This window comes from Heloderma suspectum, chromosome 5 (assembly GCF_057233095.1).
Source record: "Heloderma suspectum isolate Gila_16-S chromosome 5, 16-S_ref, whole genome shotgun sequence".
NCBI lineage: Eukaryota > Metazoa > Chordata > Lepidosauria > Squamata > Helodermatidae > Heloderma > Heloderma suspectum.
In genome coordinates this window covers 234,349,149-234,410,434 of record NC_139462.1, presented here as the reverse complement: position 1 = coordinate 234,410,434, position 61,286 = coordinate 234,349,149, and the positions used below count along the sequence as shown (strand labels likewise).

General features: G+C 47.7%; 2 protein-coding genes across 4 annotated transcripts in view; both read right to left on the bottom strand.

Annotated features, from left to right (window-relative positions):
• Positions 1-3,883: 3,883 nt before the first annotated feature.
• On the bottom strand, positions 3,884-27,548 carry LOC146345391 (enkurin-like). 3 transcript variants are annotated; one of them, XM_084855121.1, is made up of 6 exons: positions 27,466-27,548; positions 20,028-20,133; positions 14,060-14,208; positions 12,492-12,718; positions 10,220-10,366; positions 3,886-4,502 (listed from the first exon to the last, which is right to left on the bottom strand). In XM_084855121.1, exons 1-6 carry the CDS (start codon positions 27,506-27,508, stop codon positions 4,329-4,331), a joined length of 846 nt encoding a protein of 281 aa, XP_084711247.1. In that variant the 5' UTR covers positions 27,509-27,548; the 3' UTR covers positions 3,886-4,328. The 3 variants fall into 3 exon arrangements, with proteins under 3 accessions (XP_084711249.1, XP_084711247.1, XP_084711248.1); XM_084855122.1 differs by lacking the exon at positions 27,466-27,548 and adding an exon at positions 20,803-20,855 and having other exon boundaries at positions 3,892-4,502; XM_084855123.1 differs by lacking the exons at positions 10,220-10,366; positions 27,466-27,548 and adding an exon at positions 20,803-20,898 and having other exon boundaries at positions 3,884-4,502.
• A 25,301-nt stretch (positions 27,549-52,849) lies between these two features.
• LOC146345390 (uncharacterized) overlaps positions 52,850-61,286 on the bottom strand; it is a 21,265-nt gene continuing 12,828 nt past the window's right edge. Inside the window, exons 2-3 of the mRNA XM_084859851.1 lie at positions 58,119-58,251; positions 52,850-56,595 (exon numbers count right to left, since the gene is read on the bottom strand). Coding sequence (XP_084715977.1) covers positions 52,850-56,595; positions 58,119-58,215 — 3,843 coding nt within the window. The 5' untranslated portion in view covers positions 58,216-58,251. The remainder of the gene's footprint in view (positions 56,596-58,118; positions 58,252-61,286) is intronic.

Genomic DNA, 61,286 nt, shown 5'->3' with positions numbered 1-61,286 from the left:
AGAAATAAGTAGCTGCACTCTGTAAGTAAGAGTGGCCAATGTCAGAGGGAGAGGGGATGCCTTATTCCACCCTTTAGTCTTCAGGTAGGTGGTTAAGGACATAAGAACATAAGAAGAGCCCTGCTGGGTCAGAGCAAGGGTCCATCTAGTCCAGTACACTGTTCACACAGTGGCCAACCAGCTGCCCACAGGAAACTCACAGGAAGGACATGAGTGCAACAGAACCCTCCTGCCCATGTTCCCCAGCAACTGGTGTACAGAGACAACTAGTTCTCCAGCAACTGGTGTACATACTGCCTCTGATACTGGAGGTAGCCTATAGCTGTGCCACTCAGGAGAGGCTCTCTCTCTCCTGAATTCTCATGAAATATGCATTGACCCACATCTTCAACCATAATTGCATGGGCACCCATATATACTTGTGCACGTTCCTCCATTATTATTATTTTACCCCAACTGGCATGTAAACAATATACCAAAACACCAATAACACCCTCCCTGCCAGAACCTAATGAAGTATCACTGAGTTTCTCCACAGGGGAAATGTAACAGAAAATGGCACCTTACTGATATTTAACACCATCCCGGCTCAGTTTTCAGTAACTGGAAATACAAAGCGCGTTCTGGCAGGTCTCTATCCTATGTGGGGGAGTGGGACCATCAGCCTGCACAAAGTGACGGGAGGAAAGACTGGAAACATCTCCTGCCGCACGGCCCCAGAGCAGCTTTCCCCAGGCAGACCGAGGGGGAGGATGCCACTGGACAAAGTGGCAGCAGCCCTCTCTAGCACGCGGCTTCCCTTGCCCTGTTACTGAAATGCTTTAGCAGAAGAACTCGCAACTGCAAAGCAGGCGCTCCACCCCAGCCCAGAGAAGCGCCTGAGGACACCAGTGGAGGCCCAGGCCAGGAGGAGCCCCCATGGGGCCAGGAGCTCCTTTTGAAGGACTATTTCTGAGCACCGTTTGAAGTGATCTCCCAGTCTCTTTCATTGACTGACTGACTGACTGACTGACTGATTGACTATTTATTTCATTTCATTTCTATTCCGCCCAATAGCCGAAGCTCTCTGGGCGGTTGCCTCCCCATTTTTTCTCCTGGAGTTTCTCAGCGACCCCCTTCTTGAAGGTCTGGATGATGAAGAGGTCAGTGATGGATCGCCAAAGAAGGGGAGGCACTCAGCAACAAGAGCAGTGGAAGGCAAAGTCACAGGCCATTACACTGACATATTAGCATTGATTCGAAGGTAGAAGTTGTCCTCAAATCAGACATGATCGCAGTAAGGGTTGAGAGCCGGTGTGGTGCAGTGGTTAGAGTGTTGGACTGGGACTCAGGAAACCCTGGTTCTAGTCCCCCCTCAGCCTTGAAGCTCACTGGGTGACTTTGGGCCAGTCACTGACTCTTACCCTAACTTACCTCACAGGGTCATTGTGAGGATAAAATGGAGAGGAGGAGGGTTATGTATGTGACCTTGGGCTCCTTGGAGGAAAAGGTGGCACATAAGTGCAACAAACAAATGACAAACCATCGGCAGCATGGCAGAGTTCCATGGCTAGGTGTGCGACGACAGCATCGGAGTAACACCCCTAAGTGGCTCCCAGGGTTGACTGGATTGTGTTTTTTGGGCTGTCATCAATGGACAGCAGTTTTTTCAGGATGTTGGTGGTCTCCCAAACATTGGGGAGGTATTCCATAGTCCGCTGGTGGGTCATTGGCTAATTTCCAGCAGATCACTTACTGCCTGCTGGCTGCAGGAGTCCTTGCAAGGCCTTGCCGAGGACACAGAACCTGGCCTCACGCTCTTGCTAAGGATGGGAAAAAGGTCTTGCAGGGTGAGGCCAAGGTCCACCTAGTCGATCCTCGCAAGATTCCCCGCAGCCCCGACGCGTGGGTCATGTGAGTGCCATGGCCACCTCCGCTGTCCCTATAAGAGGGTGGCAGTATAGAAGAAGCTTCCTTTGTCATCAGTACATATGGATGGGATAGAATAGATCTGTCTCCGTGTGATGTCCATCTCAGGACCTGTGATTCTGTTGAGAATCACCTTTCCCTCCTCTGTTGTTTTCAATTTGGAAAAAGTGGGGCAGCCAGGTCATGTCATCTCCTGACCCCCAAGTGTGCCTGGCACAGGGTGGTTGCAGCAGAGCACCCTGCAGCACTGTGTGGTGCGGGAAAGTTGTGGTGCAGCTGCTCCATTCACAGATCTGCTTGAATAAATACAACCCAGCATCTTGCGTGTGTTCAGGGCTGGCTCAAGACATTTTCCTTCCCGAGGCAGAAATGCGTAATGGTGCCCCTGCCCCCTTGGCATATTTATTTATTTATTTTATTAAATTTATTAATTGCCCATCTGGCTGGTCACCCAGCCACTCTGGGCAATGTACTACATATAATAAAACAGTTTAAAACAATAAAATTCTACAATAAAAACTTTTTCTAAAATACCCTAACCCACCCCAAATGCCTGCCTGAACAACCACGTTTTTAATGCACGGTGGAAGCTCATTAAAGAGGGGGCATGACGGAGTTCCTTAGGGAGGGAGTTCCACAGAGTGGGGGCCACCACAGAAAAGGCCCTCTCCCTCGTCCTCACCGGTCTAGCTGTCCTGGCTGATGGGACATAGAGAAGGCTATCCGAGGCTGATCTTGTTAAGCAGCCTGTCTGGTGTTGCTGGAGGCGCTCCTTAAGATAGAACCAGTCTATCCTATCTTAAAGATAAAGGATCCTTAAGATATAGGATTTAAATATAGGGTTTTAAAGGTCAAAACCAACACCTTGAATTGGCCCGGAAAACAACTGGTAACCAGTGCAACTCCTTCAGCACTGGAGTGATGTGATCTTGCCAGCAGCTGCCTTTAATCAGGTCAGCCGCCGCGTTCTGTACCAGCTGAAGCTTCCGAACTGTCTTCAAGGGTAACCCTATGTAGAACGCATTACAGTAATCTAAATGAGAGGAGACCAGGGCATGTACTACTGATGGGAGCAGATGGTCGGTAAGGAAGGGGCGCAGCCGCCGTATCAGATGGAGTTGGTACAGCGCTGTCCGGCTCACAGCTGACACCTGAGCCTCCATGGACAGCTGGGAGTCCAAAATGACCCCCAGGCTGCGGACCTGGTCTTTCAAGGGTAACCGTACCCCATTCAACACCAGGTCAACATCCCCCAGCCTCCTCTTGTCTCCCACCAAAAGTACCTCGGTCTTGTCAGGGTTCAGCTTCAGCCTATTCCTCCCCATCCAGCCACTCACCATCTTCAGACATTTGGACAGGGATTCTACAGCCAACCTTGGTGAAGATTTGAATGAGAGGTAGAGCTGCGTGTCATCTGCATATTGATGACACCGCACCCCAAACCTCCTGATGATAGCCCCCAGCGGCTTCACATAGATGTTAAATAGCATCGGGGAGAGGATGGAACCCTGTGGCACCCCACAAGTGAGTGGCCACGGGTCCAAAACCTCCTCTCCCAGTGCTACCCTCTGGTACCTGCCAGAGAGGAAGGACCGGAACCACCGCAATACGGTGTCTCCAATGCCCAACCCCTCCAGGTGGTCCAGGAGGATACCGTGGTCAACGGTATCAAAAGCCGCTGAGAGGTCGAGGAGAACAAGGAAGGAGCATTCGCCCCTGTCCAGAGCCCTGGCATAGCCCCCAAGGCTGCCCAAGTTATTTTGGCCCTTAGGCCCAAAATAAATGTTCACGTCTCTGGCCTTTGGAGCTTGTTTCCTGTTTGTTCTTAGATTCTGTTGTGCAGCACCTTGGACAGCACATGTGGAAAAGCAGCACACACATCTCCCTGGTAATGGAAGTTGGAAGGTGAATGTGCAGAAGAACTGGCCATGGTGCGCCTAAAAAACCACACACACCTAAATGAAAACACACATGGTAAATGTAACTAATGTGGATATTTATTTCAGAATAAGGCTAGACTCATTATAACTTTTCCAGAGCTTTAACATTCAAAACTTTAAAAGGCCCTTTAGATATTTGTTAAAATTAACTATTATGTTATTTTGCTACAAAAAACCCTAACCAGAGGAGATGGGGGCGGGGGAACTGTGGCCCCTCAGCCTACAACTCCCATCAATCCTGACTACTGCATCACTGCCTGGGGCTGATGGGAGTTGGATTTCAGCAACATCTGGGAAGGGGGCATGCATTTCCCAGCCCTGCTGTAGAAAATAGATTAATTCTTAGTTGTTTGTAAAATACAAAATGGGCACAATCTACCCAACGCTGACCATGTTTTGAGTCTCCTTGATTTCAGTGGGAGAGATCCAAGCAGATGCGCCACTCTGCCACTGACACCAACGGCCTGGATCATGACACCCTTACTCATTTGCAATGTAGATCACGCTGTGTTTCTCAAGTACGCTGATGTCACGTTCCAGCTGCCTCATCTGCACCTCCATCTTCTCTCTATGGAGTTTCCGGGGCACGGTGTCGATAACGACGGAAAGGCTTTGGAATTCCCGATTGATCTCCTCCCAGTTGTGCTTGAGACCCTGCAGGAATTATATGAAAAGGAAATTTAATTGATTCTTTCAAAGTATGCAGCAGCATTATAGGGGGAAAAAGTTTCTTTTCACTGAGCAATTCAGGAAAGAGTAAAAATGATTGATAAAACCTAGAAAGATAATACGATATGGATTTAAATGAATTCCATTGTGCAAATGTCTGGAAGAAAACCTATCACAATGTCAAATTTCCAAGAAAAAAGGCTGATGTTGCTGCTCCAGTTTCATGGGGTGTTTCTCAGAAGTCCCAGCAGTGTGAATTTGGCCAAATTAAACAGACGAAATTGGAGATTCCAAAGGGGTAGCTGTGTTAGGCTGTTGAAACAAGAGAAATGAAAAATCCTGTGGTACCTTAAAGTTGATTAAGTCTATCATGGCAGAAGCTTTCATAGGATGCATCCATGCTAGGCATTTAGTGTGTAAATTCCATGGTTTGTTCACTGAGTTTTTATAGGACATCCACACAACACAGAAATTCAGTCTGTCATTCTGTATTTTCCTGTGGTTCTTTCATCTTTGAGAAAAAGACTGCAGGGAATCTAATGTCTGTTTTTTTTAGAAAAAATAGAAGAAAAGCACAATCTCCACAGGTGTAGAAGCATTTTGCACCAACCTTCCATCTTGTTTTAAAGGGCGGGGTTTTGAGGTCGGCAGTGACATATTGGACAGGTGAACCTATCACAGCTCAGCACACATTCAGTGTAGCCTTTGTGGTGAGTGCTATTTTATCACCCTGTTTATTGTTTTTAACACAAGAGCCTCGTGTGGCGCAGAGTGGTAGGCGGCAGTATTGCAACCGAAACTCTCCCCATGACCTGAGTTCGATCCCAGCAGAAGCCGGGTCTCGGGTAGCCAGCTCAGGTCGACTCAGCCTTCCATCCTTCCGAGGTCAGTAAAATGAGTACCCAGCTTGCTGGGGGAAAGGTAGTCAAGACTGAGGAAGGCAATGGCAAACCACCCCGCTATCATCTGCCATGAAAACGCCAGCGCAAACGGCGTCCATCTAGGGGTCAGTAATGACCCGGTGCATGCACAGGAGGAACCTTTCCTTTTCCTTATTGTTTTTAAGTCAATCTTTTAACTAGTGCTAAATGCTTGCCTGGTTATAATGTCTAATATATACATTATAACAGAAAAGTGTTTTGCATATATAGACCCTGTTCAGATGCACATTGGGGAAGGGTGGTTAGGCTAACCGCTGCAAGATCCCCTGCCACATGTGCAGCTAACTATGGCCTGCAGTGTGGCTAGCCTAACCACTCTAACCACCCTCCCTCCTGCAGTCCTCCAACCGCTCGCTCATGCATCCCAGCAACCTGTGCAGCTCACACAGCCATTACAGGAGCGGTGCTGCTGACAGCTGTTGGTGGCCATTTTCTACCTTCTTTCTGCTCCCCTTGCAGAAATAAGCAATACATAAAAATGGTGGAAAGTTGTGCAAAAATTGCCATATCCCTAAAATGCGCATTTGCGCAAAATTCCTATATTGAAAATGAAGAAAATGGCCGCCAATGGCTGTCAGCAGCACTGCTCCTGCATTGGCCGTCTTCAGCCACTCTGGCTGTGGAGCTCTATGGAAGCGCTCTGTTAACCACGGGGTCTGTTCAGACGTCACACTAAGCCATGGTTAGCGCTGCTAACTATCTTACAGCAGGTGGTTAGTGAATGTGGTTTATACGTTGCTAATAAACCCCCAATGGTTGGGTCAGAAGTCACGCTAAGCCATGGTTAGCGCTGCTAACTATCTTACAGCAGGTGGTTAGTGAATGTGGTTTATACGTTGCTAATAAACCCCCAATGGTTGGGTCAGAAGTCACGCTAAGCCACTGCGGTTAGCTCAAAACTCCTATCCATCATGGCTTAATGTGATGTCTGAACAGGCACGCACGCACACACACACACACACATACAAAATACCATTTAAATGAAAGAGTGTTATAGCGCTATAACACCATAGTGCTGGGGGGGGGGTTACATTTAAAAAGCCCTTTGTGGTCACCACCATGAACCACATGGCTAAAATGATGGTGATGGGAAAATGGGTTTTCCCCATTTTTTTAATTAGCATCAGAATTTTAGAGCATTCTAACACTCTTTCCCCCTTCATGGATCACTGCCTTGTTGTGGCAAAAGGGCTTGCATAACTCAGTGAAGCCATAAGCTATGCTGTGCAGGGCCACCCAAGACGGACAGGTCATGGCGGAGAGTTCTGACAAAATGTGGTCCACTGGAGAAGGAAATGGCAACCCACTCCAGTATTCTTGCCAAGAAAACCCCATGGAATGTATCACAAGGCTAAAAGAGATGATGCCGGAAGATGAGCCCCTCAGGTCGGAAGGTGTCCAATATACTTCTGGGGAAGAGCAGAGGGAATTTCCAAGTAGCGCCAGAAAGAGTGAAGCGGCTGGGCCAAAGCCGAAAGGACACTCAGCTGTGGATGTGTCTGGCAGTGAAAAGAAAGTCCGATGCTGTAAAGAACAATATTGTTTAGGAACCTGGAATGTAAGATCAATGAATCAAGGTAAGCTGGAGGTGGTCAAACATGAGATGGCAAGATTGAACATCAACATATTGGGAATCAGCGAACTCAAATGGACAGGCATGGGCGAATTTAATTCAGGTGACCATCATATCTACTACTGTGGGCAAGAATCCCTTAGAAGAAATGGAGTAGCACTCATAGTCAACAAAAGGGTGGGAAAAGCAGTACTGGGGTACAATCTCAAAAATGATAGAATGATCTCAGTACGAATCCAAGGCAAACCATTCCACATCACAGTAATTCAAGTCTATGCCCCAACCACTGAGGCCGAAGAAGCAGAGGTTGATCGGTTCTATGAAGACCTACAACACCTTCTAGAACTAACACCAAAAAAAGATGTCCTCTTCATCATAGGGGATTGGAATGTTAAAGTAGGAAGTCAAGAAATCACCGGGATAACAGGCAAGCATGGCCTTGGTGTACAAAATGAAGCAGGACAAAGGCTAATCGAGTTTTGCCAAGAGAACACGCTGATCATAGCAAACACTCTTTTCCAACAGCACAAGAGGCGACTCTACACATGGACATCACCAGATGGTCAATATCGAAATCAGATTGATTATGTCCTTTGCAGCCAAAGATGGAGAAGCTCTATACAGTCAGTCAAAACAAGACCTGGAGCTGACTGTGGCTCAGATCATAAGCTGCTTCTTAAATTTCGGCTGAAATTGAAGAACACAGGGAAAACCACTAAACCATTCAGGTATGACCTAAATCATATCCCTTATGAATATACAGTGGAGGTGAGGAATAGATTTCAGGGATTAGACCTGATAGACAGAGTGCCTGAGGAACTATGGACAGAGGTCCGTAACATTGTTCAGGAGGCAGCAACTCAATCCATCCCAAAGAAAAAGAAATGCAAGAAAGCCAAGTGGCTGTCTGATGAGGCTTTACAAGTAGCTGAGGAAAGAAGGGAAGCAAAAAGCAAGGGAGAAAGGGGAAGATATATCCAACTGAACGCAGAGTTCCAGAGAATAGCAAGGAGAGACAAGAAGGCCTTCTTAAATGAACAATGCAAAGAAATCGAGGAAAACAATAGAATGGGAAAGACTAGAGATCTTTTCAAGAAAATCGGATATCTCAAGCGAACATTTTGTGCAAAGACGGGCATGATCAAGGACAAAGAAGGCAGGGACCTAACAGAAGCAGATGAGATTAAGAAGAGGTGGAAAGAATACACAGAAGAACTATACAGGAAAGATCTTAATGTCCCTGATAGCCATGATAGTGCGGTCACTGAACTTGAGCCGGACATCCTAGAGAGTGAAGTCAAGTGGACCTTAGGAAGCATTACTAACAACAAAGCTAGCGGAGATGACAGTATTTCAGCTGAGCTATTTAAAATCCTAAAAGATGATGCTGTTAAAGTGCTGCACTCAATATGCCAACACATTTGGAACACTCAGCAGTGGCCACAAGACTGGAAAAGGTCAGTTTACATTCCAATTCCAAAGAAGGGCAATGCCAAAGATTGTTCAAACTACCGCACAATTGCGCCCATTTCACATGCCAGCAAGGTGATGCTCAAAATCCTGCAAGCTAGGCTTCAGCAGAAGTACAAGCTGAGTTTCAAAGAGGCAGAGGAACTAGAGATCAAATCGCCAACATTCGCTGGATCATGGAGAAAGCAAGAGAATTCCAGGAAAACGTCTATTTCTGCTTCATTGACTATGCTAAAGCCTTTGATTGTGTGGATCACAACAAACTGTGGCAAATTCTTAAAGAGATGGGAGTACCAGACCACCTTACCTGTCTCCTGAGAAACCTGTACGAGAGACAAGAAGCAACAGTCAGAACCAGACATGGAACAACCGATTGGTTCAAAATTGGGAAAGGAGTGCGACAAGGCTGTATATTGTCGCCCTGCTTATTTAACTTATATGCAGAGTACATCATGAGAAATGCCGGGTTGGATGAATCACAGGTCGGAATTAAGATTGCCGGGAGAATTAGCAACAACCTCAGATACGCAGACAATACCACCCTAATGGCAGAAAGCGAACAGGATCTAAACAGCCTCTTGTTGAGGGTGAAAGTGGAGAGTGCCAAAGCTGGTTTGAAACTCAACATTAAAAAAACTAAGATCATGGCATCTGGCCCCATCACTTCCTGCCATATAGAAGGGGAAGAAATGGAAGCTGTGACAGATTTTATTTTCTTGGGCTCTAAGATCACTGCAGATGGTGACTGTAGCCATGAAATTAAAAGACGCTCGCTCCTTGGGAGGAAAGCTATGGCACACCTAGCCAGCATAGTAAGCAGCAGAGACATCACCTTGCCGACAAAGGTCCGTATAATCAGAGCTATGATTATAGCAGTAGCAATGTATGGCTGTGAGAGCTGGACTATAAGGAAGGCTGAGTGCTGAAGAATTGATGCCTTCTAACTGTGGTGCTGGAGAAGACTCTTACGAGTCCCCTGGACTGCAAGGAGGTCAAATCAGTCAGTCCTAAAGGAAATCAACCCTGAGTGCTCATTGGAAGGACAGATACTGAAGCTGAAGCTCAAATATTTTGGCCACCTACTGCGAAGAGAAAACTCCCTGGAAAAGGATGCTGGGAAAGACTGAAAGCAAAAGGAGAAGGGGACGGCAGAGGATGAGATGGCTAGATAGCATCACCGATGCAATGAATATGAACTTGAGCACACACCAGGAGAGAGCGCAGGACAGGAAGGCCTGGCGTGCTCTGGTCCGTGGGGTCCCGAAGAGTCGGACATGACTTAACGACTGAACAACAACAACAACACTCTTTGATTTAAGTGACATTCCACTAATATTTTAATATTTTTAAAAATGATATCCAGAAAAGCATTTGACTGCATATACTGAACGATTGCTATATCCCTGATAGTGTGGAAATTCACATGCAATCCTGCTTGTAGTTTAGGTCGGAAGAGTGATGATGATTATTAGTGCTAGAAGCCACTGGTCTGGAAGCAGCCATGGGCTAAGGTCTACTTTGTAATGCTCTGAATTCCTGAAATGAGACTGGTGACCTCTCAATCCCGATGCACAATAATACTAGACTTCCATCTAGGGAAACAGTGCCCACTCCGATTGTATAAGCTGAATAAACACGTTCCTGTTTATTCTACCAGAAGGAACATACTATGTATTATCTTTGTTCTGGACATCATTTGATGTGAGTCAATTCTGTACCTCCAGGACATTTCCCCTCTCTTCTTTGGAGAGCTGTGTCAGGCCTTTTTGTCCATGGCTCTTCTTCAGACAGGCATCAGTCTCTTCCTGGGCTCTCTTTGCTTCCTTCTTTTGCTTTTTTATGTATTTTGGTGTAACACCAAAATCCTACAACAAAAGTACACTTTCTGTCTCAAAGTATGTATTATGGAGAACACATGGCAGCCCAGCGTCTCCTTTTCCCGCCCAACATATAATGCAACAAAAGACATCAAAATACCAATGTGAAACAAAAATGGTTAATTAATGGTATCCATTAACTGCAATTTTATTTAGCATTTCCAGAGAAAGATAAGCTTCAAAATTAATACTAAAGCATGAAAATGACATGAGTGGCATTTATGGACAACCCCATCAGAGGCCCTTGCTTTTTTCAAAATGTTCTACCGTCAAAAGATGGAATAATTTCAGGTCAGCTCAGAGCTGGCTGTCATTGCACAACATGGTTGTATGTCTCAAAAGTTTGTTTATTATTCCCAACATCAATAACATTGTTCTGATCTCCTGATGTGTGCAGGGGATATAAAATAATATAAAATTAGTTACATGCTAGGGATCATTAGAAAAGGGATCAAAAATAAAACTGCCAATATCATCCTGCCCTTATACAAATCTATGGTGTGCCAAACCTGGAATACTGTGTACACTTCTGGTTGCTGCACCTCAAAAGGGATATAGTAGAGCTGGAAAAGATGCAGAAAAGGGCAACCAAAACGATCAGGAATCTGGAACAACCTTTTCCCCTATGAAGAAAGGTTTCAACATCTGGGACTGTTTAGCTTAGAAGAAATGGTGAGATGTGGAGCAACGGGACCGGGAGACAATATTCTCCCTCCTTCATAATACTAGAACCCCAGTGGGGTCATCCCATGAAGCTGATTGGTGGGAGGGTCAGGACAGATAAAAGGAAGGGCTTCTTCACACAGCGCAGCGTTAAAACTACGGCATTTGCTTCCTCCACAGATGGCGATGGCCAGTGCCTCGGATGGCTTTAAAAGGGGCTTCATGGAGGACAAGGCTGCTTGTCGGGATGGCTTCATTCCGCCTCCATGTCCAGAAGCAGCATTCCTCGGTATGCCTGTTGCTGGGCTGCCCGACGGGGAGGCTGCCATGGCACTCAGGTCCCGCTTGTGGGCTTCCCACAGGCATCTGATTGGCCACTGGATGCTAGATTAGGTGGATCTCCTGTCTGATCCAGCAGGGAAATCCTTGCGCTCTTCCGAAGAGGCAGCTGGGATGCTCCGCAATCCTGGAGCGGCTGCTGGCCGCACTGTCTGCCCTAAGCCGCGTGAGCAGCCAGATCAGCCCAGGGCTCCTTGCGACTTCCCTGCCCCTTCTCCAGCGCCCACCTGATGGAAGTGAGAAGAGCCACCCTCAGGCACACCTGCCGCTGCTGTGGCCAGCTGCCCTCGCTGACACCGAAGCTTCAGCCCCTTTCACTCTCTGGGGTCAAAGAGAGACCCCAGGTGCCTAGCTGGCTCCCTCCACCCAGTGCAGGAGAAGCAACCAGGATAAGGGTTTTCTGGCAGCAGCGCAATGAGACAAACCAACACGTGGGATCTTGTATTAAAAAACACATATTTTTACGGAATATAAGACATGTTAAAGAGTCTCAGTGATCAATCTATGCCTGGTCCTCACCTACCCACCTACTCTACCCCTTCTAAATCCTGTTCCCCAAAGCCCCAGCAACTAGACGGGCTTCTTCAATCCCCAAGGCCTTATCGAAACTCCTGACTGTTCTGTTCTCTCCTTTTATACTCTCAGGCTCCCCCCCAACCCACCCACACACAGGCCCCTCCCACCTTTCAGTCACTCTCTACCATTCCATTAACCCTGACTTACCAGGGTTACATTTACACTGCAAACGCATCCAAACATTAACATTAACACAAGCAGGCAAACGTGATTTTGTCACACTCTTCCCCTGTTCCCAAGATGGCATGCCCTTCTGGCACCCAGCAATATCTTTTATTTCATTGTGAATTATCTCAAACTTCCTTTAGTTTTGAAAAAAGGTGCCATTATTTTGGTTTTTGTAATAGGGATATGTATGTATTTATGAATAACAAGCAATTAATCAGCTAATAGGCAAATGATGAATCACATAACATCATTTAATTGGTTGTCATTATTAATAATGAAATATAAGGCACTATAACTTTACAAACCTACTTCAAATATTGTTTTAACCACAGTCCTGTCATTTTTAACACTGTCTAGTGAAACATACCTTTTTCTTGAGGTATTTTTTAACAAGTCCCGAATCGTCAATGAGAAACTTGTCTCCCCTGCGCACGTCGACGCATGCGCGGAGGGGCTTCTTGGCCACTGCCATGATGGCCTCCGCAATGTTGGTCGCGATGTAATCCTTCTCACTTCGAATGCCCATGAGAGGGTGGTCTGTCCTTTGTGGCACATGCAGCTTGGGTGGTTTCCTACGGCCTGGATCTCTTTTTCCTGTGTTTGAAAAACAACAACAGACAGTAGCAACCATTTAATCTCTACATCTGACATCTCAGGAAGAAGACACACATTTCACAGCAAACCTTTTGAGTCGCCCCTCTTGCTCAGAAAATGCCTTGCCAGCCCTTCAGCCCATCTCTCCTCCATCTTCACTCCTCCCTCGCTTTCCCCAGCTGCTCGTGCTCACTCACGCTTTGGACCTGGGGGCCGCGCTTCCTCACGCCTCTGCCCAGCATAACCGCTGCTCTGCAGGTATGCAGGGAAGGGCGCCCTGGGGTCTCCCGCTGGCCAGAGAAACAAGGGAGGCTACGCCCTCTCTCTCTCCCAGGAAGAACATCCTGGGCCTTGGCTGCTGGCCAGAGAAGGAGACTTTGCTTCCCCTCTCCCTGCCAGAGAGAACTCCGCTAGAGCTGCCAGTGTGAAGCTTCACTGGAGATATCTGCGGCCCAAACTCGGTAAGATGTTAATGGTGTGAGTGCAATTAACATGCACATTTTTGTTATGTAAATAGCAGCTGGAGAGAAGCTGAAGTGGGCTTGAGACTCTGGAGGTGGGTGGGAAGGCGAAGTTCAACTCTTTGACTGGGTTCAGATGACATGTTAACCCACAATGCGTTAAATAAACTACGATGGTTTACTTAACCCATGATGGCTTGGTGTGATGTCTGTGAGCTCTTTTCCCACCCATGTTGGGTTATTTCCCCCAAATAAGCCACCCTGGGAACCCACGGTCTTCAGTAAGGGTTATTTTACCTGTGGTGGGTTAGCGTGTCGTCCGTTGTGCCAGCGTGGGTTATGGAGATCGCCTGCAGAGCCACTCAGCAAGAGTGGCCAAAATGCTGCCGCTGCTCTGCTCCTCTTGAGCGACCTCTGAGCAAACTGGCTTTCCTGCCACACTCAGCTGTGTCTCCAACTCCAAATAAGTCCCCCCCTCGGCGTGGTTCCCAAACGTTTCACATGTGGATAAAACATCACTTTCCCATGAGAATGCAAAGTCCCGCATTTAGCCAGCTGTGCATGTGGTGTCTCCCCATAAGGGGAACCTGTATGTTAAGTTTTGTTAATTTAAGGGGCAAAAGGAAATTCACACCATTAACATCTTGTCTAGCTTGGCTCTTAAAGAGTAGTCAACTGGGTTTCTTGCACTAGCCTGTTCTGGTCCAGTCCCTCTGCCATGTTCTTCTGGAGCAGATGCAGAAGCAGAACATTCTAACCTGCGGCCCTTTTATGGTTGTGATACCTTTCCACAGAGGGCCTCTGTCCTCTCTTGCCTTGGGTCAATGCCCTATAAATGGGAAAGGTTTTAGCAGAGAATATTGTCAGGCTGAACACATACGCTTTGGAAGCTTCAGTTCCCTTGAATGTTTCCGGAGGAAGTCATTTGGAGTGGGGACTTGGAGTTTGGGTATGCCCATTGTTTTGCATGGTGCCGTCTTCTTCTCTTGTATCTCTCGTTTCACAAATGGCTTGAATGTTGATATATACCTTCAGTTCAAGAAAAAATGGAAAGAGTAATCAAAACTCCAAGGGAAGCTTAAGCGCCATACTTTCCCCATGGATGATGCAATTGCACAATACCCTTATTTCCCGTCTCCAGAGCAGATGGATAAACTTTGCTAAGGTGCTCCTTAGTAGAAGGCATGTCTGGCGCGCCACGGGTACAAGGCCTGACGCCCACAGCACAGCGCTGCCAGCATTCCCAAGCAAAGGGGCTCCCCCTCCAGATCTTCAGAGCGCTGACAAGCAGCAGCAGCAGCCCCCCACTGCTGCTCATCAGCCCTGTCCCCGCCCCTCCTCAAAAGCCCCCAAGCCCGCTGTGCTTTTCCCAGCTTCCCTTTGCCTCTTCGTCAGCCTGTGGCTTCTTCTTTTGAAATGGATCTTTAATAGTGATGTTGCTCAAATCTGTAATAACCTGGTTCAGAATATAAATTTGCCCAACTCATAATGCTTGGTCATATGCTGAACTGACGTCAATACCCCCCCCCCCCAGTTCTTCTTTAGCTTGATTAGTAATCTGAGCCAGGGCCTGCCCTCCCGCCCTCCCTGGTGCTTTGAATGCTGCAGTTACAGCATTCTGAAGTAACAGGCATGCTGGAAAATGTAATTTGCCCCGGATGCTTGCAATCCCCCTTGTACAGATGATAGGTTCCCTGGAAAGTACATGTCCCAAGGCGCCTTGCATCTGGGACACCGCAGAAAGCATGCACCATAGCAGGGTTTGGCAACCTTTGTGGGCCTGTGGGCACATTTGGAAATGTGAGGACACTGTCCTGGCCACCATCACAAAATGGCTGCCATGAGAGGTGTGGCTAATTACAAAGGCTAGTCACCATGTAAGCCAGGGGTGCAGAACTAATGACCCCCCACCCAGCCCTCCACAGACTATATGACACCTTGCAGTAGAACTGGGCTTGAGTAATTTATAACGTGTGTGTCTCTGTGGAATAGATTATTTATTCATTCATTTAAAAATCCGCAAACATTTATCTTACTGATTTGCTGACTCCATTTTTGAATCAAGGTGAAAGAACTCCCACCACTAATTTTTGAATGAAAAGCTCCAATGAAATGCTAATAATCCCATGTGCAAATGACCCTCCAGCCAGATATTTGGGGTTAGAATCATAGAATAGTAGGGTTGGAAGGGGCCTACAAGGCCATCAAGTCCAACCCCCTGCTCAATGCAGGAATCCAAGGCAGAGCATCCCTGACAGATGGCTGTCCAACCTCGCCTTGAAGGCCTCCAGTGTGGGAGAGCCCACCACCTCCCCAGGTAATTGGTTCCATTGTCGTATTGCTCTTACAGTCAGGATGTTTTTCCTGATGTTCAGCCGGAATCTGGCTTCCTGTAACTTGAGCCCATTATTCCGTGTCCGGCACTCTGGGATGATCGAGAAGAGATGCTGGCCTTCCTCTCTGTGACAACCTTTCAAGGACTTGAAGAGCGGTATCATATCTCCCCTCAGTCTTCTCTTCTCAAGGCTAAACATGCCCAGTTCTTTCAGTCTCTCCTCATAGGGCTTTGTTCCCAGTCCCCTAATCATCTTTGTTGCCCTCCTCTGAACAGTCTCCAGTTTGTCTGCATCCTTCTTCAAGTGTGGTGCCCAGAACTGGACACAGTACTCTAGAGGAGGCCTTACCAGTGCTGAGTAGAGGGGAACTAGTACTTCCCGGGATTTGGAAGCTATGCTTCTATTAATGCAGCCCAAACTGGCATTTGCCTTTTTTGCAGCCACATCACCTTGTTGGCTCATATTCAGTCTGTGATCGACAACAATTCCAAGATCTTTCTCATTTGTAGTATTTTTGAGCCAAGTATTCCCCTTCTTGTAACTGTGCATTTGGATTCTTTTTCCTAGGTGCAGAATTTGGCATTTATCCCTATTAAATGTAATTCTGTTGTTTTCAGCCCAGAGCTCCAACCTATCAAGATCACTTTGAATTCTGTTTCTGTCTTCCAGGGTATTAGCTATCCCTCCCAATTTTGTATCATTGACAAATTTGATCAGCATTCCCTGTACCTCCTCCTCCTCCAAGTCATGAATACAAATGTTGAAGAGCACTGGGCCCAGGACTGAGCCCTGCGGTACCACATTTGTTACCTCTTCCCAGCTTGAGAAGATCCCACTGAGAAGCACTCTTTGAGTCCGATTCTGTAGCCAACTGTGGATCCACCGGATTGTTTTTTCATCTAGCCCACTTTGAGCTAGTTTGCTCATCAGGAGATCATGGGGCATTTTGTTGAAAGCTTTGCTGAAGTCGAGGTATAGGATGTCTACAGCATTCCCACAGTCCACAAGGGAGGTGACCTGATCAAAACATGAGATCAGATTCGTCTGGCAGGACTTGTTTTTGACAAATCCATGTTGGCTTCGAGTAATCACTGCATTGTTTTCAAGGTGCTTTATCATCTGCTCCAGAATTTTCCCAGGGATTGATGTCATACTGACTGGTCTGCAGTTCCCAGGTTCCTCCTTTTTACCCTTTTTGAAGACAGGGACCATATTAGCCCTCCTCCAGTCATCTGGCACTTCCCTCGTCCTCCATGATTTCTTAAAGAGAATAGACAGTGGTTCTGAGAGTTCTTCTGCCAGTTCCCTTATTACTCCAGGATGCAGTTTATCTGGCCCTGGAGATCTGAACTCGTTCAAAGTAATGAGGTGTTCCTTGACCATATGCCTATTGATCTCAAGCTGCAATCCTGCCCCTTCAGCCTGTACTTCGCCTTTGCCAGGGAGCTCATAGACCCTCTTTTGGGAGAAGACTGAGCCAAAGTAGGAATTGAGCACTTCTGCCTTTTCTTTGTCATCTGTTATCATTTTGCCATCCTTATTTAATAGTTGAACCACCATTTCTTTCCTCTGTCTTTCACTATGCACGTAGCTGAAGAAAGCCTTTTTGTTGTTTTTAGCATCCCTTGCTAACCTCAGCTCATTCTCAGCTTTAGCTTTCCCGACGCCATCACTGCAATTCTGTGCTATCTGCCTGTATTTATTTATTTATTTATTTATTTATTAAATTTATTAATCGCCCATCTGACTGGTCACCCAGCCACTCTGGGCGATGTACAACCCCCATAAACAATTTAAAACAATAAAATTTTACCATAATTTTTTTTTTAAAAAAATACCCTAACCCACCCCAAATGCCTGCCTGAACAACCACGTTTTTAATGCACGACGGAAGCTCATTAAAGAGGGGGCATGATGGAGTTCCCTAGGGAGGGAGTTCCACAGAGTGGTGGCCACCACAGAGAAGGCCCTCTCCCTCGTCCCCACCAGTCTAGCTGTCCTGGCTGATGGGACAGAGAGAAGGCCATCCGAGGCTGATCTTGTTAAGCGGCCTGTCTGGTGTTGCTGGAGGCGCTCCATAAGATAGGCTGGGCCGGAACCAAATAGGGTTTTAAAGGTCAAAACCAACACCTTGAATTTGGCCCGGAAAACAACTGGTAACCAGTGCAACTCCTTCAGCACTGGAGTGATGTGATCTCGCTGGCGGCTGCCTTTAATCAGGCGAGCCGCCGCGTTCTGTACTCTTCCTTTGTTACTTGGCCTTCTTTCCACTTCCTATATGTGTCCTTTTTTGTTTTCAGGTCATCATCCCTAAGCTTTTTGTGAAGCCACATTGGCTTCTTCTGTTGTCTTCCACCTTTTCTTCTTGTTGGAATGGTTTGTGATTGTGCCCTGAGAATTTCCTTTTTAAAAAGCTCCCACCCATCTTGGGCTCCTTTTCTCGTTAGCGTCGTTTGCCATGGGACCTTACTGATCATTGTTCTGAGTTTATTAAAATCAGCTTTCCTAAAATCCAGGGTACGCGTTTGACTACACTCAAATCCAGGGTACGCGTTTGACTACAGGGTACGCGTTTGACTACACTTAAGAGTTGAAGTTCGTTCTGTTTGTTCCCCATACTCTGGGCATTAGTATATAGACATCGAAGACCATGTGCTTCATAGTCTGGCTTTCTTCCTACATGTGTCTGAAGACTATTATTGGGCGCTATCAGAGCTGTTCTCTCCGTTGCAGTGCATGCGCCTACGTCCATTGTTACCCCCAACATTACATCTCCCTTCCCCGTAGGATTCAGTTTAAAGCCCTCCTGATTAAGTTCTTCATGCTGTGGCCAAACACATTCTTCCCATCCTTTGTGAGGTGCAACCTGTCCCTTGCCAACAGCCCATCTTCCAGGAAGTATAGCCCGTGGTCCCAGAATCCAAAACTCTCTTGTCGGCACCACCTTCGTAGCCAGTCATTCACCCGGAGTATTTTTCGTTCCCTTTCTATCCCTCTTCTAACTACTGGAAGGATGGATGAGAAAACTATCTGGGCCCCAAAGTTCTTGAGTTTCCTTCCCAAAGCTTCAAAGTCTGACGTGATCTCTTCGTAGCTCCGCTTGGCGGTATCATTTGTTCCCACATGGATGAGAAGAAAGGGATACCTGTCAGTGGGCTTTATGAGTGCAGGCAACCTTTCAGTCACGTCTCTAATCTGTCCTCCCGGGAGACAACATACCTGGCGAGTCCACGGGTCTTCGCGACATACTTGGGTCTCGATCCCACGCAGCAAGGAGTCTCCCACTACTACCACTCTTCTCTTCTTCTTCTTGTATGCCTGGGTTTCATCGCCTCTGTTTGACTGACCTTCAGCCTCTTGCTCACTCTCATGCAGGTTCCCCTGTGATTCTTCCTCTGCAGGCTGTCCTCCAGTCTCATCCGCAAGTACCTGGAATCGGTTCCACAGCTCCACTGCTTCCACTGGTGCAGAGTGGCATCTAGTTCTTCTCCTCCTAACTGTCACCCTTTTCCAAGGAGTATCCTCTACTCCATTTTTCTTTGCCTCAGCATTTCCCACAGCCTCCTCTTGCTGTTGCTCTTCAAGCTTCTGGTCTTCCCTTTGCTGCTGTAGTTCCCCCATTCTGTCCAAGAAATCTTCGTGTTCTCTTATTCCCTGGCAGGTCGACAGTCGCCGCTCCAGTCCACTTACTTTTTCCTCCAGCAGCGTGATCAACTTGCACTTGTTGCAGGTGTAGGCCATGTGGTTCTCAGGCAAGAAAACAAACATGGCACACACCTTGCAGGTCACCACCACTGGAGAGTCCTGTCCTTCCATTGCCTCTTTTCCCTTTTTGTGTCTAGCTTTGTGATTGTTCTAGACTAGCCTGTGCCTGCTCCTCTACTCAGTAGAGGTTAAAAGCAGAGTCCCACTGGTGTGGAAGCATGTGTTACAAGACAAATAAATGGAAAAAAGTGAGTTTAAAAAATAAAAAATCCTCTAGTTCCTTCCTCTACTTTCTGTAGGAGGAAGTTATCAGCCACACAAGTCAGGAACTTCCTGGAGGGGCCATGTTTGGCAGAATTTGTCTCCCAACAGATCTCGGGGAAATTGAAGTCCCCCATTACAACTACATCATGCTTCCTTGAAGCACTGGCAATTTGCTTTTCAAAAGTTTCATCCTCAGCTTCTCCTTGGTTGGGTGGCCGGTAGTCGATTCCGACCACCAGGTTCCTTTTATTCTTTGCTCCATTTATTTTAACCGAGATGCTCTCAATGGGGCTACCATGCTCATCCTCCTGTCTTTCTGTGCAGAGATACGTATTTTTAAATATAGTGCAACTCCACCTCCCTAGGGTTAGGGTTACAATCTACGTGACTTGAATTGAATTAATTCACACTGAAATAAATTTATTTTATAATAATTCAGAACGTGGTCTGTCATTTGAGAAGGGACCTTACGGAGTGACAAAATGACATACTTGACCAGAATTCCTCCCCAGGTGAGGTTTTCTCTCCTGCCTGCCCCCATACCTGTGTGTTTTGATGGGTTCTTTCTCTTCGGAGGGCAGCAGATTGTAAATATTTTCCTCCAGGTACAGTGCAGTCATCTTCAGACTGTTGAGAGTCCTGCAGAGAGCTTAAATTGGACAAGGGATTAGTTGAAGTGCCTATCAGAAGTGCTGGCAGACCGGAAAAGTAAAACGTGGAGGGGGCCGTGAGTGGGGAGGAAAGCTCAGCTAAGGTTAGCAGACCCACCTACACTAATTCAAGGTAAGAATTAGGGGGAAGCTCCAGTTCTCACTCACCCACACATTGGACCACCCTTGCCCAACTGGCTGCCCTCCAAGTGTTTTGGACTTCAGCTCCCACCATCATGGCCAATGGTCAGGAATGCTGGGAGTTGTAGTCCAAAACTACATCTGGAGGGGACAAGGTTGGGGAAGGCTGCACCAGACGGTCTCTGCACAGCCCTGTGCCTTGAGTCCAGGGCATCATCTTTCAGGGGCTGGGCAGAGGGTCGCTCCTCACGTGCCCAGGGAGATCTTGACAGTCCCTCATAACAGGAGGAACTGAACAGCTGAGCCAGGTCTGGTGGGTCTTAGAAATACTCTGTCTTTGCGGCCTGCCTGTTGGCTTCCAACCATTAACAGCAACGGGACAGTTGTTTGGGAGCCATCTTCGGGAGGCGAGCCTAGGCGGTACCACTCGTGGTACAGAAGGCAATGGAGCGGATGAGCCTGGCGCTGCAAGGGTGGGCCCAGGCCCCACCCGCCCCCTTTGTAGGGACTCTCCCCTCCGCACTAACCGCTGCTGCTGAAGCCGGAGTCCACCAGGTCTGATCTTTCTCCAGCCCAGGTTGCAGTGGCAGTTGAGATTCCAAAGGGGGGAGAGGACCCCCCCGATGCATAGAGAGGCTCCGCCCACTCATGGCTCTCCCCAGAAGGAGGGGCCCCAAACCCACCCCCGCCATTACTGGCCGCCAGGTCTGGTGCCCCGGAGCCACACGCACACCTGCACAGGCTCCTGGGCACATATGTCAGGTGCCTGAGGGGCGGGGCTGACGCAGGGCGTCCCACACCAGGCTTTTTATCCTGCAGTTCGCTGGGGCTTCTGCTTCTGGGTTCTTTGCAGGATTTCAATTGGTTCTTTACACAGCCGTTTTTTCTTTGACTGCATAATGCTACCTGCCATTTACAGTGCTGGGTGGAGCCTGGTGGGATGCTATCGGATGTCAGCAGCATTCCTCCCCCTCTGGCATAGCCCCCCCCCCCCCGGCATGAAACGGGGCTTTTCTATTTCAACCTCCTTGCCTCCCCTTTTCGCTTCCACTCCAATCCCTACCTCGCTTTCTTCTGAATAAAGGTGGCCACTGTGGATGAGACAACAGGACTTCCTCAGGAGTAAGCCCCTTGAACGCAGCAGACTTACTTCGGAGCAAAGTCTCCCGGAAAGCCCACTGAATTCAATGGCACATCCTTTCTTGCTGCCGCCTGTTCACCCAGAAGCCAGCCTCAATTGGATCAGCGAGGGCTGCAGCCGAAGGGCTCCCCACCCGCCCCATGCGTGCAAGTCAGTATTGCCCTTGTCAAAGCCAGCAGTCACGCTTTTCTTGCTTGGGAAGACACACTAGGAGAGGGGGCTGAGTGGAAAGGGGTTGTATGTGCTCACGTTGGCCTGCGCCATGCAGCGGCTGGTGCAACCCCCTTGCCACCTCCCCACGGCTGCCCATCTCAGGCATCCCTGAGACAGGGAGCTGAGCACAGCGTGGCTCCATTTCACTCCTGCCCCTCGCACGCTGCCAAGTTGCTCCTGCGCGCCCGCCTGCTGGCAAGCTTTCCACCTCCACAGCCGATTCACCTGGAAGCAGCGACTGCGGAGCAGAGCGGAGCGGAGCCCTGGCTCCGGTCCCATTGCTGGGCCCCCAGGGAAATCGGTGGTGGAGGTGGGAGCAGGCAAGGAGGAGAAATGGGGGAGGACCGGACGGCAGGAGGCAGTGCCGCTCTACCGCGCTTGCGCACTCCCAGCCTGGGGTGCCCTGCAGGCCATCCAGGGCAGAACAGCAAAGAGGCGGGGGGGCACTCCTGCCCCACCATTGCCACTGGCGGCGGCATCATAGCTGCACCCCCATCAACTGCCCAAAGCAGCTTGTTGCGCCAGGGCAGAAGTGCATGGGCAGGTGGTGGCGGTTTGATGGTGTGACCTGAAAAAATACTGCATTTTCCCCGTACAAAAATATCATGGAGTTTCATGGGGGAAACAGAGGCAAGGCATGGGACAGCTGCTGCAGGACAATATTATTGTGTATTGTATGCTTGAAATACCATGAATGGAGGACAGCAATCACACAGAAAATCCCTGTGTGGAGAAGCCCTAAGGCTGGGAAGGAAATGAACTCAGCTCAGAAGCGACTTCCTCTGTTTCCACCTAGTCATACATCCCACACTGCTTGCATTCCTGCAGATTCTTTGGCATCCAGGACCCAACCCAGAAAAGCAAAGAAATACAGCGCCCCTCTAACCAGAAAGCCTCTGCCACCCCCACCCCACAGATACTGTAAAGGGGTCATATCCTCCTCTCATTGTGAAAATACATCCCCCTCCTCCATCTGGGGCTCCTACTGGATTTTGGATGCAGTTCCGGGTTGATATAGCCAATGTTTTAAGGAAGCATGATGTAGTAGTAATGGGGGACTTCAATTTCCCCGATATTTGTTGGGAGACAAATGCTGCAAAACATGGCCCCTCCAGGAAATTCCTGACTTGTGTGGCGGATAACTTCCTCCTACAGAAAGTAGAGGAAGGAACTAGAGGATCAGCTATCCCTGACTTGATCCTAACCAACAGAGATGACTTAGTGGATAAAGTAGCACTTACAGGCACTCTGGATGAAAGCACATGTTGCACTTGAGTTCTTGGTTCTAAGGGAAGCAAAAGCCGAGTGTAGTCAAACGTGTACCCTGGATTTTAGGAAAGCTGATTTTAATAAATTCAGAACAATGATCAGGAAGGTCCCATGGCAAGCGATGCTAGCGAGAAAAGGAGTCCAAGATGGGTGGGAGCTTTTAAAAAAGGAAATTCTCAAGGCACAATCACAAACCATTCCAACAAGAAGAAAAGGTAGAAGACAATAGAAGAAGCCAATGTGGCTTCACAGAAAGCTTAGAGATGACCTGAAAACAAAAAAGGACACATATAGGAAGTGGAAAGAAGGCCAAGCAACAAAGGAAGAGTACAGGCAGGTAGCACAGAATTGCAGGGATGGCGTCAGGAAGGCTAAAGCTGAGAACGAACTGAGGTTAGCAAGGGATGCTAAAAACAACAAAAAGGCTTTCTTCAGCTACGTGCAAAGTAAATGGCAGAGGAAAGCAATGGTTGTTCAGCTATTAAATAAGGATGGCAAAATGATAACAGCTGACAAAGAAAAGGCAGAGGTGCTCAATTCCTACTTTGGCTCAGTCTTCTCCCAAAAGAGGGTCTTAAAATTCAAAGTGATCTTGATAGACTGGAGCGCTGGGCAGAAAACAACAGAATGACATTTAATAGGGATAAATGCCAAGTTCTGCACCTAGGAAAAAGAAACCAAATGCACAGTTACAAGATGGGGGATACGTGGCTCAACAACACTACAAGCGAGAAGGATCTTGGAATTGTTGTCGATCACAAGCTGAATATGAGCCACCAATGTAATGTGGCTGCAAAAAAGGCCAATGCTATTTTGGGCTGCATTAATAGAAGCATAGCTTCCAAATCCCGGGAAGTACTAGTTCCCCTCTCCTCAGCACTAGTTAGGCCTCATCTGGAGTACTGTGTCCAGTTCTGGGCACCACACTTGAAGAAGGATGCAGACAAACTGGAGAGGGTTCAGAGGAGGGCAACAAAGATGATCAGGGGACTGGAAACAAAGCCCTATGAGGAGAGACTGAAAGAACTGAGCATGTTTAGCCTTGAGAAGAGAAGACTGAGGGGAGATAGGATACCGCTCTTCAAGTCCTTGAAAGGTTGTCAGAGACAGGAAGGCCAGGATCTCTTCTCAGTCATCCCAGAGTGCAGGACACAGAATAATGGGCTCAAGTTACAGGAAGCCAGATTCTGGCTGAACATCAGGAAAAACTATGACAATGGAACCAATTGCCTAGGGAGGTGGTGGGCTCTCCCACCCTGGAGGTGTTCAAGACGAGGCTGGACAGCCATCTGTCAGGGATGCTCTGACTTGGATTCCTGCATTGAGCAGGGGGTTGGACTCAATGGCCTTGTAGGCCCCTTCCAACCCTACTATTCTATGATTCTATGATTCTATGATATATCTAGAGGAGTGAGGAGATTACTTCCACTCCGCCCCAGAAAACATAAGAACATAAGAAGAGCCCTGCTGGGTCAGACCCAGGGTCCATCTAGTCCAGCATTCTGTTCACGCAGTGGCCAAACAGCTGTTGACCAGGAACCCACAAGCAGGGCATGAGCGCAACAGCACCCTCCCACCCATGTCCCCCAGCAACTGGTGTACATAGGTATGCTGCCTCTGATACTGTAGGTAGCATAGAGCCATCAGGACTGGTAGCCATTGATAGCCTTCTCCGTGAATTTGTCCAATCCCCTTTTCAAGCCATCTAAATAGTGGCCATCACTACCAACAGTGAATCCCATAGTTCAACTCCATGTTGTGTGAAGAAGCCCTTCCTTTTATCTCTCCTGAATCTCCTGCCAATCAGCTTCATGGGATGGCCCCATTGGGTTCTAGTGTAGCAGCCATATCGGGGGTCAGACTAAGTAGCCTCATGCAGTATCATGCTTCATGTTCTTGCTGAGCTCTTTCTCCCTTGAATATATTGTTGTAAGCTGACGAGACACAGGAATTCCTTATCTTGTCAAAGGTCATACAATTGCATATCTTGTTCTCTGCTGTTCTCTTCTGTTCTCTCCTTATCATGGCTACCCTATAACCCAGTTCTTGTATTATAAACAATGGTGCTAGGAGAAGAAATGTTGAGGACTGCAACCCCACGCGGGAGAGGGAGGAGGAGCCGTTTCCTATGTGTCACAATGTCTATAAAAACAATGTGCTGATGTATTTCGGGGCTTCTGGCTCTTTGGAAATGATTCCAGCCTTAAGCCCGCACGTTAAATAAAGAATCTCTTTTTCCTTCACTCCGTGGTCTCTCTGACTCTGGGTTCTGCAACATAAATGGTGCCATGACTCGGATGTGGCAGGCTCTGAGCCAGACAGGTGGCAGTTGCCTGCTCTTGATCGCCGCACCGGGAAGACGAGCTCGGCGCATGCCTCCCTTTCGTGGCGCCAGCGACCTTTTTGTCGAGTGAATGGGAGAAAGCCTGCACCGGGATCGCCCAAACGGCAGCGAGCGGCAAGAGAACCTTGGGAAGCGGAGGAAGGAACTTGAGCCCTGCCTGTATCGCAGCTGCAATTGAGTTGAAACCCACATTGGAAGCCTTCAGGAGAAAGGCAAGTATATGGGAAAAAGAGGGCCCCGCCTTTAGGGAGAAAGGCCACTGGGCAGAAAAAAAGAGGGTCCCGCCTTATGAAGAAGGTCAGTGTTGGTGGCATACGTATACAAAAGAACCTACTCCTTGCGGGTAGAAGGGGGGCCTGATCACACTCCCGAGTGGGCGCCAGTACCCAGCACGCCAGTACTCAGTAGGAAGCTGAGGAAGCTGGGGAAGCCGCTTTCCGCTCTGGTAAAAAGTGGGAAAAGTGGGTGGATATATGGACATATATATGGACATATATATATGGACATATGGATGCAGTGGAGAGATTGATGATTGTGTGAGTGGCTACTGCGGTTTCTGACGCATACCGTTGACCGTCCGGGTGCCCAGGCCAGTAGCAAAGTGCGTGGTGTGTAAAATCCTCTTGTGTCGGCCAGTGAGACCCCTTACTCACTGACCAATTCCCATTCCCAAATTGTGTCTGTCTTCAATTTAGGAGGGAGGCTATGGGTGGTGGGGGAAGCAAACCTTGCACCCCCTTGGAATGTATGTCAAACAAAGAAGGAAAAAGGTTTTTTTTTTAAAGATTCAGAATAGAGAGAGAAAACAGCAAAAAGCTCAAGGTCGAGCTGAGAAAAAAAAAACAAGATCTGAGGCTGTTAATTAGAGAAATGTTGCAGGACAGTCTGGCTTTTAACAAAGCGTGGGAGCGTGAGAGTGTGAGGCCGAAGAAGTAGCTGTTAGCCTAGCGCGCCGAGAGGGGGGGGGCAGGAAAATTGCCCACAACGTTCTGAGTTGTGCAACATCATCACCTCGCCTAATTGAGATGAAATCCCTAAGAAATGGAAACGGAAAATGAAGACCCAGAAGATGAAGGCAAAATAGAAAATAAAGGTGAAGAATCAGCCCCCAGAGCACAGGCTAGACCCCTCTTCGAGTGAAAATTGTGCCATAAGACTGTCCCAAAGCAGAATGAAGCGGAGAGACCATGTTGAAGATCTCTGTCAAGGTAACCGTGTTTAGCTTTGAACTGTGTTAGAATTGCATAGAGCCTGTAGCTGCTGACCATCGGCTATATGATTTCTGAAGAGCGTAACCATTAAGCTTTTGCCGCGGGATTCCCTGCAATGAAGAAATCTCACTGATTTGAGTGTCCAGTGTTACACTGCCTGAGTGTGTGTGCTGAAGAGACCGAGAAACCAGACAGCATGTTCCTGGCCAAGCCAAAATCACGCTACTACCATGCTCCTGGAAGCTGCAATAAACTGTGTAAGCTGGGAGACCCAACCTGATTGAGAAGAAAAGAAGATACTGGAGCAACTGTCTTAAAAAACAATGAGATCTGTGTAGCTGGCTGGCTGACGCTGTCAGTGATGTTACAACTTTAAATTAAGACTGTTTTCCTGTTTGAGACCCCAGCGAAGAAAGCTGACCCGAGTTATTTGTTGCCCGTGCCAAAGCAAGAATTTGGCGGCCCTGTACCTCATCGTGTCCTGTTTTAAGCTTGGGATTTACAAATACAAACAAACTGGGAAGCTTGCCTTTGAAGTCCTGCAAATCACCCCACCGCCTCCCCGAAGATTAATGGCTGCCTGAAAAATGCAAGTATAAGGCGATGCCCATCACCCCCCAGCATCCTGAGTTTCGGCACTCAGTGTTTCAGTGCTTTCGTGTACCAGGTTAAAAGGAAAAAAAGAGTAAGTTTTTAAAATGTCTGTGAGAACCTAACAGAAGTAGAATAAAATTTACAGAGGAGTTGCCCAGGTTAAAGCGTCACGGCTAGAGAGCTGAGCTGTGCCGCTCTGTTTAGACAGAGGCCTTGCTAAAAAGTTAAAGGCCCTTGTCTGTCAGAAGGGGTGTAGGGCCACACTTTCCCTTTTTAAACTGATGCAAAAGTGGAGAGCCTTTGCTGGAAACGTCACATCTTCATTGCCCAGAGCCTTCTCTGTTTGCCTCCATCATTGTCTGGGCTTTTTAGAGACACTCTGCACATGAACTAAAATTTTAAATTGTCAAAGACTTGCCATGGACAGTGCTGTGAAGCTTTTGATAAACTTGAACTCTCATCGCTGTGGACCGTGTGTCTGTGTTTGTAGTTAGCTCAGTGTACAGCAAGCTGAGTTTGATCTTTGACTTTTAGATGTCCTTCTGCCAGAACTCATGCAGCATAGAGTTGCCAAGGCAAAAATGGTGACCTAGAACTCTTTGCGTGTGTGGGTATGCCCGTCCCTTGATTTTGATGGGCCCTGAGCTTTCAGCCAGAAGAGCAGTATGATTGCTGGATCTGCTCCATCATGCCTTACCATGCAAAAAGTGTTTTCCATTCATTGTGTTAAATTGCAGAAAAAGTTTGTTCTATATATTTTATGATTTCTTAAATATCATAAAATATATGTGATATTTGCAGATTAGTGTTAGTCGCAACTCCAAATAATACTAAGTGTGGTTCCCAATGGATGACAAGGAGAAAAGACAAAGTCAAGTAGAGAAAAGACAAAAGCAAGTAAAAAAAAAAGGAATAGAGAAAGTAGAAGACAGATAGAGAAGGAAAAAAAAGAAAAGAAAAAACATTTGGAGAAAAGAAGCATGGCCATAGTTGCCCCCAGGGTAAATTAAAAGCAGCTGATTGTGCCTGGAGCTTATTACCTGGGGTAAAGTAGCCACAATAATGTAATAGTTCTTTAAGATGAAAAAAATGTAACTAGAAGGAGAAGAAGAGCCTATCCCAAATGTGTGTCATTGGGACTAGTGTAAGGCAAAAAGGTTTAAGTAAGTGAGTTTAACTTAAAAAAGACAAATAAAGAGACAAGGCTGGTGCATGGAGCAGAAAGTTTTATGTAAAAAGTTTGAAACATGATCTGCAATACAGGCAGATCAGCAAAGAAAAAGAAAGCAAAAGAAAGAGGAAAAATTTGTCTTCCCATACTAATGAATAAAAGTGTTATCAAGCACTTTGGGAAGTGAAGTTGTTTACAGGAAGCTGTGCCTGAGAACCAAACACTTCTAGCCTATGCTGAAAATGCTTGCTGGTGTTGTGCTGCCTCATGGGTAACATGTATGGTATAAAAACCCATTTAGCCCAAGAGCTCGTGGTTCAGAGAAGCTGTCTGATCCAACCATTAAGTACGCCTGTGTGCTGTAAGTTACCCAATAAAGTCTCCTTGTAAGTAAACCCCCCCCCCCGCTGGAATCCCAAAACACAAGTGGGGCTAGAGCGCCTCACCCAGTATCAAACCCTGCTGTTAGAAGCCAAGAAAGCAGGTATGAAGAAGTCAGTTAATATGACCAAAGGGTCTAAAGTGCTGCAAGGTGCCACCGAGGCCCCAGAGCGTACTTGGAGCGTCTTTCAAATGCCTATCGCCAGTATAACCCCCTCAACCCAGAGGCCCAAGAAGATGTGGACGAAAAAAAAAAGAAGACCCAGCAGAGGCAGAAGATTCTTAAAAAAGAACCAGTGTGCCCAGTGTGGACAAGATGGACATTAGTGGCATGAATGCCCAAATAAAATAAATCAAATACACAAAGGAGAAAACCAAAAGGGCCAGAATGGGCGAAGAGGGAGACAGCTTGAGAGGGGCCATGACATTGACTGTGAGGGTCCGTGAGACTGACTTCATGATTGACACTGGAGCGGCATCAAGAGCAAGCAAACGTTAGCCTTAAACAAGAAGTCCAAACACTGAGCAAAGTTCTTCAAGCCCAGCATAGCTTTGTCTTAAAAAATAAGCCATTCCCATCACAGAAGTTCATCCTTTCCAACCAAGAGTTAAAGTATGAGTTAAAGAGGGAAAAATAACCCTTTGACTCCCAGATGGAGAGGGCCAAAAACTGTTATACTTTCCACCCCCACAGCTATGAAAGCAGCTGGAGTTAAACCCTGGATACATTGGACACGAGTCAAGAGAGCGAGAGGGGGAGAGTAGACTGTAAACAGAAATCCTGAAAATCCTTTAAAAATCATTCTGAAAAAGCAGTAAGAAGACTCAGGCTAGACCTTACTGTGGACACACCGGGAGACTGTCCCCCTGCATACGGTCAGACCTGCAACTGGAGAATTGAAGAAGGGGACTAGACCCTACTGCAGCTTGCCAGGTGAATAGCTGCCCAGCGTACGGTCAGATCCCAAAGAAGATCAAACATGCGTGTTGTAGTGTTAGTAGTGTTGCATTGTGTTTCCTTAATAAGGTGCAAAAAGGGGGGTCTGCCCCTGGAAAGAAAAGTTTGTCCCAGTGATTTGCTGATAATTACTGGCTTCACCTGGCTAACATCACGAAAATAAAACATTTTTGTTTGCCAAGAGATATACCTGCAAACAGGCTTATTAGCTCTTGCCTAATACCTGTCTGTAGACATCCTGGGAAAATTCAAAAAGATACCATGTTAAGAGTTTATGGTGTAAGTTTAACTTATTCCCAAAATGCTAATTGGGGCATGGTTGCAAAGATCCTACCCCCTACAGAGTTCACTCTACACACCCCCATAGTTGCTGAAACAAATGCTACGTGTGCACGAATGCTTAATTGTCATTTTTTTTTCCAGAAAATATAAAGCTATCCCTGGCCCCCTTCCACTATAATAAAATTCAAAACATATCTTTTAATGATGCCCACATACTTTTGCCTCATGGATGGTTTTAGACATGTAGTTCCCGCACTTGGTCATTCATTCCTGCCAACTTGTCTAATAACCACCCATGTTGCCTCAGCTGCCAATTGAACTGGTGCCAATTCTTCCCCTGTGGCCCGAGAAAATCCGTCGACGGCAGCCTCGAGCACTCCAACTAACTAAAAATTGTAATAGTCATGTGCAGTTATATTCTGACTCAGAAAAATTGGCCTTAGCAATGTCACTGGTTGGGGTTCCAGGTTTAGCCTTGGCTGATGGTCTGGAGATCAACCGGTTAGCTTGCAGCTTAGCCAAAAGCATAAATGCCACCTCACGAGCATTGTCATTGTTAAATAAAGAGTTGCGTGATCTAAGAGGTGCAGTTCTAGAAAATAAAGCTGGTATAGATTACCTCTTCCTTCTTCATCATTTAAGTTATGAAACACACCAAAAGCTCTGTTGTTTTAACTTAACTAATAATGGCAATGCTGTAGATGAACAGATCAACAAGCTGCACAATATAGTAGCTAACAAAACAATAAGACAAAACAATTACCTAAATTAGTTAACCCCTTGGCTTCCAGATCTTAGCTGGCTTGAAAGCATTGTTCATCCTAATTCTACCAGTGTTGTTCATAAAGATACTGTTATGTCTCTGCGTTCCTTGTCTTATGCACTGTTTAACCAATCTGGTTTATGTCTCAGCTAGTAAAACTGCTGCCCTCTACGCTCTAATAGCCCAACAAGAGGCTAAGTAATATGTATGTCACAAAAAGCTTTGTATGGTTATCAGAAATGCTATAATTGTAATGAAATTATGCATTTAAGGGGGGAATGTAGCAGCCATATCGGGGGTCAGACTAAGTAGCCTCATGCAGTCTCATGCTTCATGTTCTTGCTGAGCTCTTTCTCCCTTGAATATATTGTTGTAAGCTGACGAGACACAGGAATTCCTTGTCTTGTCAAAGGTCACACAATTGTATATCTTGTTCTCTGCTGTTCTCTTCTGTTCTCTCCTTATCACGGCTACCCTATAACCCAGTTCTTGTATTATAAACAATGGTGCTGGGAAAAAAAATGTTGAGGACTGCAACCCCACGCGAGAGGGGGAGGAGGAGCTATTTCCTATGTGTCACAATGTCTATAAAAACAATGTGCTGATGTATTTTGGGGCTTCTGGCTCTTTGGAAATGATTCCAGCCTTAAGCCCGCGGGTTAAATAAAGAATCTCTTTTTCCTTCACTCCGTGGAGATGTGTTAGAGGCATCTCCAGCTCCAATGGTTCCTGCATTACGCTGGAACGTACCGCGGTGCGGCGACCCGTCGTGGCGCAGCTGACGAACATGCCGCGGAACCGGGCGCACCGCTGCTCTGCTCTAGCAAACTGGGCGTCACTCTGTGATATCCTGATGAGGACTGTGGAGCCACTTTACAGGGACTATTACATCAAACCTATTTTAATATATATTCATAACGTGTTTTCCTTTTTAAAATTCAAATTATATTTTTGTGTTTTATAGCTTTACGGTTGGTAAGCTCAAAGTTTCATTTTTGAGTTTTCCAGCGCTCACAGAAACAATCTTAAACTAGAAAGCTCATTTCAATAATTTTAATTGGTTTAATCTATTTTAGCAGCCTGTTGCACCTATCTTATATTATCTTTTAATGTCTTATTTCATTGATTTTAGTTGTTTTAGATGCTTTAATTTTTAAGTTTGAAAGTTTTTGTCGCTGCTACTGTTGCTGCTGCTGAGTTTGCCAAGCGGGTTACAGTGCCAAATGTCGTCAAACACTGATAGGGTTCTGAATAGTTTTAAATAGTTTAGAAATGGTATATACAAGGGGGAATTACAAAGAGCTGGGCCTTTCACCTGCATCCTTGCAGGATCCAGTTAAACCACGCGTAAGGCACAGGCTAAAATTACACATTTTTTCTCTCAGCTGGAGCCTTCAACAGTTCAACAGGCAAATATGCCACAGAGCTCAGAACACCATCAGCAAACTCCGATTTGCTTGACCACCCCCTGGACTTAGGACCACAGAACAGGAGAAGTGTTTAGAGAAATCTGGCCTGGACTCCGATCTGCCTCAGGAGGAAGGGGCTACTTTTGCTCCTGCTTATGAGGAATTTTTAAACCTCCAGGCACTTTTAAAACCTTCCCTGGCCTCAATCTGCATTGATGTCATGGAGACACAAAGTATGTTGTTTGCAAATATGCTGCAGATTCCCCAAGGAGATATTTCAGCTATTAAGCAATCAACTGTAGAATCTAAGCAAATTCGGAGAGACCTAATGGGTCTAGTTTTAGATCCTCCTCTTAAGTTACTCTGGGCTATGGGTTCTGCCCCACAAAAGTGTGATCTTGGTAGAAAAAATTGTATTCAAGCCAGCACACAAACTGATCCCCTAGAAGCTCCCACAGGGAGCCAAGCGCGGGCTGATGTAACTAGGGAGCCCACGGTACAGGGAGCCAAAGAAAAAAACCATAGTGATGCCAAGAGAAAAACTGGGAGAAGAACCAAGAGAGAAGCCCTGACTCAGAAAAGTTCCCACAGGGGTGGCAAATCTAACAAGGGGAAAAAGAAGCTAACGTCCTGCTACAGTACTTGTAACAGTCATTTTAATTTTAAGAGATTGTTTAGACTCATGGACAACAAAGTTCAGGAGAAAAATTATAGCCCTAACAAGATAAAGATGGCTCGGAGCTCTCGGAGGAAGAAACACTCTTTGTTGCATCTCCCTGCTCTACCCCCACTAGTTGAGGACCCTGACCCACAGGCAGCAATTACTGACCTCCTGTCACTCAAACCAGCTGATGTAAAATTACTATCTAATGCTTCTCCCCCGCCTGGAGGCCTAGGCATAGTTGGAATCATCTGTACTGCTGAACTGCCCCTGGCAGCAAACCCATCTATAATACTTCTAAAATACCAGCTGGTCTTTTGTAACTTTCCAAGGCCAAGCAGTGAATTGTCCCAAACTGAAAAGAAGTACTTTTTTTTTTTTTTTTTTTACAAACCCTTAGTGATATAGGGGTAGGTTTTCTGTCAATTCTTGACATAGAGGATGTTGAAGATCTGTCCTTTGATTACCCTAATTTTGGGATAAAAATAACCTTCACTAAAACCTCCACTATGCACTCTATCCTCACATAGAATCATAGAATCATAGAATAGTAGGGTTGGAAGGGGCCTACAAGGCCATCGAGTCCAACCCCCTGCTCAATGCAGGAATCCAAGGCAGAGCATCCCTGACAGATGGCTGTCCAGCCTCGTCTTGAAGGCCTCCAGGGCAGGAGAGCCCACCACCTCCCTAGGGAATCGGTTCCATTGTCGTATTGCTCTAACAGTCAAGACATTTTTCCTGATGTTCAGCCGGAATCTGGCTTCCTGTTACTTGAGCCCATTATTCCATGTCCTGCACTCTGGGATGACTGAGAAGAGATCCTGGCCTTCTTCTCTGTGACAACCTTTCAAGGACTTGAAGAGCACTATCATATCTCCCCTCAGTCTTCTCTTCTCAAGGCTAAACATGCCCAGTTCTTTCAGTCTCTCTTCATAGGGCTTTGTTTCCAGTCCCCTGATCATCTTTGTTGCCCTCCTCTGAACCCTCTCCGGTTTGTCTGCATCCTTCTTAAAGTGTGGTGCCCAGAACTGGACACAGTAGTCCAGATGAGGCCTAACCAGTGCTGAGTAGAAGGGAACTAGTACTTCCCGGGATTTGGAAGTGATGCTTCTATGAATGCAGCCCAAAAGTGCATTTGCCTTTTTTGCAGCCACATCACATTGTTGGCTCATATTCAGCTTGTGATCGACAACAATTCCAAGATCCTTCTCGCTTGTAGTGTTGTTAAGCCACGTATCCCCCATCTTGTAACTGTGCATTTGGTTTCTTTTTCCTAGGTGCAGAATTTGGCATTGATCCCTATTCAATGTCATCCTGTTATTTTCTGCCCAGCGCTCCAGTCCATCCAGATCACTTTGAATTTTGTTCCTGTCTTCCAAAGTATTAGCTATCCCGCCCAATTTTGTGTCATCTGCAAATCTGATCAGCATTCCCTGCACCTCCTCCTCCAAGTCATTAACAAAAATGTGGAAGGGCACTGGGCCCAGGACTGAGCCCTGCGGTACCCCACTCCTTACCTCTCCCCAGTTTGAGAAGGTCCCATTGATAAGGACTCTTTGAGTTCGATTCTGTAGCCAACTGTGGATCCACCGGATCGTTGCTTCATCTAGCCCACTTTGAGCTAGTTTGCTCATCAGGATATCATGGGGCACTTTGTCGAAAGCTTTGCTGAAGTCGAGGTATATGATGTCTACAGCATTCCCACGGTCTACAAGGGAGGTGACTTGATCAAAAAATGAGATCAGATTTGTCTTGCAGGACTTGTTTTTGACAAATCCATGTTGGCTTCAAGTAATCACGGCATTGTTTTCAAGGTGCTTCCAGATGGATTGCTTTATCATCTGCTCCAGAATTGTCCCTGGGATTGATGTCAGACTGACTGGTCTGTAGCTCCCAGGTTCCTCCTTTTTACCCTTTTTGAAGATAGGGACCACCTTAGCCCTCCTCCAGTCATCTGGCACTTTCTCCATCCTCCATGATTTCTCAAAGAGAATAGACAGTGGTTCTGAGAGTTCTTCTGCCAGTTCCTTTATTACTCTGGGATGCAGTTCATCTGGCCCTGGAGATGTGAACTCATTCAAAGCAATTCGGTGTTCCTTGACCATATGCCTATCGATCTCAAGCTGCAATCCTGCCCCTTCAGCCTGCACTTCGCCTTTGCCAGGGGGGTCATAGACCCTCTTTTGGGAGAAAACTGAGCAAAAGTAGGAATTGAGCACCTCTGCCTTTTCTTTGTCAGCTGTTATCATCTTGCCATCCTTATTTAATAGCTGAACAACCATTTCTTTCCTCTGCCTTTTACTATGCACGTAGCTGAAGAAAGCCTTTTTGTTTTTTTAGCATCCCTTGCTAACCTCAGCTCGTTCTCAGCATTAGCCTTCTTGACGCCATCCCTGCAATTCTGTGCTACCTGCCTGTACTCTTCCTTTGTTACTTGGCCTTCTTTCCACTTCCTATATGTGTCCTTTTTTGTTTTCAAGTCATCCCTAAGCTTTTTGTGAAGCCACATTGGCTTCTTCTGTTGTCTTCCACCTTTTCTTCTTGTTGGAATTGTTTGTGATTGTGCCTTGAGAATTTCCTTTTTAAAAAGCTCCCACCCATCTTGGACTCCTTTTCTCATTAGTGTCGCTTGCCATAGGACCTTACTGATCATGGTTCTGAATTTATTAAAATCAGCTTTCCTAAAATCCAGGGTACGCGTTTGACTACACTCAGCTTTTGCTTCCCTTAGAACCAAGAACTCAAGTACAACATGGTTGCTTTCCCCCAGAGTTCCTGTAACTGCTACTTTATCCACTAAGTCATCTCTGTTGGTTAGGATCAAGTCAAGGATAGCCGATCCTCTAGTTCCTTCCTCTGTTTTCTGTAGGAGGAAGTTATCCGCCACACAAGTCAGGAATTTCCTGGAGGGGCCCTGTTTTGCAGAATTTGTCTCCCAACAAATATTGGGCAAATTGAAGTCCCCCATTACTACTACATCATGCTTCCTTAAAACATTGGCTATTTGCTTTTCAAAGGTTTCATCCTCGTCTTCTCCTTGGTTGGGTGGCCGGTAGTAAACTCCGACCACCAGGTTCCTTTTATTCTTTGCTCCATTTATTTTGATCCAGATGCTCTCGATGGGGCTACCAAGCTCCTCCTCCTGTATTTCTGTGCAGATATATGTATTTTTCACCTACAGTGCAACCCCACCGCCCTTTCTGTTCCTCCTGTTCTTTTTGAACAAGTGATATCCTTCAATTGCTGTACTCCAGTCATGAGAGTCATCCCACCAAGTCTCAGTTATACCTATCAAGTCATAATTTCCCTCCTGTATTAAGAGTTCAAGTTCGTTCTGTTTGTTTCCCATACTCTGGGCATTAGTATATAGACATCGAAGACCATGTGCTTCATAGTCTGGCTTTCTTCCTACATGTGACTGAAGACTATTATTGGGCGCTATCAGAACTGTTCTCTCCATTGCAGTGCATGCGCCTATGTCCATTGTTACCCCCAACATTACATCTCCCTTCCCCGTAGGATTCAGTTTAAAGCTCTCCTGATGAGATTCTTCATGCTGTGGCCAAACACATTCTTCCCAGCCTTTGTGAGGTGCAACCCGTCCCTTGCCAGCAGCCCATCTTCCAGGAAGTATAGCCCGTGGTCCCAGAATCCAAATCTTTCTCATCGGCACCACCTTCGTAGCGAGTCATTCACCCGGAGTATTTTTCGTTCCCTTTCTATCCCTCTTCTAACTACTGGAAGGATGGATGAGAAAACTATCTGGGCCCCAAAGTTCTTGAGTTTCCTTCCCAAAGCTTCAAAGTCTGATGTGATTTCTTCGTAGCTCTGCTTGGCGGTATCATTTGTTCCCACATGGATGAGAAGAAAGGGATACCTGTCAGTGGGCTTTATGAGTGCAGGCAACCTTTCAGTCACGTCTCTAATCCATCCTCCCGGGAGACAACATACCTGGCGAGTCCACGGGTCTTCACGACATACTTGGATCTCGATCCCACGCAGCAAGGAGTCTCCCGCTACCACTCTTCCCTTCTTCTTGTTGTAGGCCTGGGTTTTGTCGCCTCTGTTTACTGACCTTCAGCCTCTTGCTCACTCTCAGGTAGGTTCCCCTGTGATTCTTCCTCTGCAGGCTGTCCTCCAGTCTCATCCGCAAGAACCTGGAATCCGTTCCACAGCTCCACTGCTTCCACTGGTGCAGAGTGGCGTCTAGTTCTTCTTCTCCTGTCACCCTTTTCCAAGGAGTATCCTCTACTCCATTTTTCTTCACCTCAGCATTTCCCACTGCCTCATCTTGCTGTTGCTCTTCAAGCTTCTGGTCTGCCCTTTGCTGCTGTAGTTCCCCCATTCTGTCCAAGAACTCTTCATGTTCTCTTATTCCCCGGAGGGTCGATGTAGCAGAAATCAGAGTCAGAGAGACCACGGAGTAAAGAAAAATGAGTATTCTTTATTTAACGTGCGGGCTTAAGGCTGGAATCTTTTCCAAAGAGCCAAAAGCCCCGAGGCATAGCCACACATTACTTTTATAGAGATGATGACACAGAAGCGACCCTTTCTCCCACTCCCTCTCCTGTGGTTTTACAGTTGGTATAGTTGTTTATAGTACAGGAAATGGGCCATAGGACATTCTATCTTGAGAACAAGGATACAGACTTGCAGTAAGCAAAAAGGCAAAATCATGACTGTGTTGTGCAATTCGGCTTACTGACAGGGGAAGTCTCTACATTGCTGTTCCTGCCAAACTATGCTAGCTCAGCAAGAACATGAGACCACTTAGTCTGACCCCCTACATGGCTGCTACATCGACAGTCGCCGCTCCAGTCCACTTACTTTTTCCTCCAGCAGCGTGATCAACTTGCACTTGTTGCAGGTGTAGGCCATGTGGTTCTCAGGCAAGAAAACAAACATGGCACACACCTTGCAGGTCACCACCACTGGGGAGTCTTGTCCTTCCATTACCTCTTTTCCCTTTTCTTGTCTACCTTTGTGATTGTTCTAGACTAGCCTGTGCCTGCTCCTCTACTCAGTATAGGTTAAAAGCAGAGTCCCACTGGTGTGGAAGTGTGTGTTACAAGACAAATAAATGAAAAAAGTTAGTTAAAAAATAACATATAGGTTTTTGTGAACTGCCCAGAGACCTTCGGCTATTGGGCGGTATAGAAATAAATAAATAAATAAATAAATAAAATAAAATATAGGAGGGCTTTTGCCATTGTTGGGATACAGGTGAAAAGACACTTTTTAAACACCTAGACCCAAACTTTGATTGAAGGATTGTCTGTGAAATGTCAGGATACTGACACCAAAAGACAAGATACTTTTCTGTAAAAAAAGTACATCCTGTAGGGATGTACGAATCCCTTACCTGGCTCCGCGCAGGGGCATCCATGGTGGGGGGGAGGCGCTCTGTCTCTCCCCCCGGAATCCTCCCTGGCCAGCTCCGCTCAGCGGCAGCTCCACAGAGCCACCATCCGGGGCCATCCGCAGCTGGATGTCGTAGCGGCTGCCATTTGCATCCTTGCAAGCAGCTGTGATAGGCTACGTAAGTATTTACATAGCTTATCACGGCAAAGGGTAGGGACGCAAATGGTGGCCGCTACGCCATTTGTGCCCCTGCTCTTTGCCGTGATAGGCTACATAAGTATTTACGTAGCCTATCACGGTAAAGGCAGCCACACATATGGCGGCCGCCATTTGCGTGGCTGCCTTTAGGGATGGCGGGGAATTCCGCCACGGATTTCAGTGAGCCTGAATGCACTGGCATTCGGCCCCCTGAAATCCATGGCAGAATGGCCCGCCCCCCCCGGATTCCCCCCGGGATGAAGCTTACCTGGGGCAGATGTTCCGGATGGCGGCGGGTCCGGCGGTGGCGGCTGGTCTTTCAACCAGCTGCCATGGCCACCATTTACATCCTGGTCTTTGCCGTGATAGGCTATGTAAGTCTATGTATGTAAAAAAAACGAACCCACGTACGCAAATGGTGGCGGCTACAGCGGCTGCCATTTGCGTTCCTTATTTTTTGACATTTTAGTCTACGTAAGTATTTACGTAGACTATTACGGCGAAAAAAAAGGGGAATGCAAATAGCAGAGTGGGCGCTATTTGCATTCCTTTTTTATTCATTGTTTTAGCCTACGTAAATATTTAATTAAATTTATTTATTTATTAAATATTTACTTAGACTAAAACAGCGAAAAATAAGGAACGCAAATGGCGGCTGCCATAGCCGCCATTTGCGTACACCGTTGTTGTTTTTTTGCCCAGCTGTGATAGGCTACGTAAAGACTTACGTAGCCTATCATGGCTGCCCGGCTGGACGCAAATGGCGGCTGCTAGGGCGGCCGCCATTTGCGTCTGCACCAGCCACTCCGCGGCCGGAAATCCGGAGCACAGCCAGCTGGGCAGGATTCTGGCAGGGGGGAGGACTGGATCACCTCCCCCCCCCGTCGTGGATTCTGGGGGGAGGGACGGAGCGTCTCTCCCCCCACGAATACAATCCGCAAAAAGGTAAGTGTCTTTCGTACATCCCTAGCTGCCTTTACTGTGATAGGCTACGTAAATACTTACGTAGCCTATCATGGCAAAGAGCAGGGGCGCAAATGGCGTAGTGGCCGCCATTTGCATCCCTGCTCTTTGCTGTGATAGGCTACGTAAATACTTACGTAGCCTATCACAGCTGCAAGGACGCAAATGGTGGCTGCAGCAGCCCGGCTGCAGCCAGCAGGGAGACCAGCCGCCACCGCTGCTGCATCCGCCCCAGTTAAGTTCCATCACGGGGGGATTTCGCTGGGAGGGGGCGGGAGGCTGTTCCGCCATGGATTCCGGGGGGGGGGATTCTAAAGAATCCGGCCTCACTGGAATCCGTGGCGGAATTCTCTGACATCCCTACCCTCCTGACTCTGACCCCCTCTGTCAAAAAACAGTCAACTCTGATAAACTTTGACTCTAACAATTTAATAAATCTAGACCATGATGATAATGAGATTAGAGTCAAAGAGATAGATTTTACCAGGCATATGAATAAGAACCCTCTCTGTATGGCCCACTGGACTGAGAGCCAATATGATATAATATATGAGACGGTGAGTGGCTGGATGGGGAGGAATAAGCTGAAGCTCAACCCTGACAAGACCGAGGTACTTTTGGTGGGAGACAAGAGGAGGCTGGGGGATGTTGACCTGGTGTTGAATGGGGTACAGCTACCCTTGAAAGACCAGGTCCGCAGCCTGGGGGTCATTTTGGACTCCCAGCTGTCCATGGAGGCTCAGGTGTCAGCTGTGAGCCGGACAGCGCTGTATCAACTCCATCTGATACGGCGGCTGCGCCCCTTCCTTCCCGACCATCTGCTCCCATCGGTAGTACATGCCCTGGTCTCCTCTCGTTTAGACTACTGTAATGCGCTCTACGTGGGGTTACCCTTGAAGACGGTTCGGAAACTGCAGCTGGTACAGAACGCGGCGGCTCGCCTGATTAAAGGCAGCCGCCGGCGAGATCACATCACTCCAGTGCTGAAGGAGTTGCACTGGTTACCAGTTGTTTTCCGGGCCAAATTCAAGGTGTTGGTTTTGACCTTTAAAACCCTATATGGTTCCGGCCCAGCCTATCTTAAGGAGCGCCTCCAGCAGCACCAGACAGGCCGCTTAACAAGATCAGCCTCGGATGGCCTTCTCTCTGTCCCATCAGCCAGGACAGCTAGACTGGTGGGGACGAGGGAGAGGGCCTTCTCTGTGGTGGCCCCCACTCTGTGGAACTCCCTCCCTAGGGAACTCCGTCATGCCCCCTCTTTAATGAGCTTCCGTCGTGCATTAAAAACGTGGTTGTTCAGGCAGGCATTTGGGGTGGGTTAGGGTATTTTTTTAAAAAAAATTTATGGTAAAATTTTATTGTTTTAAATTGCTTATGGTGGGTTGTACATCGCCCAGAGTGGCTGGGTGACCAGTCAGATGGGCGATTAATAAATTTAATAAATAAATAAATAAATAAAATGATATATGATATATATAATTCCCTCCAACTGAATAAACGCTTATTGCTGTGATACCTGAAGAAGAAGCTTTAATTGATACATTCTGACCTGCCAGTAATGGAACAACAGTCAATCATTACCATGGTTCATGCGGTGTTGAAAAGATTAGCCTAAGGCCGCTCTACTTTGGACCCTGCGCAAAGCTTCTTCAGGTCTCAGCTGTACAATCAGATGACATCAGCCACACAGGATCACTGAAACCATCTAATTTAAACCCCTTGGAGGGAAAGGCTGCAGATGAGCAAATCGCAATACAGCCGCAGCACTGCCTGATACCATCCTCCTTGCCACCTTTTGCTATCGAGCCTCCCAAGCTCACCTCTTCAGGAAAATCAAATTTAACTGAGCTGGGATTCTTTCAAACCAAACTTCAAAACGTTACGGCAGAAATAAATTTACAACCCCTCTTCCTGCGCATCCTCCAAAAAATAGGGCCACAGTCCCTCCCCCACTTCAAACTATGCACCATGCAGCACAGAATTGTATAGCTGATGGACACTTCATAGGGCTAGAATTTGCATGTGAACAGCAGTCAACTTCACCCTCTCAGACTCCAACAATAGATAGGCCATATGGAGACAGGAATAGCAGAATTATATCTGAAGGAACAGGACTCCATAAACAAGCTGCTGTTACCATTAAGAGGGCTGGTCCATGATGACTATCTTCCTCTTCACTGGCCGGCATTGTTACTTCTATTAGATTACTTTCTTGGAATGTTGCAGGGTTAGGGTTAGGTTACCTCCAAGCTGGTAAATGAGAATTTAAAAAAAAAATTGTATCCAGTTTGAAGTTCTTTTTATTCAAGAAACCTGGGTTACCACTATGACTGTTCCCACCTTTCCAGGATACCTTGTGTATACCCAACCAGCTAGCAAATCAGATAGCAAAGGCTGTGCCCGAGGCAGCCTAGTAATTATGGTTTCAGTGGATAGTAACCCAAATATTTTACAGCTTGATGTAAGTGATAGTAATAACATTTTAATTCTTCAGGTGGATTGGCCTCCAGGTTGTGGAGTTTCACTTATATACATGTAAGGGGACAGATATAGACCCAGACTAGAACTTATATACATATATTGGCCCAAGGGGCAGGAGCATGATAGAGTTTGTGATCCTCTCAGAATCAGCTCCATTCTTTTTCAACAATGTCAAAGTCCTTACTAGACCAGAGGGTGATCACATGCCAATTCAGATGTCTCTTTCGTTACCAACTGGAAAAGTGCCCCCTATTTTTGCTTCTGCAAATAATTTGATAACCCAGGGTGAGAAAAGGCTGCATTGGAATGGGAAGCTGCAAGAAGAAATAAACTTATTCCTAGTGACCCCCAAGATGTTATCTTTGAGAGAGGATTTTTTACTTTCTTGGACCCCCTGGGAACTTATGGAAAAATAGTAAAAGAACTTAGACCATTTGTGGTTACTACTAAAGCTCCTTTTTCAGGCCTGCACCTAGTCAAAGCTGGGTTGATAAACAGTGCACTGTCCAGAAATGTAGGTTGGCAGGAGCAATCAGGCGATTAAGGCAAAAAGACTCCTTAGAAAATTTAACCGTCTACATCAGCTTGCACAAAGAGTATAAAAATCTCCTGCACCAGAAAAAGAACGAGTGTGTACAACAATCCGGGATGGAGCTAGGGCTGCCATTCTAGAAAGAGATTCAACCAGATTCTGGATGTCAGTGACAAAAGGGACAAGGAGACATCACGGTGCTAGTGATAATCAAATTACTTCCTCACAGGGGCAAGCTCACTTTTCAGCCTTGTTTAGACAATCTTTTGTTGGGACCTCATCTGATCCCCTTTATGGCAAGGATTCCTTGTCTTTCTCCTGCTGCCCTGATTGGGAACCTGTAACCTGGGATGAAGTGCATGATTTGATTGCCTCCCTGCCTCCTAAAAAGGCCCCTGGAGAGGACATGCCTCCTGGTGAATTGTTTATATCTAATCCCACTTGGTGGTGCCTAATTCTTGCTAAAATGTTTACTTATAAACCAGTATGGAAAAATTCCCCAGGGCTGGGAAGTGAGCATTGTTGTTCCTATTCACAAGAGAGGCTCTAAAGCAGATCCAAATAATTTTAGACTGATCAGTCTGCTTAATTTTGTTTCAAAATTATATACTACATATCTTTTACGCAAATTAGAGTCATGGGCAGCTGAAAACTTGATTTTAGCAGAAGAACAGGTAGAGTTTGCAAAGGGGAAATCTACAGTAGATCAGTGTTTTGTTCTCCATCACCTAATGCAGAAATATTCTCAGCATGACAGACAGAAAGGAGCTATTTGTTACTTTTGTGGATTTTAGTTCAGCCTTTGACCTTGTAGACAGAGATCATTTGTGGCAAAAGCTACCTGCCACAAACATTGATAGAAGGCTGCTTCTTTTAATCCAAATGCTCCACTCCGACACTACTTTGAGAGTTAGGCTTGGGGTGAACGGATTGTTATCAGAAAGCATTCCAACTGATAAAGGGGTGCGTCAGGGATGTCTATTGGCCCCTTTTCTTTTTAACTTTTATATTAACAACATTGTACAAAAACTGAGTGATTTGGAATGCTTTCCAGCTTCTATTCAGGATGTTAAACTCTCAGTTCTCCTATATGCAGAAGACATTGCAATGATCTCCACAACATTAATTGGGATGCCAAGGCTCTTGAGAAAGTTGAGTAAGTTTTGCACAAGAGAGCATTTGTCTATTAATTATGCTAAGACTGAAACTGTAGTATATGGGAAGAAAAAGAAAACTCATATGTGGAAGCTGGACAATTAATCAATTGAACAAATGAACAACTTTAGATATTTGGGCCTGAACTTCAATGCCCAACTTTTGTGGAGACAACGTTTAGATGTAATTCAGCTGAAATCATCCCAGTCTGCTCAATCCCTCCTTCAGTTCTCTAGATCACAAGGGGGAAGCTTGGTTGACCCTGCAGTTGAGATATTTCAGAAGTAGGTAGTTTCACAACTGACATATGGGGCAGAGGTATGGGGATACACGAATGCCTCTATTTTTGAGGTGGTTCAGAACAACAGCACAGAATGATCTAACATTCCAGGTTCCTAAACAATATTGTTCTTTACAGCATCGGATTTTCTTTTCACCACCAGACACATCCACAGCTGAGTGTCCTTTCGGCTTTGGCCCAGCCACTTCACTCTTTCTGGCGCTACTTGGAAATACCCTCTGCTCTTCCCCAGTAGTATATTGGACACCTTCCGACCTGAGGGGCTCATCTTCCAGCGTCATCTCTTTTAGCCTTGTGATACGTTCCATGGGGTTTTCTTGGCAAGAATACTGGAGTGGGTTGCCATTTCCTTCTCCAGTGGACCACATTTTGTCAGAACTCTCTGCCATGACCTGTCCGTCTTGGGTGGCCCTGCACGGCATAGCTTATGGCTTCACTGAGTTACGCAAGCCCCTTCGCCACAACAAGGCAGTGATCCATGAAGGGGAAGTAATGTCTACATAAGTAGTAATATTACTACATAAGTAGTAATGTCTACATAAGTAAGTAATGTCTAAATGGTAAAAGGTAAAGGTGTCCCCAACCAGTCGTGTCCGACTCTAGGGTGCGGTGCTCATCCCCGTTTCTAAGCCGAAGAGCCAGCGCTGTCCGAAGACGCTTCCGTGGTCATGTGGCCGGCATGACTGAACACCGAGGTGCACGGAACGCTGTTACCTTTCCTGCCAAGGCAGTACCTATTTATCTACTTGCAATTTCTTGCTTTCGAACTGCTAGGTTGGCAGAAGCTGGGACTGAAGACGGGAGCTCACTCCGTCATGCAGCACTCGGGTCTTGAACTGCTGTCCTGCCGACTTTCCAGTCTGCAGTTCAGCGTCTTAACCACTAAGCCACCGCGGCCCCAAGTAATGTCTACATACTTTTAAAAAGAACTAGAAGGGACAGCCTGCCATAGCTCCTGCGAATGTAAAAAGAAAAGATGCAGCTGTGGCAGAGAACATACCTGTAGACATTTTTACAGAATTCCTGGAAAATCTGAGGAGGCTGTAAGCAGCCTGTTAAAACAATGAAGGCCATCTGTAGCTTTCACCGTTTGATAGAGATGTATGGTACGTCTTTCTGAACACTGGACTTAAAAGGGTAAATGTGTCAGTTTTCAGCACTTTTTTTGCTGTACCTGTGACATTTTTTATCAGATGTTTGAAATTTGACACGTTAGACCTCACTGAGTAGCTCATGGATGCCACGTTTCAAGTTACTAGCACAATAGTGTCATTTCTAATCAGCAGAATTTTGTGGCTTATAATGGCAGAATGTCTTTTTGGGGGCGGGGGGTGATTCAGCTTAACTACAGAGACCCCCTTAATTATTTACAATGTTAATAACCAGAATAAATGTCAAAAGGGGCCAATGGTGGAACCATTGATTGACCTATTTGGCCCAGTCAACTGTCTCCTTGCATGTTTGGAGAGGGGCCCCATCTGGGTGGCAGAGCACGTGCTTTGCATGCAGCAGGTCCTGGGTTCGACCTCAGGTTAAAAGGATTGTCGGTAGCAGGAAGGACTGGGACAGGCTTCTCTGCCAGAGACCCTAGACAGCAGCTGCCAGTCGGCTTAGAGAATACTGGGAAAGATGGACCAAAGTTCTGACGTGGTATATAAGGCAGCTGCATAAGTTCAGATGCTCCCCTCACCCCACCCATAAGAATACATCTTTGAGACCATTCTTAAATAAGAGATTCATTTTTATTTATAGGATGCTGCATGGTGAATTCAAGAAAGCAAAGAGCAGTAATATAGGGTTCCCCAAAGCACATGAGAGAAAAATGGTGGGCAGTTATGGTTACAGAAGTGTATGTCATGCAAAATGCAAAGTATGTACATCATTTCCAGCAGTTAGTTTCTCAGCACAGCCTAAGAACATAAGAAGAGCCCTGAAGCTGGATGAGACCAAAGTCATCGAGTCCAGCATTTTGTTCCCACAGTGGACAACCAGATGCCTCAATGGGAAGCCCACAAGCCTCCATGTTTAGAGAGTTGGACAGTATCTAGTCTCATTTTGTTGGTGGTGAACTGGAAAAGTCTCTTGCTGATGAATGTAGCTTCTGGTGCAAGCAGAAGGAAATGGTTACCAAAAATACCATGATGGGTATTTCTATTAAACATATGTCCCTCATTTATCTTAAGAAAGAAACCAAAGCAGCTTACAATAAGAAAATGTTAAAAGCAATAATATGGATAGACCTAAATGTATCCATCAAGACATTAAAAAAAAAGAAAGAAAACCAGCCAGTTAAAAAGAACTAAGAACAATGCAGCACTAAAAGCATCAACCTGGCAGATGAAAAGCCTCATGAAATATGAAAGTGTTTGCCATGCAGTAGAAGGCCTAGGGATGGTGGAGAATTCCACCACAGACTCCAATGAGGCTGGATTATTAGAATCCGCCCCCCCCCCCCGGGAGTCCATGGCAGAACGGACCACTGACCTCCGCCACCCCGCGAAGTCTGCCCCAGCTGGATCCTACCTGGCACCACCGGGTCTGGGTCCACCTGGGTCCGTCTGCTGCTGGTGTGCGAATGCAAATGGTGTCCGGCATAGCGGACGCCATTTGCGTCCCCGCTCTTTGTCATAATAGGCTATGTAAATCTTTACGTAGCCTATCACGGCAAAGAGCAGGGATGCAAATAGTACCCGCTACACCATTTGCATCCCTGCTCTTTGCTGTGATAGGCTACGTAAAGATTTACGTAGCCTATCACAGCAAAGAGCAGGGATGCAAATGACGTCCGCTACGCTTGACACCATTTGTGTCCGCAAGCCGGCAGTCCGGCAGCGGACGGACCTGGCCGGCGGCTCCACAGACTCGCTGCAGAGCGGACCCGGCCGGGGAGGATCCCGGGGGGGAGGAACGGATCGCCTCCCCCCCTGCGGACCCCCCGCTGGACCCAGAGGTTAGGGATTCATACATCCCTAAGAAGACCTCATTGGAAGGGAGTTCCAAAACCTGGGTGCAGCCACTGAAAAGGCCCTCTCCTGCATTCCCAGAAAATTTTATTTATTGTTTTTTTTATTAGATTTATTAGCTGCCCATCTAGCCAGCTACCTGGCCACTCTAGGCAGTGTACAATACAAATAACAACAACAAATTTACATAATCAACTGAATAAAAACAACATTGCTCTAAAAACCCCATCCCACCCCACATGCCTACCTGAACAACCAGGTTTTAAAAGCCCAGCAGAAGCTCATCAAAGAGGGGGCGTAGTGGAGGTCACTAGGGAGGGAATTCCATGGAGTGGAGGCCACTACAGAGAAGGCCCTCTCCCTCATCCTCACCAGCCTAGCAGTCCTGGCTGATGGGACAGACTGAAGGCCTTCCGAGGCCGATCTTGTTGAGCGGCGTCCCTGGTGTTGTAGAAGGCGCTGCTTAAGATAGACTGGGCCGGAACCATATAGGGTTTGAAAAGTCAATGCCAACACCTTTAATTGGGCCTGGAAAACACCTGGTAACCTTCAGCACTGGAGTGCTGTGCTCTCGCCAACGGCTGCCTTTAATCAGGTGAGCTTCTGCGTTCTCTACCAGCTGCAACTTCCAAACCATCTTCAAGGGTAACCCCACATAGAGCGCATTACAGTAGTCTAGGCAAGAGGAGTCCAGGGCATAAACTACTGAGGGGAGCAGATGGTTAGGGAGGCAGGGGCGCAGCTGGTGTATCAAATGGCGTTGGTACAGCACTGCCCAGCTCACAGCTGACACCTGAGCCTCCATGGACAGCTGGGAGTCTAAAGTGACCCCCAAGCTGCGGACCTGGTCCTTCAGGGACAGCCGCACTCCATTCAGCACTAGGTCAACCTCCCCCAACCCCCCCTTGTCTCCCACCAAAAGTACTTCAGTTTTGTTGGGGTTCAGTTTCAACTTATTCCTTTCCATCCAGCCACTCATCGACTCCAGATTTGGACAGGGTTTCTACAGCCAACCTTGGCGAGGATTGAAATGAGAGGTAGAGTTGCTTATCATCCGCATATTGGTGACACTGCACCCCAAACCTCCTGATGATAGCCCCCAGCAGCTTCACATAGATGTTAAATAGAACCCTGTGGCACCCCGCAAGTGAGCAGCCAAGGGTCTGAAGTCTCCTCCCCCAGAGCTACCCTCTGGTACCGGCCAGAGAGGAAGGAACGGAACCACTGTAATACGGTGTCCCCTATGCCCAACCCCTCCAGGCAGTCCAGGAGGATACTGTGGTCGACGGTATCAAAAACTGCTGAGAGATTGAGGAGAACAAGGAAGGTGCATTCCCCACCATCCAGAGCCCTCCCCGTATCATCCAGCAAGGCGACCAAAGCCGTTTCTGTCCCATGCCCAGGCCTGAAGCCCAGTTGAAATGCCAGCTGTTCTAAGGCACAGTCATTAAATGCACGATCCTATCTGGATAGTCGGCTGCCTCTGAACTCGGAGGCGGCCAACTATCCACTGCAGGGCAGGCGGAGCACAGAGCAACCTCTCCTCCGCGTTTCGGCTGCCCTCCATTTGTGGCTAGACAGAAAAAGCCCTGTTTTAAATGCGGGAGTTTAGGCTGGTGTAGAGAGGCTCAATGTCTGCATTCTAAGAAAAAAATGGGTGTTAGGGTGATATCAGTACTAAGGAGGGAGGGAAGAGGAGAGGCTAGTTGAGAAGCATCCAAAGTGCTTGTCGTATTGTGCACAAGAGGGAAACAAAGTCTTTATGAGAGCTGTATTTCAGTTTTTTAAAGTTTGCATAAGAATCAGCAAGTTCCCTTAGGAGAGGGGTGCAAAAGGCGCACCTCCAAGGTTTCAGGCAGCCCCCCAGGCCCTATCTGGCAGAGCCCCAGCAACAGCTACTGCTGAAAAAACACCGGCGGGACTAAAAAAAGAAAAACACTCTAGGAAGGGGCTCTATGATTCCTGCCATCGAAGCCTCATTCCTAGAGCGTCCCGGAGCCTCCTAGAAAGCCGTGCTCAAAGGCTTCCGCCTGCTTCCTAGGACATTCCAGGAAGGAACCACAGAACCCCATTCGGGAGCCTGGGGGTGAACCTTTTTCCTGGCTCAAAGACCCCGGGAAACAGCTGGCATCTCCCACAAAGCAGCACTTAGTAAAGCAGAGATGGGGTTGGGATCGTTGGAGTGGGGAGCTGCAGCCTCCTCCCTCCCCAGCGATGTCTGTGTGTGTGTGAGAAAGAGAGAGAGAGAGAGAGAGAGGTGTGTGGGTGAACTGCATGTGAATATACGTGCATGCATGTGTGTGTTCGCCCTGCCACCCAGTGTAGCCCTTGGGACAGAAACGCTTGTGCTGTCCCGCCATAGGAGATAATACAAATCACAGCAGGGAATAACGTTAATGGAAATGATGGAGAATTTATTATTTATTTATTTATTTATTAAATTTATTAATCGCCCATCTGACTGGTCACCCAGCCACTCTGGGCGATGTACAACCCACCATAAAACAATTTAAAACAATAAAATTTTACCATAAAATTTTTTTTTTTTAAATACCCTAGCCCACCCCAAATGCCTGCCTGAACAACCACGTTTTTAATGCACGACGGAAGCTCATTAAAGAGGGGGCATGACGGAGTTCCCTAGGGAGGGAGTTCCACAAAGTGGGGGCCACCACAGAGAAGGCCCTCTCCCTCGTCCCCACCAGTCTAGCTGTCCTGGCTGATGGGACAGAGAGAAGGCCATCCGAGGCTGATCTTGTTAAGCGGCCTGTCTGGTGTTGCTGGAGGCGCTCCTTAAGATAGGCTGGGCCGGAACCATATAGGGTTTTAAAGGTCAAAACCAACACCTTGAATTTGGCCCGGAAAACAACTGGTAACCAGTGCAACTCCTTCAGCACTGCAGTGATGTGATCTCGCCGGCGGCTGCCTTTAATCAGGCGAGCCGCCGCGTTCTGTACCAGCTGCAGTTTCCGAACCGTCTTCAAGGGTAACCCCACGTAGAGCGCATTATAGTAGTCTAAACGAGAGGAGACCAGGGCATGTACTACCGATGGGAGCAGATGGTCGGGAAGGAAGGGGCGCAGCCGCCGTATCAGATGGAGTTGATACAGCGCTGTCCGGCTCACAGCTGACACCTGAGCCTCCATGGACAGCTGGGAGTCCAAAATGACCCCCAGGCTGCGGACCTGGTCTTTCAAGGGTAGCTGTACCCCATTCAACACCAGGTCAACATCCCCCAGCCTCCTCTTGTCTCCCACCAAAAGTACCTCGGTCTTGTCAGGGTTGAGCTTCAGCTTATTCCTCCCCATCCAGCCACTCACCGTCTCCAGACATTTGGACAGGGATTCTACGGCCAACCTTGGTGAAGATTTGAATGAGAGGTAGAGCTGCGTGTCATCCGCATATTGATGACACTGCACCCCAAACCTCCTGATGATAGCCCCCAGTGGCTTCACATAGATGTTAAATAGCATCGGGGAGAGGATGGAACCCTGTGGCACCCCACAAGTAAGTGGCCACGGGTCCGAAACCTCCTCTCCCAGTGCTACCCTCTGGTACCTGCCGGAGAGGAAGGACCGGAACCACCGCAATACAGTGTCTCCAATGCCCAACCCCTCCAGGCGGTCCAGGAGGATACCGTGGTCAACGGTATCGAAAGCCGCTGAGAGGTCGAGGAGAACAAGGAAGGAGCATTCACCCCTATCCAGAGCCCTCCTCATATCATCCACCAAGGCGACCAAGGCCGTTTCTGTCCCATGCCCAGGCCTGAAGCCCGACTGAAATGGGTCTAGATAATCAGTTTCTTCCAAGTGTGCCTTCAACTGCACCGCCACCACCTGCTCAATCACCTTGCCCCAAAATGGCAGATTTGAGACTGGGCGAAAGTTGTTCAGAACTTGAGGATCCAAGGAGGGCTTCTTTAAGAGTGGTCTTATCACTGCCTCCTTGAGGGCTGATGGCATCACTCCCTCCTCAAGGGAGGCGTTCACCTACCGCCTTGATCCCCTCACCCAGTCTCTCTCTGCAGCTCATAATAAGCCAAGATGGGCAAGGATCAAGTAAGCAGGTGGTCGGCCTTACAGATGAAAGCACCTTGTCCACTTCATCAGGAGGAAGAAGCTGGAACCGATCCCACAAAACCGGTTTGCCACAGGCCGCCTCTTGCTCACTAACTGTATCCACAGTGTGCAGAGTAACACACCTAATCTGATCAATTTTATCTGCAAAGTGCCTTGCCAAGGCCTCACAGGAGGCCTTAGAATGCTCCAGTGGTTCTGGAGCCACAGGACCGACCAGGCTCCGGACCACTTGGAACAGCCTCCTGGGGCAGCACTCTGCAGATGCGATGGAGGCAGCATAATATTCCTTTTTTGCTGCCTTCACCGCCACGTGATAGGCTGAAGATATAGCTCTAGCCCATGTCTGATCGTCTTTGGAGCGAGACTTCCGCCACCGGCGCTCTAGCCGACTCACCTCCTGTTTCAGAGCTCGTAACTGCGGATTGAACCATGGTGCAGTCCGAGCCCTGTTCAGGGGGAGAGGGCGTTTCGGAGCCACCCGATCTAATGCCCCAGTAATTGCGGCATTCCAGCCACCCACCAGGGTCTCGACCGAGTGGCCGTTGGCATGCCCCAGAGAATCCCCAAGCGCGTTCAGGAATCCATTTGGATCCATAAGACGCCTGGGGCGGACCATTTTAATGGGTCCTCCACCCCTGCGGAGGGGTTGTGGAACCGAGAAGTCCAACGTCACCAGATAGTGATCTGACCATGACAAGGGGGTGGTGGATATACCCTTGACTTCCAGATCACTCCCCGCTTCTCCAGAAACAAACACAACGTCTAGTGCATGACCGGCTACATGGGTGGGCCCAGTTAGAATATGGTGCAGCTCCCAGGAGGCCATGGTCTCCATGAAGTCCCGAGGTGCTCCTGTGAGGATGGCCTCCGAATGTACGTTGAAGTCCCCCAACACCAGTAAGTTAGGGGACTGTACACGCACATCAGAGACCACCTCAAGCACCTCGGCCAGGGAGTCAGTAGTGCAGCGGGGTGGACGGTACACGAGCAGAATCCCCAGACTGCCCTTCGGGCCCAACCTCCAGTACATGCACTCAGCAACCTTGGTCTCCCGGAGAGGGGGCCTGGTGAAGACCAAGGACTCTCGGTTGATAACAGCCACTCCCCCTCCCCGATCCCCAGCCCTCGGCTGCTGTGCATACGAAAATCCAGCTGGACACATGGCTGCAAGGGTTGGAGCAGCAGCCTCGGCCAGCCAGGTCTCCGTAATACATGCCAGGTCTGCACCCTCATCCAGGATCATGTCATGGATGAGGGAGGTTTTCTGAGTAACAGACCTGGCATTGCAGAGCAGCAAACGAAGGCCAGAAGATGGGGTCACGCCTCCCCCAGCCATCCTTTGGCTCTGGACAGGCCCGGAGCAGGGGACAGATACTACACATCTCTCCCTTGTTCCCCTTACCTGGCATGGCCTGCCCCTAGCGCTCCGCCAGCGCCTGCCGCCCAGCCTCGGTATGTTCTGGCCCCCAGCACTCCCCCTACTGCCTCCATCAGGTGGACACATGCCCCCTCGCTCCCGCCTATCAGGCAGGCTACCCACCCCTAAAAACACAACAAAATCCCCCCCAACAAAATAAAACAAACAAACAAAACAATTAAAATCCCCTTAAAAATGCCAGGCAGGAGTCCACAGGGAAGGCCTGGTGGCGGTGGTAGCGGTGACGGCGGCAACAGGCCCAGCGGCTGCAAGCACGCCTCTTCCCCGGTGATGGCAGCTTCTCCTGCAGGCCCTGGCTCTCCCAGGCCACCTCAGCCAGCCAGCTTATGTAGCCCCTCCAGGGAGGGGCAGGTGGAGCAGCACAGCTGGCTCGGTACCTGGGGGCCTGGTCCTGCAGGGACTGGCGGTCTGCCAGGCAGAAGTCCACAAGGAAGGCCTGGTGGTGGTGGCAGCGGCGGCAGCAGCAGGCCCAGCGGCGGCAGCAGCAGAATAAGGAGATAGGAGTTCTAAATATCACAAACAGTGATTGACAAGCACTTTCTTTGCAGCAATGGACAAAGGAAGGTCTTGTTGCAATTGTTAGTAAAAATGATTCTACATCTCCCCCCCACACACACACTCTGGCTCCGGCCTGAATTACACTCATATAACCTGAAGTCACTGCTGATTAAAAAATGCAAGTGGAGAGAGAGTGCAAATATATGTGTTAGCCCCTAAACCAGTTAGTAACAGCTGCTGCCATTTTCTTAAATGCGGATGTCGGAGGGGAACGGTTGTTTTGTTCAATCTTCTCATACAGATCCTGCTCTCTGGGCAGCAGGGGCTCTTTGTGGGCAATCTTCTGTATTATCTCAGCCACCTTCCGCACTTCCTTCAGAGATCGGATCCTTTCTTGATACCCAGGCTTCAGCTCCTGCTCTTCTGACAGGATGAGCAGGTCAATGTATTCAGGGGTGGACAGGGGGTTGGGCTTCAGTGCAATTTTCTGCAGCCGCTGGAGGCTTTGCGATGATTTTTGAATGAGGTCTTCTAAGGTGTGTTTCACCACATCATATTCCTGGCTGAGATTTTCAAGCACCTTCTCCGTGGTCATCAGTTCACCAGAGGCCCGTTCATACTTTTGCTTCAAATCTGCATAGGTCTTTTTCTCTTTTACTACTTTATATTCAAATCGGTATTTAAGGTTGAAGTGAACATTCCAATAACACCGGCCAGGGCAGACATTGCAGAATCCTGTGTCCTGATTGACAGCGTTACAACCACGCTTGTTCTCATCATTAGGAATCCCACAAGGATAGTGACAGGTGAAGTGACAGTTCGCGCAATTGGTTATGTAGTTACCAGTTCCAGAGATGTCTTCCTTCACTGGCACAGTGGTTTCTACTTCATACTCAAAGTCTCTGTTGGCGGCCATGTCACCCTTGTGCTGATCCAGAGCTTGCTGCGTCTTCCTCAGTTCTTCCAGCTTCACCAGTCCAGCCTTGATTTGGGGCTGCAGCCCTTCCACGGCAGCTTCCAGCTCTTTCCGTTCCCTGAGCACTTCTCTGGTCAAAGTTAAACTTCTTGTTTCTAGTTTGTATGATGAGTCAAAGAAAGTCTTCATGCTCATAGCACCCATTTTCCAGAACATTTCATCAAAATTAAAGCTGCTTCCACTTTCTTTAGGATTGTTGGCAAACAGTGCAGAATTATTGAATTTGAAGTGAACAGGGGTACCGTTGGCATCTTTAGCACATGGCACATCAGCTGTTTTAATGGCCTCTAGAACAGGGGGTGCCTGTCCATCTGCAAACGTAATCAGGACTTGGATATTGTCCTTTATATCTTTCCCAAAAATGGACAGCACCGAGTCAAACACATATTTCTGGGCATGGGTTAAACGAGCAAAGGAGGCCTGAACTACAATACAGATAGCATCTATCTGATCTGTACCCCCTGGGGTGGAGAAAAACTCCCGGATCTGCTTTGTGATCATTTTGTCATGCTCTATTCCTCTTGTGTCTCCAAATCCTGGGGTGTCGATAATAGTGAGGGAATGGGGGACTTGGAAACCCTTCTGATAATTCACCACATAGGCCGTCACTTCAGATGTCTGGCTTTCAGCTTGGCTTCTGTTGGTCACTTCATGAATAAGTTTGAATCGGAAATCATCTCCCCATTGAACGCCCAGGATATAATTGATCATCCCGTTGATGAGAGTCGTTTTCCCCGATCCTGTTGCTCCCATCACCATGATCACTTTGTTGGGGACCTGCAAGTTCTCTTCACCGAGCTGGTATGTTAGGCAGGACGCTGAGGCGTCTGTTGTGGTCTTTTCCAAAGGAAGGGCATACACTGATGGCTGCCCGTCTTCCACCAGGGTGCTTTCTTGGCAGTATTTGTGTGCTAGTCTGGCCTTCCCTTCTTCTTCAAGTGATGTGGAAACTTTCATCTCTTCACTAGGATCACTCTGAGCCCCATCGGCACACATGGCTGAGACTCGGACTCTGTACGGTGTCTGAGGCTTCAGCCTATCAAGTTGACAGAGCTCTGTTTTCCCCCCTGTTCCCTTTTCATGCCATTCATCTTTGCCATTTTCATTCTCATCTCTGCTCTCCTCTCTGTACTCCACTTTGTATTCCTTTATAACAACTCCCACCCCAATTACCCTGGGACTCTCCCAGGCAACAGAGATTATGGAAGGCTCTACGGTTACCTCTCTAGGTTTCCCAGGAGGGCTGGTGGGAAGAGTCTTCACAGGTTGACTCAAGTTGCTGGTCTCACTAAGGCCTGGTTTGCTCCTAGCAGCATATCGGAACTGGTACTCTGTGTTTGGACACAGACCTTCTAATAGGAAAGTCTCCTGGCCATCCGTATTCTCCGTATTCACAGTCTTCCAGCTTTCTTCTCCTGTGATCTTGTACTCCACCCGATAGCTGGAGATGGAAGCCCTCCCATATTCAGCCGGTTGCAGGGTCAGCTGCACACTGTCATGTCCAACTCCACCCATCAGGAGAGGGAGAGGTTTTGAGGGCAGCTCAAAGCTGCTGCTGACTAGCTCCCCATCTTCATAGAGGTAAATGGAAGCTCCTGGGTTGTCCCCATCTGGGACAGAGGCCACAACAAACCGGGTCTTCCCATTGGATTGATTGACACGGGCAAAGTCTGAAATGGATCTGGCCGCTTTCCGAGCATTTTGGTTTTTCTCTTTGAGCTCAAACCAGGCCTTGCATTCCCCTGGTGCAGACATGCCTGTTGCAGGATCATCTGCTTCCTGCTGAGATTGTTTCTGAAGCCACTGTTGTAAGCTGGATAAAAACGGTTCCTCGTCATGTAGAGAAGTGAATGTAAATGAAACAACAAACTCATTCTGGGGGTCAAGCACTATTTCTTCCAGTTTGTTCTGCGAGGCGATGATTTCCATCCCACTTAGGATACCAAGGTAAGATTTCACAAAGTTAATCTCTCGTTCCTTGGAGTCCAGAAATTCACAGAGACTCTGGATATTGAAGGGTGATTGGTTTATGGCCATCAAGATGTCCACCAGGGCTCCTTCCTCTTTCCCCCCTCCACGGATAGAAGGCAAGATGCTTGCCAGTTGTTTCTGAAAAGTCTGCCTGTGTTGCTTGCACAGATCCTTGAATCTCTTGATTTTCTTCTTGATTTCTAGGAAGGTGTTAGAAATTGGATTCTTTGCTAGGTCATTGCATCTCATCTGGGTTTCATTCAGCTGCTCCATCACTGTCTGAGCATCGAAGATCAGGGCTAAGCTGATCTCACGCACCATCTTAGCCGCTCTGGAATCCAGCTTGGTGAGTGGATACAGCCAGACTCTCACCGGTACAGCCTTCTGCCCATCCTCCCCTAACATTTTGGGCAGTGTGGCATATACTCGTATGGCATCTTGGAAACTCACTGGATTGCTCTCCAGAGAAAAATCTCCATGGAACTTGCAGATGAAGTTCTCAGCATGGGATTTTTCCTGCTCATTCATCTGGAGCTCTGCTTCCCCTTTGATAGATATTATCTTCTCAATCATAACTTGGAGGTTTCCTTGTATATCTTGTACCATTTCAGAAGAAGAGACTTCTCGGTCAAACACAAAGAAAGCCTGGGCTCCATACAAGATGGCGGTGACAACGTGAGTGGCCGTGCCATGCTCAAAGATGGCCGGATGGGAGACATTCTGGATTCCCAAGTGGCTCATGGTCAGTTGTTCGTACTTGGTGGTGGTTTTGTACTGCAGCGTGACCCTGGCCTGTTGCCGGGACTTCTTGGTGTCCTGAAGGTATTTGGCAGATCCTCCCACTTCAATCAGCCCCCCCAGGAAACTGGCCTTGAGTGATGCCGAGACGCTGAGGGCAGAGGCCTTATCGTCAATGGAGTCGGACGCGATGATCTCAGATTCGGTCTTGGGCTGCGGTTTGATGCTCAGGTCCTTCTGGAGTGACTCCAGGTCCCAAAGGGTGATCCCTGGAATGGAGCAGAGGAACACAGAGAAGGCTTTAGCATGTTCAGGTGGGATGTAAGGATAGAGTACCGCCATCCAAAATGCCCACGGCTGGAGAGAGAGAAAATAGCTGAAGTTGGTACAACAGAGCCATCCTTCTCCATGGCAATTTATTTGTCCCAATATCACCGCAGTCACACAGCTTTGTCTTTCTTTAAAGCATTGCAAAGGCTGAGAAACTGTTTAACCAGCAATGATACTGGGATGACCATGTGTGCTGTGGGCATGACGCTTTTATTGTACAACCTCCAACTCTCAAGAAAAGCTCTTGTTTTCCTCCAGCTTAGGAAACTGCTCAGTTGTGTCTAATTCTGATTACCCAAGAATGACCTTGAACAGCACCAGCTTTGAACTAAGCTTCGCAGGGATCCTTGGCAACTGCACCACAACTTTAGAACTGGAGATTCATGAAAGTGTTTTCCAGAATGTCTCTACAGTGCTTTGCTTGGGGCTGGGGTTTGGTGCGGGGGGGGGGGGCTGTTTTTTTGAGGAGCTGTTTCTCCTTTTTCAATCTGTTTCTATGGGGTGTACTAAAACAGCCCTCCTCACTTCATCACCATTCAGGGTCTGCCAAATGGGGGAGGGACATTTCAGTATTTGTTTTTTGTTTTTTTAGAGGGGAACTACCCCGAACATTTCTGGTCTTTGTGTGCTTACATTTCCTATTTTCTTTCTGCCCAGGATGGGGCGATGTCCTATATCTGGTACTGGACCAATACCTTCCGGGAGGAGAATAATGGCAGATGGCGGACGGCCACTCTGAGAAGCTATAACTCTGAGCCAAATTTCCCTAGGCATTTTTTGGGGGAGCACCTGTCCCCCACAAAAGGGGGAGGGAAATTCTGCTCATTTGGCAGTAGCTGGAGAGCTAGTACAGTTTTGGTGTGGGGTGGGTGTGTTTGGTTTACTTTAATTAAGTGAGGTGATGGGGCTTCCCCAATACTTTTTAGTTTGGAAAAAGCCTCGCATGGCCACCCAGGGTGAATGTGAGGAGCCCCACAACCTCCTGACCCTGCTGGGTTTCCTGCTTGGGGCAGCCAGAAGGTTCCACTGGCCCTCACATGTGTTGCAGGCAGCTGCACAAGGCTTTCCTCAAAGTTTAAAAAGAGAAAAAAGGCCCTTGCTACCTTGTTTAAGTAAGGTAAGCCAACTCCCCCATTTTCTCAGGTGGTTTCTTTTCACTCCACCCCACCTTACCATATTGCTGACAAAACATCAGCTAAGAGGAACTGAGTGGGTAAAATGTACAGGAAGAGTGAAGATGGGGAACAAACTAAATAGGCTGAAAGAAGTGTGGCAAAAACGGCTGCTCAACTATCCACAGACCACGTGCCCAGATAATCCATAATATAGCCAAGACTGCTCTCATCTGGAACAAGCCGAAGCTGTCTTGCTCGGGGTCTCTGCGCATGTTAATCTAAAGTGCCCTGCTCCGTCCCAGGCCTTCCTGCCAGAGAGCCTCTCCCGCTCCCCCCCCAGCTCCTACCTGGGATGAGGGCATCTTTGCGGCAGTCGTACAGCATCCCCAGCTGGAAGGGGCGGCCCAGGGCTGGCATCTCCAGGGCATCGTCTGACTGGGCCATGGCTCAGCTCCTCCAGTCACTCTCCCCTCCACCTCCCTGCAAGAAACAACAGGTGAGATGGAGGCAGGATGGACCTTTAAGCACAGGGAGGGAGGGGGGAGGACTAGAGGCATCATCAACACAAAAGTCAGGCCTGCAAGGGAAAAAAGGGGCAAAATGTTGCAGCATGAAACAAAATTGAGACTTTCTACTGGGTTGATGTCATGGAATGAAACGCTCCCCCATCCGTACTTGCTTTTCAGGGAGAAGATCAGATTCTCAAAGGGAAAGATGGGGTAGAAAAGGAGAAAGAAAGTGCTGATGTAGATCTTCCCTGATGTGCTTGAGCCGGGTGGGGTTGGGGGGGTGGGGTTGGATTAAGTGACATTTCACAAATATTGCATTTTGAACATGCCAAAATTGGGGATGGAGGGAAGGGCTATGGAGAAGATTCTCCTTAAGAACCATATGGGAACTGCATCCATGTCATCCTAAGAAAATCAGCATGGGCAGTATAGCAAAATCATCACAGTTATCACCCACCCAGTGTGCTCAGGAGTACTTCTTCTTTGAGGTATGTCTTGGTTTTGGATTAGTATAACTGGGAAAGCTGCGCTCTTCCTCTTTTTCCTGTGCATGAACATTTGCACGGAGTAAGTTAGGAAGCCAGTCAAAGTGTAAAGAACTCCCCTTCCCCAACGGCTCTCCTGTTCCTTCCCCACCTTTGTAAAAGGCAAATGCTCAAGAGAGCAAAATCCCAGCCTGATGGGTTCCCAGCAAGATTGGAGCTCAACTCCATCCCCCCTTCTGGGACCTGATCTACATGGCTGCTTTAGTTTGGAGAGAGAGCACATCAGGGTAAATATTTACGTAGGCTATTACGTCAAAAGAGGGGGGCGCAAATGGCGTAGTGGCCGCCATTTGCGCCCATCTCTTTTGCCGTAATAGGCTATGTATATCATGGCCAAAAAAAAAAAGGGAACGCAAATGGCAGCTGCCGTAGCTGCCGCCATTTGCATTCGCTGTTGTTGTTGTTTTTGCCGTGATAGCTACAGGCTACGTAAATATTTATTTACGGCAAAATACAGGGACGCAAATGGCGGCAGCTACGGCAGCCACCATTTACGTCCCTGCGGGCTGCCCAGCGGCCGGATGTCTGGCTGCGGGCGGCCCCGGCTGGCGGCTCTGTGGAATCGCCGCGGAGTGGAGCCAGCTGGAGAGAATTTCAGGGGGAGGGACGGAGCGCCTCCCGCCCCTCCACGAATGTCACCCTTCGAAAAGGTAAGTGACTTTCGTACATCCCTAGTTTTTAGGGAGTGTACTCTCTGCTTTTCTTGCTTCCTGTGCCCCTGACAGACCAAAGCGATTTCATGAAAATCCGGATATAACCAGAAAGCGCTTCTCATTCCATTTCCACGTAGATTGGGCTTGCGTCTCCCTGGGGCTGAAGGAAAACTGCACAGATAAGAAGCACAACAGGAACTGCTGGTGTACTCCAAAGGACACTGCCTTTTACATACAGATTTAAATTAGAACTCTGCAGAAATTTCACAGGATAGGGTTTTTTTTTGGCATATTCATAGGAGAGAGGTGGGTATTGGAGAAAGAAAAGTGGGGTGGAGAAGTTCTGATGACTTTTGGAGGTACGTTGGGGGCAGAGGACACATATGCTTATTTTTTAGCAGTCAGAGACAGTAGCACATTCAGAAGCTTCTATTTTTAATGCCTCCCCGCAAGAGAGTCCTACAACTCCCAGCATTCCCCAGCCAGCACGTTGAGGACGTTTCTCTGTCTAAACATGCATAGGATTGCACCCACAAACAGCTTTGCTGCCACTTTCCCATGGGGGCAGAATCACTGACTTCCAGCAGGATCCGTCTCACCCCACAGTGAATCTGAGGAAGATCCTCCAGGCCAGTTCGGATGACACAACAGCCTGTCATGGGTTAATTTACCCACAAGGGGTTACGGTGCGTGCCAGCCGCCATTATGAATATGCAACCCCTGGTTGAGGGTAGCCATGGGTTGTCGTGTTGTCCAAACCTGGCTGGGGAGAGTTATTCGAGGGCTAAACAACCCTTCCATAAACCTAGAACAGACTGTAGGCCAAGGGAGAAACCCTCCCTGGCTAGGTCCGGATGACTCTTCTTTGCTCCCATGAGTGTTAGGTACTCCTGTTTACCCAAACCCCTCTCCTGTGCCCTGTCACCTTTGCTGCCCTCGCAACACAAGCGGCTCACGCATGTCAGTGGTTTCACTTTGAGGCCTGGTCGGAGCCCAACTTTGCCAAGAACACAGCTAATTTCCCGTCAAAGCCCAATCAAACCTCAATGAAGACTGAAGCGTCCTCAATTGGTGTCATGTTTAACAAATGCCTTGCTCAGCTAATATCCCCAAAATCAGCTTGTGCATTGGAACCCATGTGAAACTTCAATAAATGTGCCAATGTGGCGTTACCCTCTGCAATCTTGTCTGAGTGTGGATCTCTTTGGGTGGGAATTGCCTTCTTAGCCATAGACATTCTATTAGCCAAAGTTAAAATATCCCTTAATGGAAGGAATGCAAGTCGTGGGAGAATGTGCACAGGCTTGAACACATGTTTCAATGCGATCACATTCCATAAGAGTTTGGGACACCAAATTCTTTCTTCTTCCCTTTTTGAGGTGGATTGGAAGCCATCCCCCCTCCCACTCCAGCCCAGACAAATATCTCAACCTGCGGTTGCATCCAGAATCCAGTATCAGCCGCAGAGGGAGGAGTGGGATGTTTTCGGGGCGAGAAGAGGATACGACCTCTCCACAGTGTGTGTGTGTGCATGCGCGCTCGTGCGCATATGCATATGTGTGCATGGAGGGTGGGGAGGCTTTCTTTTTAGAGGGGTAGGGTGCTTTCTTTCTTTACTCTTCTGTGCGGGCACTGGATAGCAACAGATCTACTGTAATGTAAGAGCTTCTGGGGCTAAAAATTATGCAGGACCCCCTGTCTGAGCAGAAAGGGCATTCTGCTCATGCCTAGGAATACTCTCCTCTCCAAGCAATTTGGAAAGAAAAGACTTGGCTGATGTGCATGAGAGAGAGAAAGAGAGGGGGGAG

Bases quoted from the DNA above. Each gene is read 5' to 3' on its own strand.
- LOC146345391 (XM_084855121.1), bottom strand. From the start codon at position 27,508: ATGAGAGTTCAAGTTTATCAAAAGCTTCACAGCACTGTCCATG. The intron at 20,134-27,465 runs GCAAGTCTTTGA...GTCCAATTTAAG, and splicing joins GCTTCACAGCACTGTCCATG to CTCTCTGCAGGACTCTCAAC. The intron at 12,719-14,059 runs GTATGTGTTCAG...TTTCAAACACAG, and splicing joins GGAACTGAAGCTTCCAAAGC to GAAAAAGAGATCCAGGCCGT.